Here is a 66,257-nt window from a genome sequence, read left to right as displayed (position 1 = left end):
AGGCATTGATAACTGCCTTAAAACTAGTATGGTTCAGGTTTGACAAATTCAGTTCGTCTATTAATTATTTGGTTTAAGCGAGTTGGATACCTTAATGATCATCAATTTGGCGGAAAATTTGCAGAGATAATCTATACATTAGTACTTAAAAACTGAACGGTCGAGATGTGGATATGAGACCAAAAAGTGATCCTAAACTCTAAATGCGCACTTTAATTTTAAAGCGAAGCACGCTCCGGATAGGATCTAATATATATATATATATATATATATATACACACACACACACACACACATAGAGCTTCTCCACTGCGGACGTCCGCAGTTTTTCTTAGGTACAGATTTCCAGTTTTTTACCCACTTTTTGATCATATTTTCACATCTTAACCGTTCAATTTTTATGTCATAATGTATATGTCATCTCTACAAATTTTCAGCCAAATTGATGATCGTTAAGGTATTCAAAACTGCAATTTACCATTATAAACACGAAAGGTTCAAGTTCGACAGATTCGGTTCGTTCGCGTAAATTGCAGTTTTGAATGCCTTAACGATCATCAATTTGGCTGAAAATTTGTAGAGATGACATATACATTAGGACTTAAAAACTGAACAGTTAAGATGTGAAAATATGATCGAAAAGTGGGTCAAATATGGAAATCCATACCTTTTTGATGAGGTGCGGATATCCGCACCTGATCAAGGTTGTGTGTGTGTGTGTATTGATAAATGAACGAGCAGAGCCAACAAGCTATATCAATGAAATAGAAGAACAAAAATAAAAGGCTTTCTAATTCACTGTTTAAGTCTTGATTCGTATGTTGGTTTAGTGTAATAGATCGAAACCATAGTCGAAACTATAGGGACTTTCAAAATCAAAACCTAATAGCACAGAGTATGGTAATTAGCTATATATATATATGTGTGTGAGTATGGTAATTAGCTATATATATATATATATGTGTGTGTGTATTTATATAGTTAGTTTTTATATTCTAATTTGTCTAGTTCAGTACCAAATTTGCTCCCACACACACTCCTTTGGATAAAAATCAAATAAAATAAACTGTTGCACTCTTCTATCATGACACTATAATTCAGATTTATTAAAAGAACACAACTCGGATGCAATAGGAAATCTATTGAATCTAAAGTTAGATTGTCTCTCACAGTTATTCACTAATTGCGAAAGAGAAGGAAAAAAATAAAGATAAATTGGAATATCTACGCACTAATATACATAAAGAAAAAAGTACGTTACGAAGAAAAGAAAAATAATGAACGGGGAGTGTTGTGTTGCTTTCAGATAGCTCGAACTTGTCGTTTATGCATGTGCAACCTCCATCCAATTAACAAAACCCTAACAGCAACAATGTGGAGTTAACTCGATCTCTAACAAATAGTTAGTTAGCTAGCTGACTAACTAATAATGGTGAAGAACAAATTCTCTCATCTGATCGACTACGCTGAGCTGTCACAGCTCCGGAGATCCCTTGTTTAGGGCATTATCAGGCGCTTTCGATGCTTCTGTAAAATGAAAATGGAGAACCAATAATTAAAACGAATACTATTGGTATTGGCCTTATTGGGGATGATCTGTAATTCTGTGTGTGTGTGTGTATATATATATATAATGCATGTAATAAAAACCAGGAAAACCTAACCTAAGGAAAGCAACTTTTCTCGCTTATATTGTTTCCTTTTTCTAAAGCCTACACGAGTCGATTACGCATATATATATATATATATATATATATATATATATATATATAGGACCCTTTTAGTGAGGGATCTATTTTTTTGGTCTTTTATAGGGATAGGCATTATACCAACTTTTCGATCATATTTTCACATCTTAACCGTTCAGTTTTTAGGTCCTAATGTATAGATCACTTCTGAAAATTTTCAGCCAATTTGATGATCGTTAAGGCATCCAAAACTGCAATTTACCATTATAAACACGAACGGTTCCGGTTCGACAGATTCGGTCCGTTCGTGTAAATTGCAGTTTTGGATGTCATAACGATCACCAATTTGGCTGAAAATTTGCAGAAGTGATCTATACATTAGGACCTAAAAACTGAACGGTTAAGATGTGAAAATATGATCTAAAAGTTGGTCTAATGCATATCCCTATAAAAGACCAAAAAAATGATCCCTTAGTGGAAGCCCTATATATATATATATATATATATATATATATAGACACATACACATACGACATACCTAGACCTAGCTATGGTCCATTTTCCACTAATTAAGAAGTCATTATCTTTAGAAAAGGAGTGAAGAAGAATCTGATGTAAAGAAGATGCAATATAATGGTGTCAGGATGGGAAAATGAGGGCATGCATGGCAGTGGGAGCTAGCTGCTATCTTTTCCAGCAACACAAAAGAGATTGTGCATTGCTTTACTGAGCAGCTTGCCTGTAAAGCCAAAGCTCTGTAGGTCCTTAACTTGTAGCCTATATTCATATATTGATTTGCTGCACTTTGTACTTTCGTTCTGCCTCTTTCCTGATTCTAAAAGATGGCCTGCATCAACTTAAATTTAAACTCAAAAGCAAGACAGCAACATAAGCGAATCACAAAGCGCGCAATAAGCAAATGGACAAAATAATGTCTTTCTTTTTCGATCACAGGCACTTTACAAACAAACTCCTTTATATTCGTTATATAAATTACATGTGTTTCCAGCTAACTAGTTTAATTTATATGCAACAAAAAGAGCAAATTTGCCAAAAAGATATATAGTGCAGTTGATCGGGTTGGCTATTCAATTGGCGGGTCAGATTTTATACACATTAGCAGGACTTCGATAGTTCGATGATCTATATGATCTCTTAACCTAATCTTCTGCAGTAATCTTTGGTATTCTAAAGGAACAAAGCAATATACAATAGAAAGAATGACATTGTTTTTTTTTTTTTTTGGGAACTTATTGGTGATTTGATGGATCGTCATCTACATGACCTTCAATCTTATTCTCTCATGCAGTATAGGTTTGCACATATTTTTCTATTGATATAATTTAAAATATGGTCGAGGGGTCAATTGGTCATCGTCATGGTCGTACTTGACAGAATTAGTTGGAATATGTGTATACGTACAAATTAGCTTATTATAGTTTAATTACATATAAAACTCAATCGACTTGTTCAAAAATCTAGGTTGCTACATCCCCGGCCGAGCTAAGATTGAAGGTTGTGATCTGAGCTTTGATCACGATTTTGATAGTCATGTACTTGTACTTGGAGGGAAGGCCATTAACAACAATGATAATAATCTCTTCATCAGGAATATGAATGCCAACAAAAGCTAATTGATCAGTAATGTCCTTGATACGCTAAAAATACTTGTCTATAGTGTTATTACCTTTTTGAATTGTGTACAGGTTTGTTTGGAGTTGCATGACGGCTGATCTAGAATGGACACCATATCTCACCCTCAAATTTTTCCAAACTTCACATGAATTATGGCTTCCAACCACAAATGATAATGCTTCACTAGATAAAGTGGCAGTGAAGAAGAAAAGCTTTAAGAAGAAGAGAAATGCAGAGGAAATAGAGAGGCTATACTATTGTATTGATTGAATTTAATGAAAAGTTACAACAGCAGCCTTATATAGTTTTGGACACTTGTACAATAACTGTATATTTGGTAAAAAGTTGTAAATTTTTATTACTATTTGTTAATCTAAGTAAGGAAAAAGATGCATGCACAACGCATTATCATTATTTAGGAGATGATAGTTTGGGGAAAACATATAGTGTTTATAAATGGCCGGGTATATTCCATGTACCTGAAACTTATCATATTCTAGCAGGGCAGCATAATAGAAAATCAAGGCAATAAGCTTGTGTCACTTTCACAATATATTAAACAGCAACCACTTTTCAAATTAAAACTATAGCATACATAAATAATTCTTATTTCTTTAAGGAAAGAACTACATAAATAATGATTAATGATTCCTAATGGCAAGAAAAAAAGCATAAGGGTGTGGTTATTGCCACTCTACTAACTATTTTGTTCACCCTACATTCTCTTCTCACCCTACAAGTACTAAAAAATTTCATGTTTATTTTGTTCACCCATTTGCAGTACCCAAAAATGCCCTTTTCCAATATAGGATTTAACTCGAAATCTTTTTCTATTTGGCTTTCTCAGTGTCTCTCGCAGTTGTTTTTGGCTTCCTCCTCGTCTTTCTCAGTCAATCTCATGAATTTTAGTCAATCAGTCTCACCGAGTTCAACCACGAATGAAAAGATTAAGAATGAAATTGAAGTACGTATTTTGTAGGGGTAATAAGAAAGATTAATTGTAATTTTTAATGGTCTTAGTCAATCAATCTCACCAGGTTTAACAATGAATGAAAAGATTAAAAATGAAGTTTAAGCACGTATTCTGTAGACGGTAATAAGAAAAATTAATTGTAATTTTAAGTACGTATTCTGTAGGGATAACAAGAAAAATGAATTGTAATTTTTAATCTAATATTATCCTTTATTGTAATTTCATATTAAGATATTTTAGTATTTTAATAAATCAGAAACTTGTAGGGTGAATAAAATAGTTATTAGAATGACAATAGCCGCACCCAAAACATAATTAACATAATATGACGTCGATTTTCGGCTTTCAAATGGAATTAATCTAGGAAGACATCAATCGATTGATTGGCTTCAGGATGAAGCAACTTTTGTTGCTAAAGAACTTCAATTTGTCCCAAATACAACCACAAATCTGTAACAACCCTAATAGATAATCCTAAGAGTTTTCTCGCTGTGTCCATCTGAAGCAGATTAAATAATAATTCATTGTGCAGCTGACTAATTAGTATTAGTCGCGGGTCCTAGTCCTTAGCCTTATGGAACGCATGCATGTTTATACAAATGGATTGTGGCCAAACCAATTGGGCATTGAATTGTTAGCTAGAGTACATCCAAGTTATTGGTAGTTATCTTGGTCCCTATACAAGACTCGTGTTGCAATCCCCAAGTCTTGAGGACATTAGGCAATGTAACACACCTATTCTTGTCACATCGACAAATTAAAAGAATTAGGTTCTGATTCATTGACTATTGTACGCACTTCAGGCTAAGCCACTCGATCATTGTCCTTGGCTAGCTTGGTTAACCAGACAGAGACAAGGCTTTATTGTCAAATCTAGCGTAATCTTAAGAAAAACCGATTGGTCTTGATTTCAAAGTGTTTTCCTCGTTTACATTGATCTGACATATGAACTTCCAGGTCTTTACAACTTCATCTGCTAGCTATAGCTCTTGTGTGATATCTAAGTTTCAACTGTGCGATCGATATGTTCGATTAATGTTCACACCAAGAATACAGATAAAAAATTAATGCAGGTGTGCCCAGTTCATGTGGGCATGTTTCTTCGAAGAATAGGATTTGCCTACCTACGTTCATGATTGATCACTTCCTACATAGTCAATATCAATCTGGTTTTTGTACGTAGTTAAAGCTATTTTTCAACACCGGCCAATTAAAGTTGTTGGTTGTCGCCCAATAACTACGCAAGTGCAAGCAATATCACACCAAGTACCCATCTTGAACTATAAAATTCATGCGTGTGTATGTGTATGTGTTTTTTTTTTTTTTTTTTGAAACAAATATATCATCCTGACTTTGAATTTTGACCGACTTAAATCGGGTGGTATTTAGAATACGAGTTGTGAGTTTTGTTTTATTTTCATCTCATAAAAGAAAGGGAAAGAAACAAATCTAACTTTGAAAAATGCGCAACCACATCTATAGTTAATTGAATACTACTTAGTTTAGATTTTAGACAAGCAATTATTAAGTGGTCCATGAATGCATAAAGCTCAAGACATGCGCTCATCGATTGGATGATCGTTTTCATTATTCTGGCTGATAGGCCCTAGGCAATGTGAAACAAACATTTGCCTTATGATGACCATATGCAGATGTCGATCTTCATTATATAATAATGTTTGCTACTTGACTTCTTTTCTTGGCAAATCTCACATATTCTAATTATGTAGTAACTATTCTTTCACTCGATTCATTTCCACGAAATTGAGTCGTGAAAGTTTTGGACCAATTTCTACGTCGGACATGGTGGGATTCATAAGTCATAGGAAGGTTGTGGAACAACTTTCTACGAACTAAGTGGAAAAATCCTTCAAATACGTAATTGAATAAAGAAGCTAATAGTTTTAGAATCTATCATTTTCTAAAGTTTGAGGGTTCTATTCTTATCACCAAGGGTTTCCTGATGGGTATGCCATCTCTATTGCATTTGTCATTAGTCAACTACTTAAATGGAAAATTTAGACTTGTATAGCTAAGATAATCCAAAAGTGGGCACCATTTTAGTTGAAACCCACTTGAGCTCATAGCAGCAAAATCGACATTTTCCCTATATTGTATCCATATCCCCTAGACTTCAGTTAGTTTAATTAACCAACTGACTAATTAATTTCCAAACATACGTACCCACTTGTTGTGTATGATTGTCTTGGTTTGTGAAGCTTTCATATTTTACCTTTGTTTTGGCAAATCATAATGCCGGCGCCTCATTGCAATCTAAGGCTTAGATTCTGTGATTTTCTAAGGACTTGATCATTCATATTTGATTAATTATTGAGAGTATTATTTAGTTATTAGATCCATTTATTAATATCAGTTTAAGTATAAGCATATGGGAGACTAACTACCTAATGTGGTAAGGTTGGTCAAGCTCTCTAATATGGAACTTCATGTTTAGCGCTCGAGTCCCAGCTTCTATTAGTTTGTAGTCAGCATGTTTGAGAGCCTTCTGGTTAGTGGGCATGTAGCGGGACATTAATCTGGTTTTGTTGGGATAACATTGTGGACCTCGGTTCGAATATTGACTGTATGAATATGTAATTAACTCACTAATGTAACCGAAGTAGTTTGATTCTTGAGAAATTCTTAGGTAGGGGCTTCCCCACCACGTGGATATAGAACAAGCCAATCAGACATCCGAGTTTTTTTTCCTTGTTCCGAAACTGCCCCTACTTTTTAAAAATACAATACCCAAAAGACCCCCCTACTGGGGGTTGATTGGTCAGCCCTATATTTACGTGGTGCGGGTGCCCCACGCAAGTCTCTCTCTTGATTCTTTATCAATATAAGGAATTGATCGTGATTTGAAAACAAGCCCTAAAGCCTTGACCCCCAAAGAAAGAAGAAAAAAAGCCCTAAAATCCTAAAGCAAAGAGCAAAAGAGAAAGAGAAAGAGAAAGAGAGAGAATCTTTATCGGTTGTTATTGTTGTTGCATAAGGCATAAGCATCAGCCGAACATCGTCGCCAGTGTCTGCACCCACGTGAACTGTACCTTGCTCGTGTCCCCACACAGATCCTCCGTATCTACCCGTAGGCCCCATCCCATGCATCCTCTTCCTCAAAGGGTGGGGTGTGGATATATCATCCCACCATGTCCCATATTCCATCTCCCGACACGCGTCCATCACCCCTCTCACGTGAACGGACACGTGTTCCCGGACCCACCCCGGAGCCCTCTGTCCTTTAAATTGAGTACCTGCATGTTATATCCTAAACACCAACGCAGAGAAATTGTCAGCACAGAAAAAAACACAGTCAGGCTCGACTCGATCGAATAATCGATCTGAATTCCCTCTCTCTCTCTCGTTAGCCCCAATAGTATTATTAGAATGTTATGCATCAGTAGTGTATGGTCCAAAAAAACCCACACTCGTCCATTGTACTAGTACAAAGATCGATTCTCTGTACGTGCATGTTCGTTGCGTCCAAAATAAAGCCAAATCACAGCTTACGTTCGCTCGATCACAGACTCCCAAAACCCAACATCGCTGCCTCAAGATTTTGCTTCATTCCTTTCTTTCTACAATTTTCTTGAAGATCGTACCGCCGGTGTTTTTATAAAGAAGAAGATCAAGAATATTGAAGAACAAGAAGAAAAGGAGCGCAAGATGGCTACAAAGCTTGTTTTGATTACATTCGCGATATGTAGGCTGCTTATTACGGTGGGGCTGACCATGGAACCGGCGGAGCTGCTCCGTCTCGTGGTGGACGGACAGCTCAGCCTGGATCCGTCCGACGTGGAGACGGCGTCCAAGGACTTTGGTCTCATGAGCCGAGCGGAGCCGTTGGCCGTTATGCACCCGGCTTCGGCGGAAGACGTAACGCGGCTCGTGCGGGCTGCGTACTCTTCCGCCAAGGGCTTCAGCGTCTCAGCTCGTGGGCATGGCCACTCCATCAACGGCCAGGCCCAGGCGAGAAATGGGGTGGTGGTTGAAATGAGCGGAGGGAACCGGGTTGGGTCGGGGAAGCCGGCCGCCGGCCGGAGTGAGACTGTGGGTCGGGTTGTTTCGGAGAAGGGTTTGTACATGGACGCGTGGGGAGGGGAGCTGTGGATAGAGGTGTTGAGGGCGACGTTGGAGTATGGACTCGCCCCCAAGTCGTGGACAGACTATTTGTACTTGTCAGTAGGCGGTACACTCTCCAACGCCGGAATCAGTGGCCAAGCTTTCAACCATGGACCTCAGATTAGTAATGTTCTTGAGGTTGACGTTGTTACAGGTCCGTTCCCTTAGTGACATTCTGTTAATTTCAATCATTTAGCATAATTCAGTACAATGATTTGCTTTTGCTTATTAATGGAAGTGTCCAAAGTAGCAGGGTAGTTGATGAAATCACTTCTCTGCTACAACACGATATACCTGCACATGGCCTCTTTTTGTTATGTACCAGATATATATTGATGACACAACAACAACATTCTCAAATTATTAAGTTGTTGCTGTCGTTAATCGACTGCGTAATTACCCAAAATGCTTAATTAGCATGTTCATAATATCTTTGACATGTGAATCAATGTTGCGATGCAGGCAAAGGCGAGCTCTTGACATGTTCAGAAGAGAGAAACTCAGAGCTGTTCCACGCTGTTCTTGGTGGGCTTGGCCAGTTTGGAATCATCACTAGGGCTAGAATTGCCCTTGAACCAGCCCCCAAAAGGGTATAATTTACTTTTCCAAAACTTATATGATTGTTTATTACAAATTAAATCTGGTTAATTGGTTCCACCTTCCACGGTGTTAGTGGGACACAGACATACATACACGGCTTTTGGAGAAAGGAAGTAATTCCTGGTTTTTGTTTATGTTTGACGAAAGCCACAAAACCTAAAAAGCAAGGTATCATGACCTAATGGTTCCCCTTCCCTTCCCCTTTGAAGTACTACTTTTAAGGGATATCGAATCAAATGTGTAGTCCATTTACTCGAAAGCTTTTTTAACCCATTCAAACGGCTCTTCCATAGCTGGCAATGTTGTTGACGTGTCCCATTTTTATGCTGCTAGTTATAATCTGGTTCAACTTCCTTCTTTTTGCTACTTAATTTAATTATTATTTTGTTCTTATTGTTCTTATTGTCAATAGGTGAGGTGGATCCGAGTACTGTATTCAAATTTTTCGGCCTTTACCAAAGACCAGGAATATCTGATCTCTCTGCATGGGCAACCCAGCAGCCAGAAATTCGATTACGTTGAGGGTTTCGTTATTGTCGACGAAGGCCTCATCAACAACTGGAGGTCATCTTTCTTCTCCCCAAGCAACCCTGTCAAGATCTCCTCCATTGATTCTAATGGGAATGGAGGTGTTTTATATTGCTTGGAGATAACCAAAAACTACGATGATTCAACCGCTGATACTATTGACCAGGTATATATACATGCATGTTTATTTGCATGATTAGTATTTTAATTAGCCACCTTAATTGTTCTTTTTCAAGACAAAGCAGCATTCAGTGGATCTAGTTGGTCAAGATAGAAATTTCAGGCATGCAAGTTATTGGGTAATTGTGTATAATGCCATCAGAACCCTAAAAACAAATAGGGTGATTCATCTGGAAAAATAAATAAAGCAGGGTCTGGTCACTATTGGCCTGCATGCTAAAGAAGCAAGAACACCCATTGGATGGTAGCTAGGTGCTCCAAGACTTTAATTAAAGACTAATTAACTAACATTACATTATTTTATTTTGTGCTTGGTTAGAGTAGCTTCCAAAACTGGCATTGCTGAACACATTTAATCCAATGAGAGCTTATATAGTTTAATTTGCTAGCTAGATTAGTGTCCTACTAAAGCTAGATTTTATGATTGAGATTAGAGTCTTTAAGTGTGTAATATACTCATCTGCAACTATAATAATGTAAACGACATACACAGGAAAACATGGAAGATCTGTGATCTATTATTGTATGCAAAAACCTAAGATTGAATACAAACTTACTTTAATTTGTTCTAATTATATTATTACTAAATCTAAGCCGCCCACCCACCGAATTATTCTTCTAGTTAACTAGCTAATTAGAATGGAACTTATCCCGACAAAAGCATCTGTTTGGTAGCAGCTTTAAGTCATTTTTGTGTACTTTGATTGCCCTTCTTTTCAAAACGACAACGAATTCGAAGTTCTGAATTCTGATGATATGAGTTCCGTTTTCTTTCTTTCATTTTTTTTTTTTTTTGTTTCACGCAGGAAATAGAGGCTTTGTTAGAAAAACTGGATTTTGTACCGACATCAGTGTTCACTACTGATCTTCCCTACGTGGATTTTCTGGACCGGGTTCACAAGGCCGAGTTGAAGCTCCGGTCCAAGGGCTTGTGGGATGTTCCCCATCCATGGCTCAACCTTTTTGTCCCCAAATCAAGGATTGCTGACTTCGACGAGGGAGTGTTCAAGGGCATTTTGGGAAACAAAACAAGCGGCCCGGTTCTCATCTACCCCATGAACAAAGACAAGTAAGTTTCCTGCTTAAAGACACAGTTGCATGAATGAAAAACACCAATAAAATCTACGATGGCAATATGGCATCCATGTCGTTTCACGTAGACAGTTCCAGAAACACAGCTCAATGCATACGTTGCATTGCATGGGCATATAACGACATGTCATCGAGTACTCTCCCAGAGATGATTCACTCGGAACTCGGAAGCATCAAATCCCAACCACCTTATACGATGCCGCTGCTTTTGGCGTTTGGTGATGGTTCTAAACTTTTGATTGTGTGTAGGTGGGACCAGCAGAGCTCGGTGGTGACGCCGGATGAGGATGTTTTTTACCTTGTGGCATTGCTGAGATCGGCTTTGGATTCCGGGGACGAAACTCATACGTTGGAGTACCTGACCGATCAGAACCGTCGGATATTCAAGTTCTGTGATGAAGCAGGGATCAAGATAAAGCAATACCTTCCCCACTACACAACACAGCAAGAGTGGATGGACCACTTCGGGGATAAGTGGCCTCAGTTTTACCAGCGAAAGATGGAGTTCGATCCCCGGCAGATTTTAGCCACCGGCCAATGTATATTTGCCGGCCCCTCGGTTTCTATAGCCGGTCACGATCAATTGTGATCGGAGAATTGATTCATCATGTACAAACCACTCAGTAGGAGCAGCAGCAGCAAACTTAGGGAGGGATGTATCTCACTGCCTGTTAAATTAACTAGTCCAATGTACAAATAATAATAGCAGGAATGAGGAAGGGTAATTTTGACAATTAAAACTAGAAAAGCTAGAAGGATTTTTTTTTTTTTTTCAGGGTGTCACCATGGTGCTCTGCAACTGGATATGTAATGTTGTTTGTATCATGCAGTGCCCGTGAACCCGACAGCCGACAGCCCAGTGTGTCTGGGCTTTGGACATCACGGTTTGGCAATTTACTGTCCTACCCTTTTCACCCTTTGGATTTGGTCCACTATGTAAAATATATGAACTACTAGAGCCTTGTAATAAATTAGAGACATCATTCAGTAAAACAGTGACTATTAGTCTCTAGTCTCTACTACATCTCTCTGCTTGTGCTCTAATTTTAGAAGCACCTGTAATCCGGGAGACATACAGATTGGAGTAAAAATGTGAAGCACACTAGACATACAAGTCACTAGTTCACTCAGCAAATTGAACTTTTACACCAGGAAGCATCTGAGGTCACTCTCGATGTGGCTTTGATGGATCTGAAGAATCACTCTCTGAAACAAGTTGTTGCTTCCCGAATTTTCTCAATGCAATTGAATATATAATTTTCCTTTTCACCGATGTTCCATCAGCTACTAATTTGACAGCCTATAAATACAGATGAGGATCATGATGAGATGGTCTGCTGGAATTAAAACAAGATGCAAATTTACTTCCGATCTGCTAATGATCACTCAAAATTTCTGTGATGCTTATATTGTGAAGAAGTAAAGTGAGAACTTCTAATGATTTTGTAAGAAATGGTGAGTGGATCTCGACCAACTAGTAGTTCTTATTTCTAAGATATCCTATATTGCTATGACCAGCAAATTGAACTACACCAGCAAGTAATTCCAATCAACTAGCAAAAGTGTAACAAATCAGCTTCAAATGAACTACTCATGATTTCAACTTCAAAGGACTTGTATTCAGGAAGATTAAACATGCAAGATAGATGTCATTACCGTAGAAAGACTATGCCCATTGGAGATCAAATCTCTCAACTCATTCTCAAGCTGAGACTCTGATGGAGTTTCAACCGGAATATCTTCCTTTCCTTCAATCAATACTGTAATTTCACCTCTTGGCTGGTGAGTTGTAAACCATTGTTCTGCTTCCCCCAATGTACCCCGCCAAAACTGATGAAACATCAAAATAGGGCACGTGTCATAAGCCAAATTGTAGTTGTAAAACATGAAATAAATAGCAGTGCAAATTGTAGTTGTAAAACATGCTTTTCTATAAACACCATACATATCACTGGACCTGAACATGAAAAAAAGAAAAGAAAAAGAAGCAGCACTGTTCTAACATGTTCTGTATCATAAGATGATCCAATTGAGTTACTCAGTTATTCCCGAATTATGCAAATCTCTGTTGAAGAGGTTTTAATCACATAACTAAGGCACTAATGAGGTCAGATCATGCTCGAATCTAAAGAGTGCAGGAACAGCCTGCCAAATAGAGATACAAAAGTACAAACCCTGAAGAGTAGTACAGAGACGAGAGATAACTCTTGAACCAAATAATATCTCATATTATTAGTAACTAGTCTTAAATTATGTTAGAAAATTTCAGAGGTTGTATGTAGAAGGATAGATTCTGCTTAAATCTAAGAAGTGCAATCTGCCAAAAAAAGAAACACTAGTACAGAGTCAGAAGAGTACTGCAGAGACAACTCTTGAATTAGGTAATATCTCATATTATCAGCCACTAGTCTTAAATTTACTGTTAGTCTCTCATATTATCAGCCACTAGTCTTAAATTATGTTGAGAACTTTAGAGTTAGTATCATTTAAAAGAAGAATCAAATTACTTGTGAAACCATAGTAGTGCAGTTGTTGATAAGAAAACACACTGATTTTACAACCCTACAAGGTCTGATGCCATGAGATTCATAACAGTTGTGCACATGTTCAATAATTCGGTCACAACTAAAATGTGATCATCATAGTTGAAGTTCTTAGAAACCTATCAAAGCAACATAACAGAGACATTATGAGAGGTAAACAAATATTACCTCTTCATGAATTTTTGTCAGTTCACGAGCTATTACGCATTGTCTGCATTGCAAATTAAATATAAAGTTAGCAAATGATCTACTTGAAAAGCCGATAAGTCACTTGAAGAATAATAGTCTTTATATTAATGAGTTAGTGAAGACAAAAAAAAAAAACATATACCTTGTAACACCGAAAAGTGCAGAAGTCTCTTCAAGAAACTGAAGAAGCTTGTGGGGAGGAACATAAAATATCTGTGTTGTTGCCTCACTTGCAGAAACTGTTAGTCTCTCTTTTCTAGTTCCAGAATGTTTAGAGAGGAATCCAACTGAAGAAGTATAATTAGTATATCACTAGTCACACCATATCCACCAAGAACTATGTCATGGAATATGACAATCTTACCAAAAGTAAACTCATCAGTAGACAGGCCTGAAGCAGAGAGAGCAGCCACAAAAGCAGACGGTCCGGGGATAGGAATAACAGGAATATTTTCATTCGCACAGAGTTTAGCCTACATCAAGACTTGAAATTTATACATGCACCAATTACATTCTTCATAACATATGAAAAGTAGTACCACCATCTACATCCCTATCCGTAATAACACTTGTCAACTACTTCTAAATCACACTGTCACCACTGACCATACGAATTCAAGCTTACCTAAAGATGTTTTAAGATACGGACTACTAACAAAACTAACAAACACATAAAGCAAAATGTAGAGGCAGACCCTCACCAGTTCCGTACCAGGATCACTAATGCCTGGCATCCCAGCATCGCTTATAAGCGCAACGATCTCACCTTCCTTCAACCTCATTAACACCGTCTGTTCCCTCTGGGATTCATTGAACTTGTGATAGCTCAGCTGCAATCTAAAAGCATAAATCACCATAACTAAAACTAACAGCCAAGCAATCATCAGTAAAAGCCCGAAAACAACTCCAGACTTACAAGAGGAGTTTTGATGTTGTAGTGATGGAGCAACTTCCCTGAGTGCCTAGTGTCCTCTGAGAGTATCACATGGGCTGATTTCAGGACACGGAGAGCCCTGCATTTGCGAAATCCCAAACACCATGAGATCGAAAACAGAGTAAAAAAATGAAGAGGTTTTGGGTGAGGAGTACCGGAAGGTGATATCTTCAAGATTTCCAATCGGAGTTCCGACCAAGTATAAACCGGGTTTAAGAGCACCCTGTGAGAAGAAAGTCAGAAACTGACCAAAATTTACATTTCACATGGCCGAAAACACAATCTTTCAAATTGAATATGGAATTGGAGTGTTACTTGTTTTGACGAGGCCTGGGGGATTGAGTCCGTGTGTTCTGCGGACATTTGCGCTGCGGTGGAACCGAAGGCAATCAGGGTAATTTTATTAGGGAAAACGGGGAGTGATTGCAGAGACGACGGAGTACGGCCCAAGTTCGGCAGTCCGGCCCACCGGCGTGAGAAAGCAGCCGCCGTAGACGGAAGTCGGCGTGCTAGCATTTGTTCCTATCTCCTACTGGACTGGAGGGAAAAAAACACACTCGAGTGGGCCGTTTTTCGATATTATTATACCCGAAGAATATGGAGACGATTTGAGCTCTAAACCGAAAACAAAGTCGTTTGCATTTTTGTTTTCGCTTATTATCAAGATGAGAAATTTTATTCACACATTGTTAAATGATAGATACATTATTTCTTACTTAATACATAATATATGTTAATTTTTTTATTTTAACATTTTACAACCCCAAACTTCCTAAATTATTCTCATTCACAATACACAATATTTTTTCATTAAATATATATATATATATATATATATATATTTGCTGAAATATCTGGTAAGAGACTACCTATTTTTTTTCTTATACAAGAGAGACTACTTATTGCATTGCTGCAGTTGAAAAAAAAAAAAAAAAAAAAAAAAAAAAGACCCAAAGAATGGCATTTTACACTAGAAGGCTCAGCATCAATTCCTCAATGGTTCAACGTGAGAGTTTCGGTAAATCACATGGTCATCACTAAAGTTAATACAATGGCACCCAAAGAATGTTTTAATTACTTTTCACTTGTTGGGTTGAACATACTCAAATGCCAATGGGGAATTGCTTGTCATTGAGGACTTGACCAAGACAATATTCAGATGCCAATTGTTGAGATTTGTGAACTACTAATGATGAAATTGGAGCGAAACAAAACAATACATCACAAGAGTTCTTGAGGAATTTTTCAACGGTTTTCACTTGCTCTTGTTTGTCCGTATCATTTGGACAGTTAATACATTTTTGAAACTAGATTGATAAGAAGGCTCGATCACATGCATGCTAAATTATTGAGAATCAAATTCATGATATCCATCTGCGGTAGACCTGGAAACGAAATAAAAAAAAACTGCATATATTTCTTAATTCCAACTATGTTTCTTTATTGTTAATATAAATATCTCTTTTGGTAATTTAATTTACCCATAAAATGTGATGTTGGGTGTGTGAATAAAATTTCACTATCAAAGATTAGAACACTCAAAATATTGATTTGGTAAGAGCCTCCAGGTGTGAAACCCCCACACCCGGGTTCGAATCCTGCTGACGCTTATTAGAGATAAATCTCAATATATTCTTGGTAGCCAGGGGGACTGGGAGGAAACGTTCTGACAAGATCCCCCGAGCACGGATTAGTCTCTGAGCCTAAAAAGCCTTTGAGGACACCGTGTGATTGACAAATCAAAAAAAAAAAATATTGATTTGGAGAGTGGGACTGTGAGGACGATTTATGATATTAACTTCTTTGATGGGAGATTATTTGGAATTAGATCCAAAACACATAATTTTCTTTGGTCAACCAAGTGATGTTCCTTGATGGCCAACTAGAAAAACGAAATTTCGATAACTGCACATATGGCTGCAGCATTGCTCTTCCGTATAGCAAATTTTTGCGACTGTCTGATGTTCTTTTTTTCCTTCAATTAGAGCAATATGTGTATGCAATCTGATTGACTAAACATCTCACCAAAGTTAAGTATTGTATGCAATGGTAGCTAAGATGTATAGAAGGGTGGGAGAGACATGGCCCCTGCCAGCTCCCCTTTTGAATGGCATTGATTAAATAGTATTCAGAATCAAAGCCCCATTTCTTCATACATAAGTTAATGATTATTTGTTATGTCATTACACCTTGTCATCATGGAACCACCACCTCGTCTCCTTGGGAGATCTGCCATTCCTACAGTTCTTCACATATCGATCATTATCCGCTGGGCGTTGCTGCACAATGATGAATTGCACAATCGATGGTCATGGCTTTACTTCATTACATTAAGGGGTAAAAATACATCAAAAACTTGAATTCAACGCAAACCTTTGCAGGGGAACTTGACAACATGGAGAGAATGCTGATACAGATAGAACTGACAGTCATGGCTGGAGACCATGAGTCATATAATATATCTGCAAACGATTATCAAAACGAGTAAGTGCCCACAAGTATAGTGAAGCAGCTCAACTGTCACAATCAGATAACAACCATCAGAGATTAAGTATTCCATTGCAGAAGCAAGAAAATGTAGGAGACAACACTAAATTAAAAAATAAAAGAAACTAGACTGAAGGTAATTGTCGCTTAAAGCAAACTCTGCTCCCCATAGCTGATATTGCGAAGGAAAAAATAGATGACAAATAGGGCAGGATATTCCTGTCACTTTTAGACTAAAAATGCAGTACTGCATGTGTGCCTGAAGACCAAAGTTTACAAACAAGTGTAGTTTGTGATTAAGCTCATAACATTTTATTCAATAACAGCCTCAAAACTTGGACTATGATCTTACTGGTACCTCATGCCTCTGGAGTCGCAAGTTTTGCCTCATAAGCAGCAAATGAATGATTTTGTACACAAAAGATTACGATTCACTCATAACTAATTGGTCTCTGATCAGAGGATGAACTGGTATAGACCTTGGGGGGTTTATGTAGATATTATATAGTAGATTTTAGAAACAAATATGCTGCTCCTCAGAAAGAACTGGGCCCAACAGTTTCAGTTCAATTTATCTATGGCACCTAAATAAATTAAACTTCGACGCCTGTATCTGCCTGACTTTCAGAGTTTACTACTAGACCTAATTGTGGGCAAGCACTGGAACTTCTGGTTCCTCTTTTAGTTAAGCTACAGACCTTGCCATAAGAATTTAACAGCCTCCAATCCAGTATAGGCCGGAACTCAGTTACATACTGTTTTTTTTTTTTTTTCACTAATCACTACTGCAATTCTAACCCTGATTTATTCTTTCAGGTATGAGAGACCTGCATTGGCTTGTAATTTCTCACCAACAGTTAAGAAGAATGAAATAAGTAATGAAAAATTCTAAATAGTGCTATGATCCAAACAGATGCAGGTGGCAGGCACATTAAGTTTCTTCAAGCTTAGTTGAACAGAGAACGGCTAACTTGCATGGTCTACCAATTCGATAAAATCCAAATCAACTTTATTATGAAGTTACCCAATTTGCAAGTAAACAGCAAAGACATGACAGTCGAACAACCTAACAACCAGTCATTGTCTTGCCATAATAACATTAGTCAAAACAATGGCTTACTTGTAGGCCTATAACTATCTTGCTTATTTGATTGTGTCTACCAAACGACCAATCTTCATCAAACCGCAAAACGATATAGGGTACGATTATTATAACTAATTTGAGAGAAGAGCATGAAAACAAAGTTCAAAGAGTAAAAAGATACCTAAACAGATATGGCCATTGCTATAAATGTGGGGATGCTGAGGAGCTGGAGGGAGAAAAATCACCTGAAAGAGCAAAACAACCATCATTTAATAAAACACTGTTAAGTTGCAGAGAATACAATACAATTCAATTGTTTAGTTTACTTCAACTCTCTGAAACCCTAACACAACCACACTCAGCCCAACTCGAAAACCTAATCCCTAAATCATCAATAACACAAGCTAACAGTCAATTCTTTGATTTTGTAACCACACTCTTAGCAGCCAAACAGCATTAAGAACATTAAAATTTGGAAATCTCTTATGAAAATTCGGAATCTTTAATGGACCTGTGGAGCTTCCATGGGATAATGCTCCGGAAAATCAACTTGGAGCTGATACATTTCATTGGCATACAGAGTCCCCGGCGCTCCGGTCACTTCAATCACCCATCTTTACCAAAAAAAAAAAAAAAAATCCAAACAAATCAGAAAAGAAATTAATCTCAAAAAATAAAATTAAAAATTAAAACTTTGATCAAAGAACCAACCTTTGAAGATTATCAGTGACTTTGTGCTTGAATCCGGCCGGAGGATTCAACTGCCACTCCACGAGCTCCTTCTGGAGCCGATTGCAGGCGATCTTGCTTAAAGCCTACGCACACATAAATTGTCATAAATTAAAAAAAAAAAAAATTAAAATTGGGGCTAACATAAATTAAAAATAAAATAACAGACCTTGCGTGAAGCGGCAGAGGAGCTGGTCATGGCTTCCGGAGGAAGCGAGAGTGCGAAACAGAGCGGCGGAACGGCGGCGTTTTGGAGGTTTCTAGTCGCGGTTCTTTGAGAAATCTTGAGAAACAATAATAGAAATGTGATGTGAAAAAAAAAGGGGATTTGAGAATAAGTCGTGGTTTTACGCGACAACTGATCTCTTTTCTTGTTTTTTCTAGAGTGTTGTATTGTATTGTGGGAAGAATAAAGAAGGCTTTTTTGGGTGGAGTCACGCGCGCATCTTTACAAGTGTGGAAATATCTGGGTGGGGCCCGAGGAGGAAGGGAAGGCAACGGGGGGGTTTTGGAGGTGGGCGATGTTGCCACGGTGGTGTCTGGTTGCGTAATCGTCGTCGGCGATACGGTTGCTCGTGTTTTTTTAGTGGATCAACTGGTCTGGTCTTTTTAATAATGTCTGTTAAACTAAAAATAGTATTGACTGGTTCCAATTCCCACGCTAGTTTTGTTTAATGACCGTACTTCTTACTTTGTAAGTGACAGATTCTACTTTTATTCAAGAACGAAACTCGTTTGTTGTGCAATATATTATATATTCGTGATTTATGAATAATAATTTGAATATCTTAAAGACTAATCTGCTCGACATTCTCAAATGCGACCAAATTATAAATTCTTAAACATTGATGTTGCAAACTCCGTGTACCTAAATGCTTAATGATTGATGTTACGTCACCTGTTATTTGGCGAGTCGCGACACTGCAGCACAACTTATGTTATGACTTTATGAGTGAAATTTTGAACGATTTGATTGGTGTTGCAATCTCCGGTGTACATAAATACTTTAATGATTGATGTTGCGTCGCTCGTTATCTAGCGAGTCGCGACACTGCAGCACAACTTGTATTATGACTTTATGAGTGATGAAAATTATTCTATGCACCGACGGTGCAAATGACCCAACACTTATAAGATAATCTCAATTCTTGATATTTATAATTAATATTTTTATTAATAACCTAACTGTGTATTTAATATAATCTAACCATCCATTTATGTCGGTGTAAGTGCATGTCGGTGCACTGAATCCTCATCCTATGAGTGAAATCTTTTACGTTTTGATTGATGTTGCAATCTCTGTGTACATAAGTACTTTAATGATTTATGTTGCGTCACTCGTTATATGGCGAGTCGCAACACTGCAACACGACTTGTGTTATGATGAAATATTTTCTTCCTTTTAACTCGTAAGCGTTTTACTTTTGTTGTTTTGAACTTCAAAACTTTCTTCAACAACGACAAAAACTCCAAATTTTCAATTATTTGCAAGATGCTACATTCAACATCCAAATCCACAATGATTCATTGCCACCAACCTCATGCCTACAACGAAATATGCCATGTTTAATGTGAGGTATTAAATATCTTACGCTATAATCAAATCTCTTATAATTTGATGAGTTGTGAGGTTTAGTTTGGTCTAACAGAACAGGAGAAGCTGGTAATGCAGCCCCTTTCAGACATGACAACAAAGCAACTAGCCTTTGAAGTCTTAAACTAAACACGTCTATATTACACTCCTCGAGTTCGTCATGTCCACGTTTTCACCTACTACCTACCACCCTCTACGTCCACAGCTAATAGGCCTAACACACACCAAGCCCAACAAAAGCCCACACCCACACCCACACCCACACCCACAAACCAAGACAATAAAATAAATAGAACCACTGAGTGGATAAGGTTAATCGAGTTATCCATCATGGAATCTCATGTCTAGCGTTCGAGTTTCTAACTTCTATCAGTATGTGGTAGGAATGGCAATGGGGCGGGTTGGGGATGAGGATCACAATACAATCTCCATCCCCGGGGTCATTCTTCACCCCCATCCCCAATAAAAATATATTGGGGATTCCCCGTCCCCATCCCACTGGGGACTAAGCCTCCAAACCCGCTCCAAATCCCCGATAAGAATTTAATAAATAAAATAACTTTTTTCTTATATTACCTTTTTAAAAATCAAAATCTACAACAAATAAAATTAAAACATGATTAAATTCATAAATCATAATTTAGTGAGTGCAAAAATCAAAACACCATTAAAGTAAAGTAGTAAATGTATATATTTGTGATTTATATTATAAAAAATAAATTAATATATTTATATAAATTAAATATATGTACACATTATTGGGGCGGGTTTGAGGATGGAGATCACACTACCATCCCCGCCCCATCCCCAATCTTAGATAGTGGGGATTGGGGATCATCATCCCCATTCCCCATTTATCCCCGAATTCTCCCCCCATTAGGGGCGAGTATCCAATGGAGCTCCGGCCCGCTGGGGATTTTTGCCATCCCTAGTATGTGGTTAGCAGGTTTGAAGAGTCTTAGGATATGTGTGCCTGCAAGAGAGGATAGTCTGACTTTGCTGGAATATCCTCATTAACCTCGGTAGTCTGACTTTGCTGAAATATCCTCATTAACCTCGGTCTGAATCAATACTAAATGAGTGTGTTACTAACTCACTAACGTAATTGAGATGACTTATTACCTCACATCTGATCTAAAAAATAAAATAAAATAAATAAATAGAAAAACCAAACAGTCCCTCCCACCACTTAACATACCAACTGGTGGTTACTGGTTAGCCGTTAGCGTAATAGCGTCTAAAAAACCCTGTTAAGCAAACAACCACCACCACCAATATCACCACCTCTCTTGGTCTTAGTCATCTTCTTCTTCTTATTCAGGAACTTTCTCTTGCTTGTTTTTTCCGTGTTAGCGTATAGGTTTGGCCAAACAATTAAAAAGATAGAAAGAGTATAGTATTGGATTATAATATTCAAGTTGGTGTTGATTATTCTCCCTTTCTTTTATTATTGAATTTCAAATTTTATATGAATAGTATTGTCTGAGTTGGTGCCGTTGCTCCAATCATAAGGAGGTTGGTCTTGTTTGGGAAGGAATTTATATCTCTTGGGATTGCTGTTTGTCTCTGATTCGTGATAGTCTTCGCTTTCACAGACTTTACTACTTCAATTTTAGCTGCACACAATTCATTTCCCAGAGCTTGCTTTCAGGTATTTGGATATTTCAACTTTCTCTATGTTGCTCTTTCACCTTTTTATGTATTTTTCAATTCTAGTTGTAGATAGTAATCAAGCATCCTTCTTTGTCATGGCCTTTTGAGAGCTGATTGTGTCTCTAATTAGTGAAAGATGCTTTCACTGAGAGCTTGATTGTGTCTCTAATTAGTTAAAGATGCTTTCTTGGAGTGCTTTTTTGTGTCTCTAATTAGTTAAAGATGCTTTCTTTTTAGCAGTACTGAACAAGGGTTTAAAGTGCATGGTTGATTTGGTTTTGGGTTTAGTTTGGCTTTCATCTAGTTTGGTTTCATGGGTTTTTTGGGTTTAGGGGATCTATTTTGGTGTTGTTGTTCAAGATAATTTGGGTACATAATTGAATTTGGTTGTTTGCTTGCTTTGTGGTTGCTAAGTTTGGCCATTTTTTGCAATAGCGTTTGATGAGTTTCTTGTTTTTCTGGTTATAGGAATCAGTAGATGATCTAGATGGGTATCACCAATTCAGACCGGTAATTCTGCCTTCAATTTCAGATTAGTTAAGGGTTTGGAGAAAGAGAGGGAAACAAAGTATGGCTACATATTTCCAAAATTTAAGTAATCAAAATTTGTTGACCCCCTATCCAGGGGATGAGAAGCTTGCTTCTTATCCTGACCAGCCTAGTAACATGATGATGTATATGAATCAAGCTTCATATCCCGGATCCTACACCGAGGTCTTGTCCGGTGGCTCTTTCTCCCCCAACAAATGTTCTGAGTCTGATGGTGGTAGGAATGAAATGATGTTTATTCCACCTACAAGTGGCCCGGTCAGGGATTGTGTGGGTGGGGATTCATTGATAGGGTCTCCTGATGGCAAACGTGGTATTCAGGATCATGGATTGTCTCTTAGCCTTGCCACACAAATTCCACCTGCAGTTTCTGTTCCTTCGTTTCAGTACCAGTATCTGAATTCGAGTCTCCCTTCGGTTTTGAGCACTTCTCAAATCCTAGGGAAGGGAGAATTTCAATGTAAAGGTGATGATTACAGCCAAAGTGACGAGTTTAGAAACTTTGAAAATTTGACATCTGGCTTATACGACTCTCTCAAAACACAGAATTTCTCCAATCCTATGTGCTCCATGGTCCCCAAAGAAATGCATTCCGAAGCATACTTGTATGACTCATTAGGTTTTTCAAACTCTTTATTAAACACCAAGTACCTCAAGGCAGCTCAGCAATTGCTTGATGAAGTGGTAAATGTACGAAAGGCTTTGAAGCAGTCTAGATCGAACAAACATCAAAGAACAGACGGTTCGAAAGAGACTGACGGGATAAGAATGTCATCCGACCCTAGTGAGCCAAGCGCCGTATCTTCTGTTGAGTTATCACCAGTAGAAAGGCAGGATTTACAGAACAAGAAGACCAAACTTTTGTCCATGTTGGATGAGGTAAACAAGACTGATTGCTAAGTATTTATTAATTACTTGGTCTATTGAGCTCTACTTTCCATCTAAAATATGGTTGAGATGAAAAAAAATAATTTTTTGTGGTCGAAGTTACCTGGTTTAATTCAAGTTATTAGCCTGATCATATAGTTTTGTTGTGAGCTGCACATATTTTGTAAGGTCAGTAATTGTTATGTCCTTGATGTAGGTAGATAGAAGATACAAGCAATATTACCATCAAATGCAAAACGTGGTGGCATTTTTTGACAAGGCAGCTGGGAATGGGGCTGCCGGACCATACACAGCACTAGCTCTACAAGCAATTTCCCGTCATTTTCGCAGTTTGCATGATGCAATCAAGGGCCAGATTCAAGCGGCACAGAGAAGCCTGGGAGAGAAAGATACTCCATCAGATGCTCAAGGAGAAGTAATACCTCGCCTCCGTTACGTGGACCAGCAGCTCAGACAGCAGAGGGCATTTCAGCAGCATGGTGTAATGCAACATTCTTGGAGACCTCAAAGGGGACTTCCTGAAAGCTCTGTTGCAATCCTTCGCGCTTGGCTATTTGAGCACTTCCTTCTCCCGTATGTAACTATAAACCTTTTCCCCTTGCTTGAATTCTTGAAACTTCTACGTACCAACTTTTTACGAACTTCATTTCACTGAATCTTTCATGGTTTTGGTGTCAGTTACCCAAAGGATTCTGAAAAGGTTATGCTAGCAAGGCAGACCGGCTTAACCAGAAATCAGGTAAAGTGACTTCTAGCTTTCGTATAGTTGGATCACCGGTATATATTCTGTAATGGTTCCTTAACATTCATTGGTATTGCAATTGGGATTCAATAATTTGTAGGTTGAAAATGTGAATATTGATCCTCAGACTCTCGGAGCTGTCCATTGTGACTTGTTGGACTAACATTATTCTTGTTCAGGTTGCCAACTGGTTTATTAATGCAAGGGTACGTCTTTGGAAGCCCATGATTGAGGAGATGTACAAAGAAGAATTTGGTGAAGAGATGGATTCGAAATCTTCACCAGAAAATGTGCTAAAAGAAGGCAGAGTTGAATTCTCAGCATCTGAGGATAGGAGAGATGAGTTGCGGGAAAGCATGATGTCTACAACTGCTGATAGTATTGAACCAGGGCAACTGCATGACTCGAAGTCTGGAATAACAAAGTTACAAGATCATGGTCAAAGGCCTAATGCAGACGACCGTAGTGTTTATCTTGATGCAAACGAGAATGCTGTTGCTACATATGATATGTCAGGGTTGGGGAATGCGGTTGGTAGTGAGGTCTCACTTGCATTGGAGTTGCGGCATTGTGAGGAACATGATGGATTTCCAGCACCTAATGGATCCGAAGTAAGAGGTAACGATCCAGAAGCTTCTTTGGATTGTTATTATGGAGATCCAGGGCAGCAGCAATACAGGTTTGGCAATTCACACCTGTTACATGATTTTGTAGTTTGAGGGAACTGAATTGTTGCCTCCAGCATATGAAAGAACATGAATGGGAATCCTTGTTTTGTTGCTTTAGCTGTGCCGAATTCGGTTGCCTATAGTTCAAGGAGACGGAAGCTGCTAGCAATGGAAATAGATGTAGATGCGTGTATTAATACCAACATGTAATATAACAGAGATTGGTGAATCCCTAGCCCTAGGCATATTTGTAAAGATAAATTGTAAAGATAAGATGAAGGAATATCTTGTGCATTCCATGGAATAAGAGGTACTTGAACTTTGCATAAGTACTCCGTGTGTACTCTCATTTGGAAATAATTGTGATACAAGAATTGGCTTATTTTCAGGTAGGATTGTTAATGTGAAGATCATCTAGCTACCATTTTTTCAGTAGTAGAGCCGAAATTGTGAGCATGAATCTAGGTTGTAAACTTACAGGTTATGGGATTGAACTATCGCGGATGCAAAAAACTTAAATTTAACTGATACATGTATGATTGTAATTTGTATTTAGAATTTACCTCAAGTCTTCAAAAATGTAATTTAAAATGTTCCTAGGTTTACTTCTTTTAACCATTGTTCCTTCTCCCCTTCCTTAAGAAGAACTCAGTGGTAAGCTTTAGGACTTGGGAGTGAGTACAGAGTAGAATAACAGTAACCCTACGCATCCAAGGATTTGATTTTTCTGATGGACCCTTTTGTGCATTTACAATCAAAGTGTCCCAAAAACAAAAGGGTACCCTTTTATTTTGGACAGAATTTGGAGGGTGATTATCCCAAAGCATAATCACGGGGGACAGTATTGGGTTCGGGCGCAAATTTTAGATTTGAAATTTACTGGGATGGTTGATGATGATGCAGGTTTTTGCAGAGAGAGAGAGAGAGACAAAGACAGAGTGACAGAGACAGACAGCTTTAATCATAGTAATAGGAGAAAGGACTGTGGGCCTGTAGGGCCCAAATGAATAGCAACGCTACAAAAGAAGAAGAATCGGAGAGTGACAACTGGTGAGGAGGCCAAAGGAACAAAGACGGCAATGATTACAAGCGCATCCCAAATAGACCAACCAAAAATGGAATCAATCCACCCAGAAAACCAAGGATTAGTCTCATCAGCACAAAATTACCAATCCCCAATTAATTAGCTGCACAGGTACCCACATTTATCTACAATTCAATACTCATAGATTGTGATTTCAATGTCCTTTCATTATCTAACTATAAAAAAGCTAGATATTCCCACATGCTTAGAGGTTCAGAAGCTGACAATCCTAGAACTGGGAGTGTGCAAAAGACAGCCCACTTTTTCTCTGCCTTTTACAGAATGCAGTGTGTACCGGACTAGTAATAGAACAATTTTCATTTTTGACATTGCCCCTGTGAATCTGTGAAATGATATGATTCATACATACACATACACTGTTGAAGAGAGAGAAGAGAGCTGAAAGAATCCACCTTTTGAGTTTCCCAAAGAAATATGAGCATTGCATTGCATGGCACTAAAGCTGGAAGCTTGATAGTGCTTTTGCTCTTGGGGACCAGCTTCTCCTGTCATTTTCTGAGATTTAACGTGGCCAATTAACTTGGCTTCTTTTGAAGAACTAGCACAAGTCTATGTTTCATAGCTTTCTGCTGCTTGGATTAGACCTGTACATGTTAGGACAAGACATGTAGAGAGAGAGAGAGGGGGAGAGAGAATCATTGCTTCAACAAAATTAAAGGCAATGTTTGAATTCACAGATTGGTGCTTGCCTTGCTTAACTTCTGCATTCATTTCCATGCTTGTTTAAAGCAAGGTTTGCTGGTAACTAGCTAGGTAGGTCTTTCTTCCTTCCTCTACCAATCAGGGTTTGGTATTAGTAGCTTAAAAGTCCAATCAATCAACTTTATACCTTTTCATCTTGTTTTCATTTCAGATTTCACTCCCATCTCTTTCCCTGCTGATCATGAAGTGAGTTTTCATGGGCCATCTCAGCCCAGCCTGTACATTCTCATAATCAGGTTTGGTTTGCTTGCTGTCCCTCGAACTGTTTTTCTTTAAGCCTCTAATTCAGTAATTACTAATTACTGCACCTATCATCTAAAAGGGTTTTGATTATAACTTCCTTGGTTTCAGATAAGATTTCTTCTTGAATGCTAGGTCTCACCCACCTTCCCACTTCACATTGATTTCTTCTTTTGTCCATTCATAGATTTCTTCATGTATTGCTTTACAACTTGACATGGACATGTTGCCATTGCTGTCTATGACAAGTTGACCGCCCTTTAAATTTGGTACATTTTAGCCTTCAAATTCTGGTCCACAATGGTTTCACAAGACTCACCCCCAAACCAAGCCTCAAGTATTCTCCACCATTTCATTGTGTCTGACTCCATGGCAGCTCAAAACCACATGGAAAACCAACACCAGCTTGATGCTGCTTACGCCTCTAATTTTCGAACCAGCACTAGCACATACCCTCAGTCTCTTGGTCAACTCCCCAGCATTCATTCTCTTGAGGAGAGAATGTCTAGATCACTAGACCTTCTTCATGCTCCTCCAACAGTTGCGGCAGAGGGATCGGATCATATGAGCCACACAAGGCTTCTAATGGACCAGCACCAAGCACTCTCACTGTCCCTTGGCTCACAGATGCTTCTTCCTCATAATTCTCATTCTGCTCATTATGTGACCGATGACTATTCGTTCATGGGGAATGCGCTTGCTTCGTCCTCAAGCTCGCTGAATCAGCAGTCTTTGGCAGCAGTCATTGGGAATTCAAGATATCTAAAGCCAGCTCAGTCACTGTTAGAAGAGATAGTTAGTGTTGGCGGAAAGGCAGTTGATATCAGCAGTGAAAAACATTTTGGGAAGATGTATGGTGGAGGTAGGAGAGGCTCAATGGGCCTTTCTTCTGAATTGAAAGCAGAGTTGTGTTGCAATGGCCTCATGTCAGCTGACAAACATGAATTTCAATCGAAAATCGCAAACCTCATCACCTTGCTGGAAGAGGTAGTGCATTGTCTTTAGTATTTATGCTCTTGATTCTTGATTTTTTGGAAGGGTTTTTTTGTATGGGACTAAATCGTATGACTACTTTTGTTTTGCTATTTTGAGCAGGTTGAGGACAGATGTGAGAAGTACTACCATCAAATGGAAGAAGTGATGTCATCATTTGAGATGGTAGTGGGTGCAGGAGCAGCAAAGTCTTACACAGCTTTGGCTCTCAAGGCCATGTCCAGGCACTTTGGCAGCTTAAGGGATGCTATAATGTCACATATATATGCAGAAAAGCGAAAGTTGATGCAAGATTTTCCGAAAGTGAGCAGCGGACTAGCGCAACTCAGCTTGTTTGATCGAGAGTGTAGACAGAAGAGAATGTCCCTTCAACAGCTTGGGATTACCCATGGCCAAAGGCAAGCAGCTTGGAGACCAATTAGAGGGCTGCCTGAGACCTCGGTGGCAATTCTCCGCACTTGGCTTTTCGAACACTTTCTTCATCCGTAAGTCTTCAATCCCAATCTGATTAGTAACTTGCCCTTTCTTTGACGTTGATTCAAAATAGCTAAACTGTATATGGTGTATTTACTTATGGTGCTCATACAGTTATCCTAATGACTCTGAGAAGCTAATGTTGGCATCACAAACAGGCCTGTCCAAGAACCAAGTAATACTTCCTAACAGTTTTGTCTATGTCCTGATTTCATCATATGTCATCACTTTTTTATAACCTGGTCTAACTAGTTATCATGTCAATATCATCATGAAATCAATGCCTCTTTCAGGTTTCAAATTGGTTCATAAATGCACGGGTTCGGCTATGGAAACCTATGATAGAGGAAATGTACAAAGAAGAATTTGCGGATTCTTCACAAGACTCGAATCCAGTAGCTAATAGTTCCATGACCGGTGAAAGCAACATAGATCACACAGATGATTAAAGGGGAGAAGAATTAGATTGGACTGTCATTTCGAGTCTGAGTTATCTATTTTGGCAGTGATTTCAAGTGTGAAGTTCAATGTTGAAAGTTACCAACCTAGATAGAAGGTTGTTTTGTGAAGTTGATCCGCAACTCTTGGAAAGTAGAGGGTTCGCTTACATGTACTTTGAACTACTAATTATATTTAATTTTGAGGCTCATATTAGTATTGAGATATTTGTGCAAAGACTCTAAATGCTGAAGATCAAAAAGTGATAACTGCTCCATGGACGTGAAAAGATATATAGAAACTCCAAAAGAACCTTATTGCAAAGTGAAAGAACTATGAATAATGCTAGTAAGGGTTTTCATATTCTACTCCGATCGTTCCCTCTATTAACAAAAATTCTACGTCTTTCTTTTTGCAAAGGCTAGTAGCTTGTCAATCTGAATGTCACTTGTGTAACGAGTTATTTGATCCTGGTGTACCTGGCTCTACATCCACATAAGCTTCAGTTTTGCAGTTGAATCATGCCTTGTGATGTTTAATTCTATGCCGGAGGTCACATTGTAGCAAGTACCAAGCCACATTCTCAGATTAATACGAGGGAAGCCAAAGAATCCTCTACTCATCAGGGTTTCATGATATCATATTTACGAACCCAGAACATAACCAGCAACAGACTATCATTTTAACTACTTCCCAGACTCTTCCTGGACTTGACCATCTGCAAAGAGAACAGGTACCATTAGCTCATTTGAACGTTTAAAGAATCTAGTAACTGCATAAATGCAAAGTCAAATTTGAAAAACTCACCGGCAAGAGTGATTGCCAAGTTTGCTTGAGCATCTGCCTCAGAATTTAGCTCCTTTACAGGAATACAAGAACTTGTCAGAATGTTCTAAGCAGCCCCAATGGCAGTAAACTTGTCAGATATGAAAGCAAATAATATATGCATGCAATTAACAAGATTATCCACAAAAAGTACCATAGAGGAGACAAACAGAATCAACTTCTCTCACCCTAAGAACATGACTGATCTTGAAGGAGACAAATCCATCCTTCAGTTTCTTCACCTCTTCATGCAAAGTAGACAAGTTCTGGTTTTTCACCTGCCATAAACCCTGAACCTGTGCCAGTAACCTTTATCAGTTGTATATATATACATTATATCAAAGAGATTGTTTTAACCTGAGATGCCATCTCAGTACACCAACCAATATTGTTAGCAGAGGTCCAGGGGTTCATGAAAACCATTTCAAAACAGAAAAAGTATAGAAAGACAATAATTGATGACCGTGAATCAGAGATGACACAAACTGCTTGAGAAGCAGAAAATATCGACATAACCAACCTGCATACAGACGAGTTTGGAATCACCTTGAACAAAAATCCTGGAAAAACCGTTTTTAAGCGCATATTTTAACCCTAAAATAACAGCTCGGTACTCAGCAGCGTTACTGGTTGCCACACCCAGACCTTCACGTAGTTTACAGATCTAAAAGAAGTACATGGTCAGGGCTTTAAAAGAATCAAAAGGAACTGAAATAAATCCCAAAGGTAAAATTCATACCAAGGTTCCATCATCTGCTTGCAGTACAGCTCCAGCACCAGCTACTCCAGGATTTCCTTTTGATGCACCATCAAATTGAAGAGTACAGCCCTACAATTGTAGCATGGACACATTAGTCTTTTGCTCCCTTTTCCTTCTTTGTTTTTGTTTTTTTTTTTTGTGGGTGGGGGTGGTTGTTCTACAACACATTTTCTTATTATGGTAATACTGAAAGTGACTGAGAACTCCTTCACCCCTGATTGATACAAATGTGAGACAAATACGGGGGAGGGAAGCACTCAAGTCAAATGCTGTCCTTTTTTTCAGCATATTTTGCTTCAGAATGAAATAGAAACGACCTTTACAGATACCAAGGGCAACGTAGATGAAACGAAAAAAAAAAATGGGGATGGCCTAGGGGATGATTTAAAAAAAAAAAAAAAACTAGTTTTTCTTTTTTCAACCATCACCTGGACTTGAACTTACACGGCCAGAAGGGGGAACTTCAACTTCAGCCTTTTTCTTGGCCTGCTTTCTGGAAGGAGTATCTGATACAGAAGTTGAACCAATTACTTCCTACAAAACATTAGAAATTGTGTAAACTAAACGCAGCCATATGAAAGTCCATCCGACACATATGAAGGAACATACTCGTATATAGTAATACTATAATCAACCAACAACAGCACAGCAATAAGTTGTAGCCACATTATATGCTCATCATATACATAAATGAACTTAAAGATTGAAAAGGGATAAACAAAGATACAACACAGAGACGCAACAGAACTAACAATGCCAAAGAACACAGTAAAAATATTTCACTACATAGTCATGAATGCATGGTTCTTTACTTTCTTCAACGACAGCATTCAAGTTCAGCAGCTGTTATGATTCCAAACTCACCACATTTTCTGATTCAGCCTCTTGGTGGGATCTGTTCTTGGCTGCAGTCTTGTCAGACGTTTCGCCTTTTGAAGATGCTGGATCCTAAAATGCCAAAGAAATTACATCACATTAAACCCGAAACCCTAAACAAGAATTCCTCTTTGCTCAAAACGAAACATTTCTCATCCGAAAAAGCTAGCAAGCAGTCGAATCTTACTCCAAGAGGACAGTCCACAAGCTTGCCAAAAAGCTCATCTTTCATATCTGCAGCTGAAATAGTGTAAAGCGCATTCTGAAGTCCACAGGAAGCAAGATATTGCTCATCCTTCTTAGGCATAGAGTACCCTTTGTACACACTAATAGGAGGATCACATATCTAACACACCCAATTCAAACAAACAAAAAAATATTACCAATTTACCCAATTCAATTCTATCACTCAAAACACAAATGAGAAAAGAGTAAATTTTTCAGGGTTTAGTAAGTTACCGAAGAGCCTTGCTCAGCTTGGCAATCAGCGAAGCTCTTATAGACACCGACGACATTTCCTTTGCGGACTACATAGAATGCGTCCTTTTCCGGGTCCCTAACTCGTTCGGGTGCTGACTTCTTCTTCCGCGGCCGAGACGACGTCGCTTTGCTCTCAGACGAGTAGAGCTGAGTCCGGAATCTGGAAACCGCCGATTCAAAGCTGATTAGCCTCACCCCAGCGTAGACGTCCAATTTTCGCTTCCAGGGTCCGTACAGATCACCGGTCCCGAATGAACGACCTGTCTTTCGGAAAATCGCCGCCGTGTAGGATGAGACCTGCGACAAGCAGTTCATTCTTTGAAGGTTTCGGGTTTTCCGGCGGGTTAAAGTTTTGACCCGCTGTAATCAGTTTTCTGGCCTACACACTAATACGACGTAGAGTCATAGGGCATGGCCAAAATTTGTGTCGTATCATATTTGTTTCGTATTAAGTTTGTGGTACACGATAAAAAATTGTTAAAGCTAACTTGTGAAACATATTTAATTTTAATTATCATTAAATTTTGTATTTATTGTTAAAATCTATTACGACTCGTTAAGAAAATAACTAAATATTAACTTATAGATTCTTATGAACTTAGAGTATTATAAGAAACACACATAAATTTTACATAGTTAGAGTTTTTTTATTTTGAAAGTTAAAAATTAAGAACCACTTGATGTGATGTGCTGGTCAAACGGCCTAGTCTGAAACCCGCAGGTCTAGCGTTCAAATCCCAGCTCTATTCTGTGGCCAACAGATTTGAGGGATCCTTTAGCTTCTTGCATCTGCGGTGCAGTGAATTAGTCTGGCTTTCTTTTCTATTAAAAAAATTGGTGTCGTTTCTTCCATATGTTAAAAATTAAGATATAATATTTTATGTTTATAATTCTTATCGGATGAATATGGGACCAAACAAATAAACCCCTAAAAAAAAAGGATACAAATTGTGTTGAACAACGACGTGTCGTATGCAGAAGGCGCGAGATAAACGACCATTAAATAGGCTGGGAAAGGAAAATTGAAAGTTGAAGAAGGTGAAAAAGGAAGGAGTAGCAGTCTGAGACGGAATTGATTGATAATGAGCGCCAGTTTGTGTTGCTCTCTGATTCGTTCCTCACCTCTGCTTCCCGAACCCTATCTTTCATGGCCTCTCGCCAAACCTAACCGCCACCGCCAGATTCAACCGCCTCTCACGCTCAGAAACCATGCCCATGCTTCTGCGACAGTCGTCGCAAGAGCTGTCGGCGTCGGCGTTGTGTCTCCGGACGACTTGTCGTTTCAGGAACCTCCGGTGATTGAGACCGACGGAGAAGGAAATGGAGAGGCTCAGGGAGTCGTCGATGGAGTGGCGGAGAGTGAATCAGAGGACAAGGGTGTGCGTCCGGCGACGAGGTACAAGAAGAAGAAGGAGGATGAGGACGGGTTAGAGAATAGGTTCAAGCTGAGGAACGGAAAGGAGGTAAATTTAATCTCTTTGTTACTTTTTTACTGTGAGATTGATTTTTACTTTTGAGAAATTCCTGTTCATGCTGGGTTTCGTAGAGAAATACATTTTGGGCTTTTGGCTATGGTTAAATGAAATGTTGGGGTCATATCATTTATTAGAAAAAGTTTTGAAATTTAAAGTAGACAGCAATGGCATTGTGCTGTTTACATGTTGATCGGTGTTTATAAGTCTGATAGTCTTTTTTGTGCTTCATTGTTGTTCATTTTCCCCAGATTTTTGAAGAAAAAGCCTACATTGTGGGTGTTGAGCACAAACGTAATTCGGCTGATCTATTTGGTGTAGAGGAGTCACTCAAGGAATTGACCCAGCTAGCTGATACTGCTGGACTAATGGTTGTTGGTTCCACATATCAGAAGTGAGTACTTCTCGATGCTTATGCAGTTCTTTGCTAGTATATAGCTTTCCAACCTAGCTTGTTGCCAGTTTTCTGAACAGAACTTTACAAATTCCATAGTGCATCTAAGATAGCCAGGGGGACCTTCAGAGCTATGGTAACCCATAAAGTCGCTTCAAGTTTTAGTTTTGATAAGATCCAACTTTGGTGCCATCTGTCGTGATCGTTGGTGGCAGGTGTGCTTACCCTATATTCATGTCATTGCTTTGTGAATGCTAGACAAAAATTTACAGTTGCTGTAATACTAATTGCTATAGACATCCCAGTTGGAATATTTATACTTGATCTGATTCTTCAACTCTTATCCGATCCATTCATTAGTCAGTTGATCCTATATATTTTCAAAAGATAGGTGAATATGTTCTGAAGATAAGTTATTCAATTCTTGAAATATGGTTTTGTTCTTGTATTCCGCTACATATTGAGTGGAACTTAACAAAACCATTCTGTTTTCCTATTGGCATATATAATTCTAATTACTGACTGTTGGCCACTTAGCTTATATTGCTTGTGCTCTATGTAATGCAGACTAGTGTCTCCAAATTCACGGACATACATTGGATCTGGCAAGGTTGCAGAAATCAAGAGTGCAATTCATGCATTGGGTGTTGAGACCGTGATATTTGATGATGAGCTCTCAGCAGGGTAAGAAACATAATGGCATTATAGTTGTTTCTTACATGTATGTGATTCTGTTGAAATTGATTTCTATGAGTTACAATGATTTTATTTTGCCAATACTGATTCTCCCCTGCCTCCCCTCCCCTGTATCTATTGGTTGTGATGTGTCTGTGGAATTGTACTTGTATGTATAAGAAGATTTTGAACCAGAATCGAATTGTCTTCTCTTGAGCATTGATTTGAGACCTGTTTAGATTTCACCGGCTTAACCCCAATCCTTCTGAAAACTGTACCAGCAGAAATATGTTTATTGTACGCACCCTTCCCCACTCATTATCAACGGTGTCATATACTTGAAAGCTACATGGATCTTTTTATGATCAGCTTCATTTAAGTTTGTAAGAAATATTACGCTCGGCGTATGATCAGCTTTGATTATGCACATTTTTGTTATCTTGAGAGTCTTTTTCTTTTTCTTTTTTATTCAAGTGTTACTATTCTAGGCAATTACGCAATTTGGAAAAGGCTTTTGGTGGGGATGTTAGAGTCTGTGACCGTACTGCTCTCATTCTTGATATTTTTAACCAGCGGGCGGCAACACATGAAGCAGCTCTACAGGTAATTTATTATTGTTGTTTGATTAGTAGTTTTAATTTTGAATTTCCCTTTGAAACTATGTCAACAACTAACTCGTGGTAGTTGAAAATTCTACCTCTTTTTGGGGTTTTAAGTTGTTCTTTACTAAGACCATTATATTCCAGAATTTTCAGAGTGATAATTGTGATGTTTCTAGGTTACATTGGCACAGATGGAATACCAGCTACCTCGACTAACAAAAATGTGGACTCATCTTGAGCGTCAATCAGGAGGTCAAGTGAAGGGTATGGGTGAGAAACAAATTGAAGTGGATAAGCGTATCTTACGTACTCAAGTAAACCCCCATAATCGAATCATCAGTATTCCAATATGTTCTATCTTAATATAGTTCTTTCTATAGCAATATTAGATTGTAGGTTCCGGTCAATGCCATGAAAAAGTTTCTGTTTTGTTCTTTTCCTTGTCTCAGATATTTTATTTATTTACTTTTCATTAAAATTAGAATTCTCTCTTGAAATTGATTGGCCTGCAAACATGTTTGTGATGCTAGATTGGTGTTCTCAAGAAGGAGCTAGAATCTGTTAGAAAGCATAGAAAGCAGTACCGGAATCAGCGGCTTTCAGTACCAGTTCCAGTAGTATCCTTGGTAAGTATATTCGTAGTATGCTGGATTCACAATTATATAGATGGTTTCTACCTGTTGTTGATGCTGTACATGTAATGCTTTCGGAAACTAGGTTGGGTACACCAATGCTGGAAAGAGTACTCTCTTAAATCAATTGACTGGAGCCAATGTGCTTGCCGAGGATCAATTATTTGCAACACTAGATCCAACCACAAGAAGGGTTCAGGTAGGTTGATCACAATCAAAGGAATTTCTCATTACAGCACAAGTATGAGTTCTCTACCGTCTAAATAACTGAACAGTAGTGATTTTATCTAGTTTCACAAGCTTGCATGTTGCTCAAAAGCTTGATTGGCATGTGGTACCTTCTCTATTTCTTCAAGTGACTATGAACTTATTTCAATGGCCTGTAGTCCAGATCTTGGGGTTTATGTAATCTCTCATTGATTTATCTGCTACAGCAGAAACATTGGGACTTCATTGATATGCTCTATATAGCATCATTTCAATTTTCCCATTAATATGGTAGTCTTGTGCTGAATTTTTAATATTTTATATCTTGAATAATTTGTGGTAAGCTATGTTCTTGTTTCAATTTCTTCCAGATGAAGAACGGGAAAGAATTTCTTCTCACAGATACTGTTGGTTTCATTCAGAAGTTACCGACTACAGTGGTGAGATACTTGCACAATTTATTCATGAATTTACCACCACTTGTGCAGTTTAATTCTCTCCCCTTGTTCATTTTGAACTTAACTGCAAAAGAAAAAGTTTTGATGAATGCCAATCCAATTTCAGAGTCAAACTGATAATTTCTTTCACTTATTTTCTCCAACTGAATCTTATAGGTTGCGGCCTTCAGAGCAACTCTTGAGGAGATATCAGAGTCAGCATTACTGGTGCATGTGGTTGATATCAGGTACAAAGTGGCATCCTATTAAATACACTCGTGGTGACAGACATTGAGATCTTATTATATTGCTATCAACTTCAGTCATCCACTGGCCGAGCAACAGATAGAAGCTGTGGACAGAGTTTTGTCAGAACTAGATGTGTCTTCAATACCAAGGTTGATGGTGTGGAACAAGGTACAGTAAATCTTTTTGGTGATTCAGTAACTAAACAATATATTGCAACTCTTTCATCTTATCTGCTGATCGTGCAATAGGGTTTTTTTTAAGTCAGATGATCATTAAATTAGATGGGAAGTGATTCAGTTGATTCCATTTAGCCTACTGGACAAATGCTTTGCATGTCAAGTGTTATCTTAATTATACTCACTATAGTAATGGTATATGCAATGTACTATCTTTTCATTCCTCTAATCTATACATAAGATTGATGATAGACAGCTATATATTTTGCAGGTTGATAAGGTGAGCAATCCTGACAGCATCAGAACAGAAGCAGAAAAGAGAGATGATGTTGTTTGCATATCTGCTCTGAGTGGCCAGGGCTTAAATGATTTCTGCAGTGCAATCCAGGAAAAATTGAAGGTACTAATTGTTTCTCTGCCACGTTTTCATACTCTGAGTAATGTCTGTGCTCCTATAAGTTAAAAGATAAGAATGTCTTTTGTTTAACAGGACTCTATGGTATGGGTGGAAGCCTTGATCCCATTTGAAAAAGGAGAGCTTCTTAGTACCATACATAAGGTTGGAATGGTGGAGAGAACAGTAAGTATCCAGTGGATGTTGGTTATTATCTTTGTTCCTACTATCTTCTCTACTTCTTCTTTTTTCTTTTGTGAAGTAAAAACAGAGTATTTCCAAATTCTAACATTCTCTATATTTATAGGAATATACCGAGCACGGTACACTAATCAAGGCACACGTACCTCTACGGTTTGCAAGGCTACTAACACCATTGAGGCAATTATGCATATCATGATCTTAATTTTCTTCAAGCATTATCAAATACTGTGTGGAGGTCTTACTTTGAATCGATGGCTGTAGATAGAAATTGTAAGTAATTTGTACATATGGTCTCGTATCTTGTTTCTAACGAGTGTAAGATACTTACAAACTAGTGATGGTCTAATAGATTATCAAGAGTAAGTTTGCAGCATTTCTTTTCAGATTGACTTTTAACCTAATGCATAGCATCTCAAACACAACTCGCTCCATCTTATTTCGGCAAGAGCAACTATTCTTGGTCACGTTAATGTTTGAAATCTTGGTCCATGGGGAGTCGGTAGATTGTCCTCGACGCAAGTAATTGTACTGCTCTGGGCCTTTGAAACAATTTTCTTGATTTCATACTAGTGTAATGGGTGGTGGTACTTGCGAATTTGCCAATTGGTTTTCGGACTTTTGAAAATCATAAAATAAATTGTGTTAAGATTTGAGTTTTGTTAGTTCTAGAATTGTTTAAAAATAGTTATTTATGGGTGACAAGAATTCGGTTTTGGATTTTTTTTTTTTTTTTTTTTGGGGAAAAGTTCATGAGTTGGTTCTCATAGGGTTGGAAAAGCAAACGACATCTTACGATGTGTTTAACCACACTTGAAGATATACCGTTAGCCACGAATTGCATGAATTTGGGCATAGGCACCATTAGCTTGCACCATTGAAACTTTCAAACGCCGATTCAAAATCAGCAATGTGACACCAATATCTGTCAGAATGTGTTCACCAAATACGCGGTTTTATACTTTCATATTGTTGTGTTGTCTTCTTTGCCATCTAGTGTAAAAATGAAGCTGCAATGCTTTGAATTTAAAAGTTAAAGCTATTCCAGTTTTGTAAGTTCAACACTGGCATTTCACTAAAGAAAGAAGTCACCTTCCCATATGTAAAGGTTGATAAATTCATAAAAGGAATGAATGGTTTTCAATTGTGGCACATTAGTGACGTGGAGAAGATTCTGGCCTAAGAATTCATAGAAATTAGTACATGGAGCAGGTAATACCAGAAAGGCAGAACACGAATACTTTGACACAGTCTTGGCTCTTGTTATCCACATTAGGTATATCAGAGAGGATTTGGTAGAAGAGTGGTTTGATTGGTTCCATTAAGCTCTATAAATTGCCATGGCTCAAAGTAGTATGCCAGACACTCAAACTTGGACTCAAAAATTCTTGAATATATTCAATGGCACGCTTCAAAGTAACTTGTTTAGCTCTTGTGGCAATGACATTGGTCTATTCGACCACACTCTGCGTAGCTCACCCGGTCGGTTTCAACTTTGGCTGGGGATGGGGTAGTCCTGGTGGAAATGGAGGTCACGGTGGAAACAGTGGCAATGGTGGAGGAGGGTACCCTGGTCTTTTTCCGGAATACTATCAGTTCTCATGCCCTCAAGCTAATGATATTGTCATGTCTGTGTTGCACAAGGCCATTGCAAACAATCCAAGAGTGGCTGCCTCTTTGCTTAGGCTTCACTTCCATGACTGCTTTGTTCAGGTCTATATTAGTCATGTTCACTATGATTTGCTGGTTCTACTAGCTAGTAGTACTGCTTGTTATACTTAACCGCATACTATATGGCTAAATTATGAATTTCTTTTGACAGGGTTGTGATGCATCTGTGCTACTGGACGACAGCGCGACAATTTCGAGTGAAAAGAATTCTGGTCCAAACAAGAACTCACTTAGAGGGTTTGAAGTGATAGATGAGATCAAGGCCAAGTTAGAAGAAGCTTGCCCTCAGACTGTTTCTTGTGCTGACATTCTTGCTCTTTCTGCTAGAGGCTCCACTGTACTAGTAAGCAGCATTTCATTGATTAAGCCTAAGTTAATTTTAATTTACTTGGTCATCCATTTTACTGACTAAGCAAGCTTGAGTGAACAGAGTGGTGGACCAAATTGGGTGTTACCACTAGGAAGAAGGGACTCGACGACTGCAAGTTTAACTGGCTCAAACAGAAACATTCCTGCACCAAATTCCAGTCTCCCAACCCTCTTAAACTTCTTCCAGCGTCAAGGCCTCGATGAAGTAGACCTTGTTACACTATCAGGTACTGAAATTTTTTTTTAAGTGATTCATTTTTTGAACCTCGCCGTGGACTTAATCTTGTTCCATTTTGCCATTAATATTTTGTTAATGCAGGAGGGCATACTATTGGGGTTGCAAGGTGCGTGACATTCAAGCAGAGGCTGTACAACCAAAATGGGAACAACCAACCCGACTCGACTCTTGAAAGATCCTACTACTTTGGTTTGAAATCGGTTTGCCCTAGTTCAGGTGGTGACAACAACATAAGCCCCTTGGACTTCTCTTCCCCTGCAAGATTTGACAATACCTACTTCAAGCTCATACTTTTGGGAAAAGGACTTCTTACTTCGGACCAAGTGCTTCTCACCGGAAATGTGGGGAAGACACTGGAGCTGGTCAAGAGCTTTTCGGATGATGAGGGCCTCTTCTTCCAGCACTTTGCTAAGTCCATGGTTAAGATGGGGAACATTAGGCCTCTCACTGGACTTAAGGGTCAAGTTAGGAAGAATTGTCGCCGAGTTAATTAAGTAGTTTAACTGAGAAGCACTAGCTTCTTAATTTTTATGTGCTGAATAATTCAGAACTGTTAACTTGGTGTGATCTATAGCCTTCAATTCCTGTAAACAAATGGCTTTGACAATGAATGTTTTCTACAAATTACTTTGGTTAATTACTATGGTAAGCCTTTAATTAACTTTAGCAAGCTGCAGAACAATTCCACAAGCTAGCACTTTTCCAGTTTTTCACTTTCGGCTTTCGGCTTTCTTTCCTCTCACGTAAAAAAGCTAAGCACATTATAGTCCAAAAGTTAAACACATCCTAATTCCTAAATGAAATAAAGTTAAACACGACTTTAATCATTGTTCCTTTTCTCTCTTGGTGGTTATGCAGTTTCTGGAATCAGGAACTTCATGCACACAAAGTATAATTCTTTTCTTTCCCCGTACCAGAAAAGAAAGTATAATTCGTTTCTTTTATCCCTTCAGAATATGACAACCTTTTCACGTGTATGAACTCTTGAGGAGCAAATACCAAAGTTCTTTTCTTCGTTACCTTTGGTTCCTCTTTTATCCCATTTTTTTCCTCCTCTTTTCCAATCAGTTTCAATAATCCTTCATCTTGCTGATTACACTGAGCACCCAAATGTCCTAAATTCATAATACCCCACAATAATTAGACCTTCAGCATGGATGGAATTAGACAATAAACAAATAATATTTAAAATCATGTACTCGAGATCATGAATTTCTAGTGTATCCGATACACAGTTAATGTAGTGTATCATTTCACTCTATATATTGTTTATTTATTTGTTTTTTATAAAATAAGCTCCAAAATAAGAGCAATAAAACCGAGACCAAATCGATCCGACCATAATAATCCGAGAAGCAATTGGCCTTCTTGATGTTGATGAAAGCTATGTCTAAACGTCTCCAAAATATTATAGTCGAAGGTAACTCTCAGCTTATCATCAATTGTGTTAATGGCTCCGGCTGTGTTCTTTGGATATTCAAGATTTCAAGACAGTCATTCACGCTATTCTCCAAATGTCCATCTCTTCTCCTCAATGGCTCAATCACCTTCCCAACATGTACTTGGAAAAGTCAACTTTGTGGCGGACGCTTTGGCAAATCTCAGACACTCGATAAGAGATGAGCAGTTTCGGGATAACTATCTTTCTATCTTAATGCTTTTAAGTGCTTTCGTATTTTCACTATTTGGGTCGAGTTGCCTTAGAGCAAGTCCACCCGTTGGGTCACCGGGTGCTTTTATGTTTATTTCCACCCTCTGGGTCACGGGCACAGTTTCCAAACTGACCTGGGTCACTTTCTGAGTCAATTTTGTGACCTGCAAACTGATCCCGTGACTCAGGTCAGTTTGAAAACTGTGCCCGTGATTCAGAGGGTAAAAAGTAATGAATAGGAACTGACTCGATGACTCAACGGGTGAACTGGCTCTTACAAACTTTTATTTGTAGTTCTTGATGTAGTCTTTTCTCCTTTAATTGTTTCCCCTCAAAAACAGCCCTACCTCAGCGTCAATGGAAAGCCCAACAAGCGTGGGTAACTTTTTAAGGAGTGTTGCAAAGGCCTGTGGGGTAGAGTAGTTGAGAGCCCCACACTAGGTAGTAGTTATCTAACATCAACAACCCTGAAGCTCTGTCAGTAATTAAATAGTCTCAAAGACTAAAGATCCCAGATTTGATCTAAATTGATAGGATTCAAAACTATGTGGATACAAAAATCCATGAAATCAAAACCAGAGTAACAAAGAAAGACTTGTCGATGGCGAAGCAGGCCAACAATGCGTGGATTATGCAGAAGAAGAAATGGTCTCTGGTGGTTCTGGCATTGTTTTCTCTCTCCACCGCTATGGTTTTCTTCATGAGAACCGCGTTTGATTCCTGCAACGCAAATAGTAGTCGTTTTGAAGATGATAATAGAGCCGCCGCCGAGGCGGTGAGAGTTGTCCGGAACGACGCCGGACCGAGCCCTCTGCGGTTCATGAAGTCGAAGCTGGTTCTGTTGGTCTCACACGAGCTCTCTCTTTCCGGTAACAAATTCGTTTTATCAAAAATTTTCTTGTTTTGAAAAAAGATGAAGAAATTTTTTTGATTTTTTGCTTTTATCAGGGGGTCCTTTGTTGTTGATGGAGCTGGCGTTCTTGTTGAGAGGGGTGGGATCGGAGGTTGTTTGGATAACAAGCCAAAAGCCACCGGAATCCGACGAGGTGATTTACAGTCTGGAGAATAAAATGCTGGACCGAGGAGTACAGGTATTCATTTTATGTTGCTTCATCTTCTTCGATTTTTGTAGGTGATCGTATGTTTCTAGAATTCAGTATCTCACTGCAAGTCTCTGCTTTTTGTGGTGTGACATTGTGTGTTTCATTGCTGAAACTGCCACAAATATTGGTTTACGTCGTAGATGTGAATGAGTAGAAGTTTGTGGAATGTTTGAGTTTTGAGTTTTTTTTCTCATGTATTAGACTGTTAGTATTTTTTTGTTATAGTGGATTTTGGAACTGTAGCTTGCGTTCTGCTCTAGTGCTCTGTCATTAAGATGTATGGTTATCAATTTATCATGAAACAAAGCTTGGAAATTAAACCTTCGGTTGTAATACTTTTGCTAATGGTAAGTGTGCCTGTGATGCACATTGGAGCCTGGCTTAGAATAAGTTATAAAGAGTTGATGCCTCCAGCTGTAGTTGAGAGGTTTTTCGATTCTGAGTTTCTAAATGATTACTTGCGGTCACAATCTAACTGCCCATTCCAATGCTCTTGATGGTGTTTTATATGAGGAAAGGCAAAGCTTTGTTTTTGTGTCCTTATGCTGTTGGCCTTCTACTTATGAATTTCCCAATACTTGGTAGGTCCTCTCTGCAAAGGGTCAAAAGGCTATAGATACAGCTCTTAAGGCAGATTTGGTCATTTTAAATACTGCTGTTGCTGGAAAATGGCTGGATGCTGTTCTCAGGGAAAACGTTCCTCGTGTTCTTCCTAACGTGTTGTGGTGGATTCATGAAATGCGAGGGCATTATTTCAAAGTGGAGTATGTTAAGCACCTCCCTTTTGTTGCAGGTGCCATGATTGATTCACACACAACAGCAGAATATTGGAAAAATAGGACTCGGGAACGTTTAGGGTAAGAAGAATCATGTGATATGTAAAAACTACATGCACCATAGTTTGTTCCACCATCAGTCTTATTCTAGCAACCATAAAATTGTAATGTGGAACTTGATAATATTTCTCTTTTTGTTTTACAGGATTAAAATGCCTAAAACCTATGTTGTGCACCTTGGAAATAGCAAGGAGCTAATGGAAGTTGCAGAAGATAGTGTATCCAGGAGGGTTCTCCGTGAACATGTCCGAGAGTCTCTTGGAGTGCGGAATGAAGATCTACTCTTTGCCATCATAAACAGTATGCTTCCTTTGTCTATTTATATGTACTTTAATTATAGTGGTAGATTATAGTTTGAATCCTTGCTACTAAAACCTCCCGATTCCTATTCAATTTCATCTGATATAGTAGCATCTTTAGAAAATAACATAACTTGACGCATATCCTAATAACTTAAATACTTTTGGGTTGAGGTAAACTAACAACCCTAATCACTTCTTCTCTTCCCAAACTTCTCGCTTTCATTCGGCGAAAGATTACTTTTGTTGTCTGAAGCTGTAGTCCTGTTCACTTCTCTGTTTTTCCATGCACTACTCTGTTTTGGATGCATTTGCATTTGACTTTTATATTCTGAATAATATGTGTGATTTAACTGTAGGTGTTTCACGTGGGAAAGGTCAGGATCTATTTCTTCGCGCTTTTCATGAAAGTCTGCAATTCATTAAGGAGAAGAAATTGCAAGTGCCATCTATGCATGCAGTAATAGTGGGAAGTGACATGGATAAGCAGACTAAATTTGAAACGGAACTGCGAAACTTTGTGATAGAAAAGAAGCTTCAGGATTGTGTTCACTTTGTGAACAAAACCCTGACTGTGGCTCCTTATCTGGCTTCTATCGATGTTCTTGTTCAAAATTCTCAGGTAGGTTGCACCCAAGTCAGCAACTTTTGTAGGAGATGTTATCTTGCTGGATAGTTTTTATTTGAAAATTTCAGGGAACAAATATTAAATATCTCAGTTGTGTTGTGTTGTATATCATGGATGGAGCTCAACTTTATAATCATGTGTAGGCTCGTGGAGAGTGCTTTGGAAGGATAACTATTGAAGCAATGGCCTTTCAGCTACCTGTACTGGTATGTCCTTTACTTCGTCTTCCAATGGATGATGTACCTGTCTATTACCGTGCAAAAATCATGCTTATGTTCTGTAGTTATCTTATGAATGTCCTTTGTTTGGTAGATTACATTAACAGGGTCCAACTAATTCTCTTTTTTTTTTTTCCTTTTGTTAATCACTCCAGGGCACAGCAGCTGGGGGAACCATGGAGATTGTAGTGAATGGCTCAACCGGACTGCTGCATCCTGTCGGTAAAGAAGGTGTTGCATCGCTGAAAAATAACATCGTAAAATTGACCACACATGTAGAGAGGAGATTGACAATGGGCAAGAAGGGATACGAGAGAGTGAAGGAAAGATTTCTGGAACCACACATGGTGCAAAGGATCGCTTTAGTTTTAAGGGAGGTGTTGCAGAAAGCAAAGAGCCACGCCAATTCTTAATTTGCAGTAGCCCAAAAATGTTTGCCCCACCTCCGATCCTTGACAGAAGGATGTGCCTCATACTTTTGTTAGTCATTTGTATCATATGTAGCAAGATATGGTAAATAGAGAAAGTGATATGGATACCAGCAAGTCAAGTCTGGTCATTGAGTTGCTAAATGTTTATTCATCAATGGTATACATACAGTTTTGCAAATGTAAAAATCTGTCTCACTCAATCGTATTCAATTTTCTCTTTTATGGTTGATGTCAGCCTCCTTCGTTGCACTAGTAGTCCTCTTGGTCAATTTGTACATCACCATTCTCGCTATCTTGTAGAACCAAAAAGTACTGACCAGCTGCAGTCCCACTGCCATTCCCTGGAGATCATAGACAATTCATTCAACGTCGCGAAATTATTGAGGCCTCGGCCTATGACTATTACTGCCGTGTTGATAGTTCCACTGTTTATAATACTAACCTTAATGATGAAAGGATTGTGAGCAGATAGTGTTACATAAGTGAGATAAGGTCCGCCTCCCATCCTTGCAACCGAGAATATAGCTGCAAATGAAATCTATACACACAAACACGGAAAACGATATTAGAGTAGATTCTGTTTCTGCCACAATACGAAAGATTATAACATTCTGGAATTCTCAAACAGCATACATCTGCTGCTAAGTTTAGGTCGGTGTCCTTGTAACCAAGCTCTTTGAGAATCTCCCTCAAGTGGAGGAAAGGGCTAGAGACCTCTGTTATCCACAATGCTGCTACCATCTCTGACCCACACTATTGAACCCAACAAAATCTACTATTAGTGGTGAAAAAATAAAAATAAAAACAAAAAGCTGAAGCAAAATTAACTGACTTATACGAAGTGTTCCCATAGTGATAACTAATTGTATATAGTGGTAGACATAGTTAAATATACATTAGCTCCACATGGAGTTGTCTTTTGCAAAAGGGGGTTAATTAGTAGTCTATCGCTATCAAAAATAAATGTAATTAATTTGCTAGAGTTCCTAGACTTAATGCCCATGTACTTGTTCCAAGCTAGGATTAAAAAAGGCAATCAATTTGGGGAACAAGGTAAAATACTAACCCTTTGGTATGCAAGGCCTGCTACAATTCCAATAATGCTAACCAAATGGTGGAAGAAATTGTCAAGACTGAATTGCTTGTCAAAAAGGCAACAGATGAGATCATAGATGAGATAAGAAAGGCTCACTGCTAGTGCTTTCATCTGCTCCACCATTCAAAAACCTCCGAAGTTAATTAAGCTAACCAAGTTCATAAGCACACCATTAAAAATACTAACTAATATTCACGAAACTAAACTGAAAAACCTGCTGAGGAGAAGATTGAGCAGCCAGAGGACAAACTGGGCATCTCCAGTCTTCGACAGAGAGTGAAGCAACGGTTATAGCAATGGTTGCATGGATTGTCGAAACAAGGCGGTTGCAGAATCCAAAGGATCTCTTTGGACACATTTTTCTGATGAATAGAAATGCTGTTGTCCATGAAATAACTCCCAATACTACAAGACTTGTAAGTCCATGCCCTTCCATCTTTCTTTCTTCTAGTTTCTTCTTTTTCTTCTTCACTGAAGCTTATAAACTGGTTTTCTGGGGTTGTTTCAAATCAATGAGCTAGCTATAGAGGGAGAAAACGAGAGGAGAGAGAGAGGACATGTTCAATTCGTTTATAGTTGAATTAACCTCATTTAATTTCGGAGCTGGATGTGGGTGGGGAAGTAGGTTAGTTGGACCATCAAGGTATGGACCAACTTTAAAGTACTAATACATCCCAACTAAGAACTAGCCGGAAACAAGAATGAATTGATTTATTTAATTGCAGTATTCCGTTTGAAATTTGGATCATGCATGTTTGCTGACATGAACAGATATCATCAACTTTGTTTATTGTTCATAAAATCGTCGAGTGTTTCAGAATACTTGCTGAATTAGTGCACTCCTATATAAACAATGTTGGTAAGATTCTTTTTTCTCTTTTCTTGGTCAATTCTCAACATAATACACTAGCAAAGAAGCACACGTATTTTCTTTTCATTAAAAAGGGGGGAATTTAACTTTGGACCTCCATCGATATTTTATAGGAGAAAAAAAGTTCATCTATTCTAATTACTAGAAATACATGTGGTTTCTTCTTCGTTGTTTGATATTTTGTTCTGAAATTAATTTTCATTTATTCTAAACAAATCAATAGTCGAAAGATAGGGTAGTCCAATATTGATTGTCATGTACCTTTGAGCTAGGAAATCTGAAAGTAGTGGGTAAAGGACTAATCTCTACTACTATTAATTAACTATTAATTGAGGCGCTCTTTTAGTGTTAGAGGATTTTACTAAAATATGAAGTGTCTAAAATGACTTTTTAATTTAAATTATCGAGAAATTTTAAATACACACCTCAAACTACTTAATACACATCCTTATTATTTTATATTTCAAATAAGATTTTATAGGTAGATTAAATGACTAAAATAGACATCTATATATTAGAAGAAGAAAAAAATAATAATAATCATATCTTCCTGATATGATTCTATCATTATAAACACAATATATTTCTATACATGCATCCTCATTTAAAACAAGAATAAAGTTAGAAACCATCTAATTTAAATTTTCCTTAAATAAATTGTAATTAAATGGGGTGAGAAACCATATCATTTAGAATTTCAAAATCTATGGCATTAAATGTTTTTAAAACAAATTGCTTTACTCCCACTTTTTGTTTTTTTTTTCTTTCTAAAAGTTATGACTAGTCAATTTATTATCTAATATTAAAAAAATCACAGGTATAAAACTTTGTAATTGTTAATTTGTTTGACCATACAATGAAAATTTAGTAGTTCTGCCATTGTGGAGAAGCTACTGATATAGTCTTGGTTGAATGTTCGACTCAAAATTTTATACTTGATCAATATGGTGTTTGGTGGATGAGAACTTAAATAATACAAAACCTATTTCTAAGCATCTATTTGAAGGGAACAATAATAATTCCTTATGGATTTCTCAATAACTAACACAAGTAATTAATATGGTCAATTATAAAATACTAATATGTTAATATATACTAATCAAATTAAATAGTAGCCTTAACGTAGTTAAATAATAGTGTATTTCATGGTTTTTTAGGTTAAGGATATTTTAGGTAATTTGGGTTGTGTATTTAGTAAAATATTAGAATGAGTAATTAAATGGTAAGTGTATTGAGTAAGGAGTGTGTATTAAGTAATTAGGGGTGTGTATTTAAAACTTCTCTAAATTATCCAAGAGTTATTATAGGAAAAAAAAATATATCACAAATGGTCACTCAACTTTTACCTATTCGACACTTTGGTCACTCACCTTTTAAATATATCACTTTGGTTACTCAACTATTACCCTGTCAATTATTTTATTCACTTCGTTAATTTTTTTCATTAAAAAAAAATTTATTTGCCACAATATTAATGATATTTTCATCAATCAATTATGAAAAATTGAGAAATCTATATTAGAATGCCTGGGAGAAGTGATTAAAGTGAGATAAAATGTCTCTTGGCAAAGTAATAGTTGAGTGACCAAAGTGATATATTTGAAAGTTGAGTGACTAAAGTGTCGAATAAGTCATAGTTGAGTGATCATTTGTGAAATTCTCCCAAAAAGAAAAAACATAAATTTGAGGGCACCTTTCACATTCTCCAACCACTTTGTGTGGTAAGGTTAGTCGGGCGGCCTAAAATTGAATCTTCATGTCTAGCGTTCAAGTCTCAACACCCACCAGTTTGTGAACTTCATATTTGAAAGGGTTTCGAGTTCATATCTCGTGGAGCTCGATCTGAATACTGACTAGATCGGTTTGCTACTAGCTCACTAACATAACCGAGGTGGCTTCCACGTTATTCATTTTCTTTTCCAATGACAAGACGTGCATAAATTGCATGCATAGTGCTGAGGCAATTCGGTAAAATGGTAAATACTACATTTGGGAGTGTAAATTGTAAAAAAGTTAAAAAAAAAGGTGCTGGCTTGTTAAACTTGAAAGTGTGAAACTGTTGCTATCTCAGGCTCTCAGCCCTGTCTCTCCGATGGAGTTGTGTCAAATTTCGGGTCAATTGGCATTCAAATCGGGTCATCTGCCCCCAAGCTCCGTCATTCGAATGACCTGTGCACCGGACGTAAAATCTCGGAACAGGATGTTCATCGCCGGAATTGGTTTCGTCGGACAGGCGTTGACGCTTGACCTCAAGAAGCAGGGATGGTATGTTTCCTCCTAAAATGTTTATTTTCTCTGAACTTAATTTAGGGTTCAGGGTTTAGCTAAAGCTTAAGTCTTTCAATTGTTAGGGATGTCTCTGGGACTTGTACAAGCATTACCAAGAAGAAGAAACTCGAGGAAGAAATGGGCTTTGATATGTACCTATTTGATGCAAATGAACCAGAGTTAGTGACATTTTCGTTTCTTGTTTCTTTGAAATAATGCTAAGCTTATAGAAAGCTTGTTTCTTTTTGCTTATTTTGGGTACCCAATATTGTTTATTGTCAAGTGTGACCACCATGGATGTTATGAAGCTCCATACTCACATGGTTGTGTCAATCCCTCCAATTCCTGGTATTGGTGATCCGGTACGGTATTTGATAAGTAGTACTTGTTTAATGTGTTTAAAAGCTATTCCAAATGTTTCTAGTGACAAGTTCATTAGCTGCAACTGATTTTGACTGTTGTATCCTAGATGCTGCAACATGAACAACTTCTGAGGAAAGCACTTTTGGGGGGAAATCTTCAATGGCTTTGCTATTTGTCCTCAACTAGTATGTATCCATTCCGTTTATCAGTTGTTTTATTAGTAGCTTATTTGAAAGAGTTTTCTGGACAATATAGCATTGCGATTTTCATCAAAGTAATGCAATCTGATATATTGATTGCCAAATGCTTCTGGATTTTAGTTTTGACTATGGTGGAATTGCTTCTGTTAGGTGTATATGGAAATTGTGGTGGTGAATGGGTAGATGAGGAGTAAGTGAGTGCATGTGGAATTGCTTGATGTGCAAATCATATCGTACTTAATATCAATTGAACAGTCACTAAATCTTTAAGTATCATGTGGCAGTTATCCCCCTAACCCCACAAGGGAAGTGGGAAAATTAAGGTTAGCTGCTGAGAAAGGATGGTTACACTTGGGGCAGAGTTTGGGTATCTCAACAAAAGTATTTCGGCTCGGAGGTATCTATGGTCCTGGTAGAAGGTTGTGATTAATATTACAGCAGGATGAAACTATGCTGTCTTTCATTTTCATTCTTTCTGTAATCAATAATAATAATAGGAAACTTTCCCCCATTTTCTCATTGAAATTATGCCAAGTACATATATGGTTGGTTTTTTCACTCTTTCAGTATTATGAAAATTTGGAAAGAAGTTTTTTTAAAATTGTATGACAGTAAGGCAAGGAAGATTCAGAATTTCTGAATTAGTATGGTATTTCTTGTTAGCAAATCAGCCATTCTGAAAATCATGTAGGACACTGCTTATATATATATAGAGAAAATTTTGTTTCTTTCTCATGCTAAAAGATTTATAACTTGTTTCCCACTACAGTGCTGTTGACACCATAATCAAGCAGGAAGCCTTATCAAAAAGTCAGAGAATGAGAGGATATAGGCAGTTCACATCAAGGATTCATGTTGAGGACATTTGTCAAGCCATTGAGGCCAGTATTTGCACAGCTTCCTCCAGGTAGGTCTTTGTACCTATCTAATATGTACTTCAGCATGCATTTGCATACAGAGCATATTGTTTATATGGATTCCAATACACACTTGGATGTGTATAAGGGATTTTAGGCAGCACCAAAGAGTATACAGTAGTATTCTTGTTGTCGAACCTATTTAGAGAGTTATATTCACTGGCTTGTTAAATATACTTTCAGGGAAATTTATAATATTGTTGATGATGACCCTGCCCCAAGGGAAGCAGTGTTTGAGTATGCAAGAGACTTGGTTGACAAAAAATGGCCAGGCTGGATCAAACAGGCTTCTGAACAAAGAGAATCTGCAGTCACTGTTATGAAAGATGGTTCGATGGGTGAGAAGAGAGTTTGCAATGCTCGTATGAAGAAGGAACTAGGACTTGGGCTTCTTCATCCTAGTTATAGATCAGGATTACAAAGTATTATTGACCAAATGGATAAACCATTTTCAACATGGTGAATTTGTTCATGATGGAGGATTCGAAACATACCTTTGTTTTCAGTCCAGCTGTAGCTTTGATTCCCATAAGTATTCCAATCTCATGTTGGATTCAAATATTCTTTCTAGGAAAATATAAAAGTGCAGTTGATGCATGTTGGTACTGAATCTACTGATAAGCCTTTCCAAATCCCCCTCCTGTCAATTGTCATTTAATTTTTTTCTTTTGTTTACATAATGCAACTCGAGCATGAGAACAAACTAATAAAGCATACGTACCAGATAAATCATGAAATTACAGTGTAGTATAATTACATAAAAGGTTGAATACTTATGATGTCAGAACCATCCATCATTGTGCCCGTTATCATCACCATCATCATTTGCATAATAAGACTCGTCCTCTTCATTGTACTGGTTTTGATGCTCAGACTCATAATTATCATCATAATAGCCTTGTCCGTCTTGAGCCTCTTCACTGTGCTCTGCACCGATGACTTTCTCATTAGACTCCAAACCTTCTTCCAACCTGCAATCCTCTTCATTTATGGCATTATAGTTGATTTTCGAACTCCGTCCTTTTTTGACTTCCGGTGCAAGATTACCATGCCTTTCATCCGATTGCTTGGTAGAAGTTTTGGCTGCCTTTCTCCGAGGACCAGCTTCCTTGGCTTTTCTGGCTCTTTTTCTAGTACTTCTTTTCTCGACATAATCCTTGTGCATTGCTTCCCAGATGATGGTTTTATACAGTGCCTCCTTCTTGGTTAGTAGGTATGGAGAAATCTCGGCATCGTCAATATCAGAAAGTCTTTCCGAGACATTATCACTACTATCCAAGTCTGATGTACTTGAGCCCTCATCAAAACCATTACCCTCATCAGCTTTCTGCTCTTGCCTCGACTTGGATCGCTTTCGGAATGCCATCAATTGATTCCCTTCTTCTTCTTTGATTAGGGTTTTCGCTTTTGAGAAAAATGGTGGCTTTTTAATTACAATCACTCGCCTCATTATACAAACCAAATAGGAAATACAAACCGACTGACTAGGAAACATAATCCAACCAGGACTAGGAAAAATTCAGAATTTTTTTTTTTAAAATAATAATAATAATACTAAACCTGTTAGTTGATCCATTGGGCCCACAATCTTAAATTGGGCTTGAAGCCCATATAGAACGGCCTGCTTTGTCTTTTTCTCTGTTTAGTCTAGCTCTCTATTCAGATTTCAGATACGGTGTCTCTCAGTCTCGGTCTCATCTCCCCAACACGAAATTGGTACAGAAAACCCTAAATTGATCGAGCTGGAGCTCTCCTAGTAGCTACTGCGGCTCTGTATCAGCAAAAGGTAGCTCCTTTCTTCGTTTCTGATATGAAATTAGGGATTGGGTTACCGTTAATTTCATTTTTCTTAGAAATTGTTTGAATCCAAAGCTTCGTGATGATTAGGTTGCTGTGTGTTTATCCTTTTTGGCCTGGAATCAAAGTAAAGATTCTTACTTTAGGGTTCATTGCTTTCTATTTTGTCAGTGGGTTGGAGTAGTTGTAAATGTTCATTCAATTGAAACTTTTTTGGTTGGTTCTTGGATAATTACAGGTTAATAACTAAGACTTTTGTATTTGTTCATTTAGTTTTTTTTTTTTTTTTAATTTGTTCGAAATTTTGCTTTTGTGTTAGGTACTTGGCTATGATTCCAAATGCATGTACCAGACCCAGTGGGTTTATATCTGTAAATTCGAGAGTATGTAAGCCATCGATATGCAGTAGCCCTGTGTTGTCATGCATTCCTCGTTTTCAAAGTAAGAGTGCTTTTCAATGTATCAGTTCATGGAGTTCCCCTCAGAAGGGTAAGCCTTATCCTGGTTGTATATAAGACTAGAGTTGTAGTCCTTTTCTATTGTACTCCATTACTTGTGTTTTACGTGTTTTAATTCTTATACACCCTTCTCCATTTGAGGCAGCATCCTCTGAATTTGTTCCACACACATTACACTTACGATTTTCTCAGACAGACAATCACTCATTTTCTCAGATAAACTTATCAGAAAGCTAGGACATATAGATTCCACAATCTCTGGCATCTCATGCCAACACATATGGTGAGTGCTTGTTTTAATTCTTTATAGTATGTTGGTTGTAGCTATGCCGCTTCTGCACCCCCGTGCTGCGTCAAGCCCATTTTTCAGTGGGGATCAAGGCAGCCTTTTACGCACAATCCCCACACTGCAAAGGCGAGGCAGATCCAGTATGGCCCCTCAAGCATCTAAGGATGTCCCGTACAGTTTTCGGTTCCCTCCCATGATGAAGAAGCCAAAGTGGTGGTGGAGGACATTGGCATGTCTCCCCTACTTAATGCCCCTACACGAGACATGGATGTATGCTGAGACAGCCTATCACCTGCACCCTTTCCTGGAAGACTTTGAGTTCTTCACATACCCATTTCTTGGCGCCATTGGGAGTTTGCCCAGCTGGTTCTTGATGGCATACTTTTTCGTGGCATATCTTGGAATTGTGAGGAGAAAGGAGTGGCCTCACTTCTTCAGATTTCATGTGGTGATGGGCATGCTACTGGAGATTGCCTTGCAGGTGATAGGGACTGTGAGCCGTTGGATGCCACTTGCTATTTACTGGGGTAAATTCGGGATGCACTTCTGGACAGCCGTTGCATTTGCTTACCTATTTACAGTGTTGGAGTGCATACGCTGTGCTCTTGCTGGTATGTACGCTGATATCCCCTTTGTTTGTGATGCTGCATATATTCAAATTCCCTATGACTAATAGGTCAACGGAAAGCATAGGAGTAAAATCAGCTGTCTTTCCAACTGTGTGCACTTTGTTGTAAGAGAGGAACTTGTTAGCAGAAGTGGTTTTTGTTCTGAAACAGCCTATGTGTAGAGGTTTTAATTGGGTCGGTTACATTTGTGTTGTAGCAGAATTCTCACCGAGGTGTCGTTTGCTTATTTCATTGTTTTTTTATCAGAAATACTCTTTCGTAGTTTCAAATGCTAATGTTATGCTGTGGTGTGGTTAAGAAATTAGAGGAAATGGTACCAAAGGTTTACCCTATACAAATCAGTTTGATATGCATTTGAATAGTTAAGCAAACTTCTTGATAGCTTAGATTCTTGACCTGTTCATACCATGCCATCCCCTATTACTCATTGCACTCTGGAAAACCTACCGGTACGTTATCTTGGGTTTGGGCCGATATCATGCATGGGCCTTAGAGTAGAGATGTGTCGAGGCCCGACTTGAGGTTTGTTTCTGGATAGCCTAATAGAACTGTGGATGGATGACTTGAAATCTTGAATGATGTAAACTTAACCTATTAATTTTATTTTAATTAAATTAACAACGGCTGCAGAGTAAAAAAATTGTGAGGAAAAGGTATTAGCTTAGCCTTCTCATCTAGTCTTTAATTATTAGCTTGTTTTATCTAATTAGGTGGGGGAAGTCATTGTGGTGGCTTTTCATGCAGCAATCCATTTAAAAAGCATAACCTCGAATCTAATCAAATAATGTTTGGTCCATCTTACGTTGAGTGAGGTGAGCTGCTCCAATGTCATTTTCGTCAACACAATATAAGTGTACTATCACTTCTGAAAACTATGATCATAATAGATATCGGCTGATGTAACAAACAAAAAAATTAGGTATTGGCAGCCTCAAATCCAAAAATTCATATATTTGGAGATGAAAAAGTTTTTTTCCGTGTTCTCCGCACTCCATCTACACATTTTACTTGTGCTTAAATCTACTTTTCAACAAATAGACTCTGTCCACACTCTTTTTTTCTTCAATTAAATCTCTTTCAATTTTACTACAATATTTTAATTTGCCTGCTTGTTATTAGACGATAAAAATTAGGGATATCTTCACAAATGGTGTATGAACTTTAGACATTTGTACACTTTGGTGTACCAACTTTCATAACTATTAGAATGGTGTATCAAGATTGAAGCAAACTTGATACACCATTCTAATAGTTATGAAAGTTGGTACACCAAAGTGTACAAATGCCTAAAGTTCATACACCATTTGTGAAGATATCCCATAAAAATTATTAAGAGCAGTATTGAACTTTGAACGATTTACATTTAATTTTTTTTTTTTAAATTGAGAACGACGACCCAAAACACACTCGAGGAATATATACCATCACAGCCTTTCCCCAAGACGTAAGGCCATTAGCTATAAATAATAATTACTAGCTAAGCTTCCCACTACACCAAAAGTCCGAGATCCATGGAGATCGAAAACGACATCATGATTTTTCTGAACTCTCACTGCGTTTTGTTTAATACCTGGTAAGGTAAGTTACCTTCATCATCAACAACTTCCTTAGTACATTGTTTAAGCTCAACTTTCAAACCTTTACTATTGATTTCATCATCCTCTGCTTCCTCTTTTGAATTAATAAAAGATACTCTACCTAATTAACCCACTTCTCCCACCTTTCTTTGTGTTTTGATGACTGGTTACTACCATGTTAATTTGGAAATAGCATATATTTTCTAGGTCGAAACACCCTTAATATTGACTGAATTGCAGATATATCATGTAAAAACTGGCAGCAGTACGTTAATGTATAAATACATTAATTTGAAATCTTTTGTACTATGATATGAAGTTGTCTCTCGTCTTATGTAGGTGTGTCACAGTTAAATGAAACCCTTTTATCTTATATTATAAAAAATTAGATAAAAACAATTCATCTACGATATATTGATGTATAGTAATGTCAAGTAGATTGAGTTTATGGAGTGATATACTGGCTCCGTTTATTAGGTTGTAATTGTATACTAGTTTGGTTTGTGAACCAAATCTGAAGAGGATTTGGAATATACTTGTTTATATGGCATATACTGCATGGGGAATATGGGGGCATCCATCAGATAATCAAGAAGTTTTCATGGTCACTCTACAATGTACTTTACCTACCACCAACATGATGTTTCTATTTTTATATGATGCTCTGCCCCTCTGCTTCAACCAAAGATTGATAAGGTAAATCGCCTGGTGCATCACTATATATCACTAATCCTACTATGTAAATCATTTGTATATTTAATGCTAGAGTGCATTAAAAGGGTACACTTTGATTAGGTTGTGTTGGGTGGTTTGATTGCAACTTGCAATATTAACATGATGAATTCAAAAATGGTAGAAAGCTGAATCAAACGACAGAGAATACATTGAATTGACACCAGATGCCGAAAAATGATTGGGGCAATTGGAGCCAGCAATTGGCGCAATAAACGAAATATGGGAAAGAGGTAGAGATCCATCAAAGGCAAATTGATAATGTTTCTTATAGTTTAACTTATCATCCATATTCGAAAACAGAGTAGTAAATATTAAGCTCTAACTGGTATATTCTTTTGCCGATTTCCTTCTTGGAAGTGCCACTACCTGTTTTTATGCTAAGATTTACTTTTAAACCGAGATCGTATAAACAGAGAAACCATTCTACAGAAAAAAAAAAAAAAACCATATTTGTATACACAAAATCTCAATCTGCAAAATATTTGATTGTCTTAGAAAGTTAATTGATATACACACCAAAGGGGGTAAAAGAAAGGAAAAATTTAAAAATACTTGAGTCGACAACTTTATTACTTACTCATTTCAAAGGAAGTAATGGAGCAAAGTTATCTACTTATTATGATGATATTCCGTATTTCTTACTTACTGGTTTGACGAACAACAGTTCTAAGCGCGTGTTAAGGAGAACTGTATTTTGTTACTCATGACAACGCAATTGTTAGGTGAAAGTGAGGAGAAGATCCAAATCCACTATTTTCTAAGATTCTTAACCACATTCAACTTGGATCAACTTTTTTCCTTGGATTAGATTCTAATCGAGAATTTATCCTACAATTTGTCTTATCTTAGCGATAATTGGAGACTTGCATATTGAGCTTTATTTTAATATTTTGTATTTATTTTTTGTTGTGTTAGTAATGTACTTTATATAATGGTAATAGTGTCCGGTGAATATTTGAGAATGTCATATGTATAAGCACGTACACCTTTTTTTTTTTCCTTTAAAAAAAAAAATGTGTAAGTGCTTTTAACCGTTAGATTTACAAGCTTTCACAAACTTTATTGCCCTCCCGAATAATCATTCTGCATTCCTATGTAATTATTTTGTGAGTTGAAAATGACAAGTTTTCTAGAGTGTAAAATGACTTTTTCAAGTGCGAGTAACAATCATAGATCATCTGCTAAAAAACAGAAAATGCATCCAACCAAACTCTCATGCCATCACAAACAATAAAAGATGGGTTGGACAAACCGATATGGTGTAAACAAGTTGTCAATTATTTGTCATCAATCGCATATAAAAAAAACCAACTCTTTGAAAGCAACCAAAAGCTCCTTTGGTGTGAACAACCACCCTTTAATAAAGAGTATGGTCATCATCATATAAAACAGAAATATCAAGTCAAAAGTATTACCTTAAAGATTAAGAGCTAAAAAAAAAAAAAAAAGAGCTACAAACACTACTCAAATGAAGACGAAGAAAATTAAATATATAAAATATTACATAAAATCCCTTCACACAAATACTAATACTAATAATTGATTAATGACCCAAATTCCATTTTACAAATCAAGAACTCCCTTTTCTGGGTCCCTCTCCATTGCTACCTTTCCAATTCAGCATCAGGCCAAGGTCTCATCATCAGAGTCATTTTTTGCTTCACCCAATCACTTGCCGCCTGATACATAAATCTAGCTTTACATTATATAATCTCTCTCTATATTACACATAATCTTATATATGGCAGATTGGCAGCAACCAAAATAAAAGAACACCCTGTTCTCTCCTCTCCCACTCATTGAGACCCTAATGCAAGACAAACAAGGAATAGACCAATCACAGACCTCTGGGGGGGATGGTGGTGATGATCATGATCATGAACAGTTTTCAGTACTGAAGCATGTCTGCAGCGGCCATGATGGGCTGGTTTGAATAGAGAGAATTATTCCAAGGGTTCATGAAGCTATTATGATCAGCAGCGGTGGAGCCGGTCTGAAGCAGCTGGCCCGGTTCGGTTTCAAACACCCCATTATTATTGTTGCCGTTGATATAGTTGAGGATCTCGGTCAGAGACTCCAGTCTCTGGCTGAGCTCCGCCATCTGGGCCCTCAGAACCGAATTCTCGGCCTCCACGTTCGTGTAGTGCTGGGTGGTGATGTTTATGCTGGTCAGGATTTGACCGTTTTCCTTCCTCAGTTGGGTCACCTGAGCCGTCAGCTCATCCAAGTGCTGCTGTTTTCGCATCCGCGACCGCCGCGCCGATTCCCGGTTGGACTGCATTCTCTTCCTCTTTCGCTGATCCATCACATGCTGAAGGTCCCCTTCGGACCCGGAATTCTGAAGAAGCTGAGAGCCGGACGAGTTTCCACTCGAAGATGCCATATATATATGACGATGAAATAATATTATTCACCCGGAAAAAAGATCGATGATATCAAACAGAATTACAAGACTTGAGATTTTAAAAGACGCAGGACCCGATTATTCCAATATTACTAGTATTTATTAGGTAATATAATAGTACTACGAAGCTGTGTTGGAAGCTGATTTATGAAAACACATAGAACCAGTAAAGGAAGACGACGGAGAAGGATTGAACTAAATGGGTCCTGCGCCTGAGGGCGGAATCTACCATAAACCCCGAACGGAGGATTTCACTGAGCACCGGAGACATGAATCTCAAACATCAAGGATAAAATAGTCAGCATCAAGATTAATTTTCCAGGCTTTTTTTTTTTTTTGTTTTTTCCGAAACCTCAGAAACACAAAACTAAATTGATTGAACCTATGTGGGTTCTAGGTACAGAACACAAAACACAAGATTCAAGAACAAAAACCCAGAAATTGTAAGAACAAACCCACAGAACTCAGAGCACAGAACCCTAAACCAGCAGAGCTTCAGCCCTCAGAAGAAAGGAGGAGGAGGAAGGCTAAGATCTGAAAGCTAGAGAGGGGGGAGGAGAAGAGGAAGAGGTTGATGATGGTGAGGAGGGGCCAATTTATAGAAGGAAAAGGTAATTAAAGACCCAATATTAAAATGAAAATTGAAATAAAAGGTTAAAAAGTAAAGGTGCATTGGAATCTCATCCAATTTTCTAATGAGGGAGTTTGTTGAGGACTTGAGCGAGAGTTGATTGGGCATGTGACCAGAAATTTCCACAACCATCCAATTCTAGCTGGTGAGCTAAAAAAAATCAATACAATGTGTTTGGATGAGAAGATCATCAAATTCGTAAGAATTTATAAATGATGGAATCTTTTAATTCTATCAATCAAAAATTTCATTAATTACAATTTCTATTATTTGGTTGTATTTATTTAAAATTTAGAATGTGTAATAAATTAAGAAAGTTTCAAATAAATAAAAAATAAAGTAAAAAAAACCTTGTTTTAGAAATGAAAATTGAATACTGCAAGGAATTCGTAAGAGACATTTTTTTTATTTTTTTATAATTCATTTCTAACCAAACTCAGGCCAGAATAACACAATACAAGTAGGGCTGTCAATTCCGACACGACTCGAAACCCACACGAAATAAAGCGGGTCAACCAGTCATGACCCATTTAATAAACGGGCCCGCCAACACGAAGTAAACCTGCATAACCCAATTATGCTATACTTCTTCTTGAAATTTTGGACGTTTGGAGTATTTAATCCTAGGATTGGACAATTTAAAATATTTTGCTTCATCATTGTTGGATTTAATTATTTATGAATTATATATAATTATTTATATTCTTCATCTTATGGAGTTTTTAGTGAATTTAATCAATTTATGCATTTTTTTAGTTAAATGGGTCGCAGTGTTAATCCTGAAATGGTTCATTTTGTCCAACATGACACGTCATATTTATTAAATGGGTTAAGCGGGTTGGAAACGGGTTAATGGGTAACCCGTTTAATAAATATGTTGGGTTTAAGTTTAAATTTTCGACACGATTAATAAATGGGTTGGGTTTGGGTTTGTCTCCTGTGACACGATATATACCTTGACCCGACAAGACCTATTGACAGCCCTAAATACAAGTCCCCAATGGGGTAGATAGGTACCACTACATTTGAAACATTTCCGTTCCTTTATTCAGAAGCCTAGCAGAACAAGTTCCATTCTAAACAAAGAATAATAGCAAATGAAAGTTTCTAATGCCAATGCGCTCAATTGCGGTGCATCAAGAACGTTCCCCTCCTGGATGTAGAATAAAATCGTTGTATAGGCCAAACAGGACTTAGATTTTCTCCTTACCCATAGCATTAGGGCAAGGAGAACAACTATGATAAGTTGGCTACCTCCGGAATCCCAAATACAAAAATTGAGGGAGCCTGAGCCCAAATGCTCGTTCTGCTTACACCCCCAGGGCCAAAAAAACATCCTCAGGAGCATTGGGCCCCTAAAATGTTCCAAACCCTAAAACATTGTGCAACACTTTGATCTGGGCACCCAATCAAGTTTGGGAATCCGAACTGGAGCTGCTTCACCTGTGTTTGCAACCACCCTGCCGCAATACCTTTCAAACCTGCAGATCGATGAGTTGTCAGCTGCTGCCTTGGACGAACCTTCGATTTCACCGCTACCAGCCATCATGATCTCCCTTCTGGCTTCTCCACTCTCAGCCTCCATCCCGAGCCGAAACAAAACCACTCTTCCTTCTCTACCGCCTTCAACACCAAGCCCAAACCACAACCACTTCGTCGCCTAACAGCTACAGAGGCTATGATCCGATTATCCGCCTCTGACACCACATCGAGAATCATACGCCGAACTCCACCATTCTTTAGTCGCCCTCTGGGAGGTTGGATTTGACCCGGATTCACATTCGGTTCCCAACTTGAGAGGCAACCAATGCCATTGTGGCGAGGCACGGTGGAACTCGAGGATATAGTCTCCATGAGGGAGACAACTGGTTGGAGAATCGTCGAAGCAAATTGACGTTTGAGGGCCGTAAGACGGCATGAGGCAGAGATGCTACTGCTGATTGATGGTGTCAAAAAACATTGATGGAGTCCGCAACCATGACGGCTAGGGTTAGCAAGGAGGCTGAGAGACATATATTAATTTTAAATGACACATTTTTTTGTGGAAATTGAAGTGGAAAATTTAAATAATTAAATCCTTCATTTTTTTTCCACAATGAAATTTAAAATTTCTAATCTGATAATGTCAAACGGGAGATTGATTTTTAGGAATTATGAAATCCTCACTTTCAATTAAATTCCATCATTTTTTCCCTCATCCAAACACATTTTAATTTTTGCAGTGATTTTTAGTATAAAATTACACCCAATCATCCTTGAATATAAATTTAACGATGAAAAACAAAGCAACTCAATTTAAAAATAATTTTTCTATCCTTGAATTTTATCTAATGGTGATTGTACATATGTTTTTTAGTTAGATAGAATATTATTGAATTTTAAATTTATTTTACAATTTTCTTATTGGCCGATATTTTTACATCTCTTTCATCGGCAGTACCAGATTTATTGATTTAACCATTTTGAGCTTCTAGCATGGACACGTTTTGTTAATTTTGACCGGTTTGTCATTTTTTATGATGAGCAAAGAAACAAGTGGCACCTGAGAATGTAGCAGAGGGAATCTCAGGGATGGAGGTGGTATAAAGGAAGTTCTGTAAGGACAATCACGTAATTTAAGATTATTTTCTGTTAGGTGTCACATTTTCAATAAGGTGGTTCTAGTTGGATCTCTAAATTTGCTATTTGGACCTCCCATACTTGAGTACACATCTAATTTACTTTTTATAATACTTGAAAAGCTAAGTAGACCTTCTTATTTTTACCAAAACACCTTTGAACATGAGATACAACAATCAGTTACTCTACTTTTTATCTCTATCTTCAACCACGAGAAAAAGAATGAATCAAAATCACACGATATTGCTCTTATGAGTAGGTCTCTCATACACCAAAATTAATCGTAGGGTTGGTTCTTGATCTTGATAAGTTGTTGTAATTCCTTTGAATTTGCTAAAAGAATGATTTCAAGGATTTTGGGTTGGAAGATCGAGTAATAACTATATCATAATTGTACATACCAGCAGTTACTTGACTGCCACAAAGTTTGGTACCATCGCCATATCCCGCATGACTTCCCAGATGCCATATCAGGGGTCAGTAACCACCATGTCGGTGCTCACAATGGGCGACATCTTGGGTGACAAAGGCCTCGAGCCTGCCTAGTGGAGCTCATTGAAGAATACTCCAGAAACTGCTATAACCACAAAGAGATGAGCTACATCCAACATTGAAGAAATGGGAAACACCTTTCTCATGCTCAAGTATATAAGTCAAACTCAACCGCCTTCGATGGGGTAATAACTTCTTTCCCTTACTATTACTCTGTCAAAATATATATAAACCTTCACTCAAGCATCGGAGAGGTATAAACCATCAAGTACGGTTTATACCTTTGACTGTGTGCGTTCTGATTGACAGGGTCGTGGAGTTATCTTGGTACCCGCTGAAGGTATAGCATTCTGTGTGACGTACCCGGAGAAATCCACCAGAAACATAAGCGTTGTGTGTGGGAAACAATAACACTATCCGCTCGGTGTAAATGGCTAGACTAGAGGAGGCAGCAGACGTGGGCAGAAGCATCGCCCGAGCACTAGTATTCAGTCTCGGCGCCTCCGTGATTAAGGCACCTAGCCCTAGAATTGAAACTCACGGGCTAGGAGACTTGGGCCAAGTGGCAAGTAGCGGCTCATCACTGATCCGGGACCCTCTAACCCCGGTGTCGGAGATGAAATCCATGCGAGCGAAAATTGCAGCTTTCTATGAGCAAGGTAGAATCGATCGGGAACAACAAAGAATCTACTGCGAGACCAATCTCCTATTGTAGCAAAGGCTACAAGAGCTAGAGGACGAGAATATAGCGCTCGCTCGAGCGTTGGACAGGTGACACCAACAAAATGAGGTTCTTACCTAAGCTTTCACGAAAGCCTCGTAAATTACAGTGCCAGAGATAACCGCAACCCCGACGATCACCCCAGTAGGCGCCTCAGGAGTAAGACCTTCTGTTGTAAACACCACAGGTCAAAGGACCATACACATGCCCATCAACCTGTACCCGGAAAACCTTAGACACCTGCCACCTCCACTGTTATCCAGGATAGAGCAGGCTGAACCAACAAAATGAGGCTCACGAAAGCCTAGCAAATTACAGTGCCAGAGATAACTGCAACCCCAACGGTCACCCCAGTAGGTGCCTCAGGAGTAGGACCTTTTGTTGTAAACACCACAGGTCAAAGGACCATACACATGCCCATCAACCTGTACCCGAAAAGCCTTAAACACCTTCCACCTCCACTATTACCCAGGATAGAGCAAGCCGAATCACAGGTAATAGACCCAAACACTGCATTGCTCCAATAGATGAGCAATTCACTCACGACCCTCTAAGTAAATATGGAGGTAGCCGAGAGCCGGGACACATGGCGTATCCAAACCACTTTCGAAGACCGTCCGAGACCATTCACACTGGCAGTCCAAGGAGCAGTCCGCTCAAATGCATCAAAACCCTGAAAATTGACTACATCGGGGTAGGAGACCCGTACCAACATTTGCAGGCCTTTCGTTCGCAGACTAGTGCCAAGGGGTACACGAATGAACTCTGCTACAACATGTTCTAGGAAATACTTTATGGGGAGGCTTTGAGTTGGTTCTACAAGCTGTCGGCCGGCTCTGTAGGATCTTTCAAGGAGTTGGCAGACAAATTTGTGGCTCGCTTCATTCTGCACACTGATGGGATTAACACTCCAACGGGGTTACTGAAAGTACATGAGGGGAAGAACAAAACATTGAAGTCCTTTGTCAATAGATGGCAGACGACTACTGCCAAGTACTGGGATCTGAACAAGAAGCTGGCAGAGATGGCTTTCAAACGGGGTTTGAGACTTGGAGACTTCCTCTACGAGATCAATCATCATCCCCCTGCCAGCTATGACAAGCTAATGGCCACCGCTATCAAGCACGCGCAGGCAGAGTTCGAAACATATGGGGACAACGTGAAGCAAGAGAGAAAAAGAATCACTCCTGCCCCGGTGGCTAGGGACAAGCCAAAGAAGAGGGAGTGGACCCAGGACGGTCACCCTATCCTACAAGCAAGGGGGGCAAGAAGTCCTCATCTAGGTCTAATGAATATTCAAATAAGCCATATCACTGGGAAGAGAGATTGCAACACCAATACCCCAAGATAACACCCCTACCCAGGTATGAGGTATTTACTGTTCTTAATGCCTCGTACGAGACCATCTGAAATAAGCATAGAGATGAGATACCCGGACTGCCACCCCCGTAAGTTCCCAAAGAGCAAACTTACCCAGCAGGATACCGGTAGGTTCTGTACTTATCACGAGGATGACGGACACAATACCAACCTCTGCATGGCTTTAAAGAATACTATCGAGTCACTCATCCAAAAAGGGAAGCTCCAACAGTACCTACTCGCTAAGGAGATAAGAGCTATTGATGTATATGGTCGGATTCTCACAATCCACGGTGGGGGGCCAAAGGACTTGCCACCCCAGGGAAGGAAGCGGAGTACGAGTTTCGGTCACGCAGATTAGTTCGATTTCCACAAAACCCGTAAGGAGGGAAATGGGACTGAATAGAAGTCAGTCACCTTCCTAGATGATGAGGAAGGAAACTTTAAAATACCCCATGATGACCTTTTCCTCATCACGCTTCAAAAGGACCACTATTTCACTTCTCGGGTATTGTGGATACTGGTGCGTCGGTCAGCTTGCTGTTTTGTGACGCATACAAAGCACTGATCGAGGCCTGTCCAAGCTTTCACAAGATAATGAACCTTTAATTCTGGCACTCTAGAGTCTCAAGACATTTGTGGCTGGCCACATACTTATGATGATGGTTCCAACCCCGGTAGGGATAACAATAATCTGGGGAGATCAAGGCTGCAACAAGATATTGCTATGCTTTAACGGTATCCCGAGAAAGGGGAAGAACGGAAATGTTGTTAGTAACAGCAGAGCCCTCACCCTCCAACATGTATGAGGACCCCAGGGGTGACACCGATTCTGATGAAGAACGGCTTGGTGCCATAGAGTACATTGAGGAGATGGTGTTATAAGAAGAGTTCCCGAATAGAACTGTCCGAATAGGCACCAAATTGACTCCTTCAGTCAGGGATAGCTTAATACAATTCCTACGGGCCAACTCGTTTGCTTTTGCTTGGTCATACGAAGACATACCCGGTATCCCAACAAATGTAGCCATGCACAACCTTAGTATCATTCCCTTCTCGAATCCAGTAAGGCAAAAGCATAGAGCTTTCAACCAAGACAAGTATTAGGCCATCCAGGAATAAGTGAAGAATATCAGGGCCGTCAAATTCATCAGGAAAGTAATATACCCGCGCTGGTTGGCTAACATAGTCATGATACCCAAGAAAGCGGCGGGATCTTGGAGTATGTGTGTCGATTACACGAACCTCAACCGAGCGTGCCTTAAAGATAGTTTCCCACTTCCAAGAATTAATCAGCTTATAGATTCCACGGTTGGGTACCGGTTACTCAGCTTCATGAATGCTTTCAGCAGGTACAATCAAATAAGGATGAACCCTGCAGACAAGGAGCACACTGCTTTCACCACAGACAAGAGCCTTTACTGTTACCAGGTTATGACTTTTGGACTAAAAAATGTCAGAGCCACTTATCAGAGACTTGTCAATTCCATGTTTGCAGACGTCATTGGTACCATTATGGAGGTATGCATGGACGATATATTAGTCAAAAGCCTAATGGTTGATGAACATGTCATGAACCTGGCAATTTTTTTCACCATCATCCTACGCAACGGTACGCGGCTGAACTTGCAGAAGTGCATCTTCAGGGTCGAGGTGGGAAAGTTCCTAGGCTCTATCATCAGCCACCAGGTATAGAGGCAAACCCAGAAAAAGTGCAAGCTATCCTGGACATGACAGCACCCACCTTCCGCAATGAGGTCTAATCCCTTACTGGCAGAATAGCCATTATCTCAAGATTTGTTTCAAGACTCACAGACAAGTGCACACCTTTCTTCAAATTGCTTAAGACCCAACATATAGAGAAAATCACCTGGACCGCTGAGTACTAGGCTGCAGTTCTTGGCAAAAAAAACGTACTTAGCAGCGGTTCTCCTGTTGTCAAAACCCGTCCCCTGTGAAATGAAGGCTTGAGCCTCTAGTACCCCTTGGGGCCGGGTATCTCAACTTTGTTCCTATTCTAGATTGTCTTTTGTTCAGTAACCACCATGTCGGTGCTCACAATGGGCGACACCTTGGGTGATAAAGGCCTCGGGCCTGCCTAGTGGAGCTCATTGAAGAATACTCCAGAAACTGTTATAATTACAAAGGGATGAACTACATCCCACATCGAAGAAATG

General features: G+C 38.5%; 14 protein-coding genes across 17 annotated transcripts; 8 read left to right on the top strand and 6 right to left on the bottom strand.

Moving 5' to 3' along the window:
- The first annotated feature begins 7,585 nt into the window (after nt 1–7,585).
- Nucleotides 7,586–11,661, top strand: LOC112173709 (cytokinin dehydrogenase 5). The gene is made up of 5 exons (XM_024311388.2): nt 7,586–8,572; nt 8,881–9,008; nt 9,431–9,712; nt 10,533–10,795; nt 11,068–11,661. The coding sequence occupies exons 1-5, from the start codon at nt 7,963–7,965 to the stop codon at nt 11,405–11,407; spliced, it is 1,623 nt and encodes a 540-aa protein (XP_024167156.1). The 5' UTR covers nt 7,586–7,962; the 3' UTR covers nt 11,408–11,661.
- A 99-nt stretch (nt 11,662–11,760) lies between these two features.
- On the bottom strand, nt 11,761–15,117 carry LOC112173711 (ribosomal RNA small subunit methyltransferase I). The gene is made up of 9 exons (XM_024311389.2): nt 14,800–15,117; nt 14,640–14,707; nt 14,467–14,563; nt 14,252–14,380; nt 13,915–14,023; nt 13,693–13,837; nt 13,530–13,572; nt 12,475–12,648; nt 11,761–12,118 (listed from the first exon to the last, which is right to left on the bottom strand). Exons 1-9 carry the CDS (start codon nt 14,998–15,000, stop codon nt 11,984–11,986), a joined length of 1,101 nt encoding a protein of 366 aa, XP_024167157.1. The 5' UTR covers nt 15,001–15,117; the 3' UTR covers nt 11,761–11,983.
- Nucleotides 15,118–16,478: 1,361 nt separating this feature from the next.
- On the bottom strand, nt 16,479–19,172 carry LOC112174697 (ubiquitin-conjugating enzyme 15). Its single transcript, XM_024312493.2, has 6 exons — nt 18,954–19,172; nt 18,767–18,870; nt 18,567–18,669; nt 18,237–18,300; nt 16,858–16,946; nt 16,479–16,763 (listed from the first exon to the last, which is right to left on the bottom strand). Exons 1-6 carry the CDS (start codon nt 18,981–18,983, stop codon nt 16,668–16,670), a joined length of 486 nt encoding a protein of 161 aa, XP_024168261.1. The 5' UTR covers nt 18,984–19,172; the 3' UTR covers nt 16,479–16,667.
- A 2,450-nt stretch (nt 19,173–21,622) lies between these two features.
- LOC112168821 (BEL1-like homeodomain protein 3) lies at nt 21,623–25,266 on the top strand. Its single transcript, XM_024305743.2, is given in 6 exon segments — nt 21,623–22,029; nt 22,500–23,459; nt 23,665–24,041; nt 24,147–24,207; nt 24,390–24,882; nt 24,885–25,266. Coding segments are annotated over 5 exon segments (1,821 nt in total). The 5' UTR covers nt 21,623–22,029; nt 22,500–22,601; the 3' UTR covers nt 24,917–25,266.
- A 1,245-nt stretch (nt 25,267–26,511) lies between these two features.
- LOC112168822 (BEL1-like homeodomain protein 11) lies at nt 26,512–29,053 on the top strand. 2 transcript variants are annotated; one of them, XM_024305745.2, is made up of 6 exons: nt 26,512–26,736; nt 26,837–26,921; nt 27,037–27,912; nt 28,021–28,403; nt 28,507–28,567; nt 28,686–29,053. In XM_024305745.2, the coding sequence occupies exons 3-6, from the start codon at nt 27,226–27,228 to the stop codon at nt 28,839–28,841; spliced, it is 1,287 nt and encodes a 428-aa protein (XP_024161513.1). In that variant the 5' UTR covers nt 26,512–26,736; nt 26,837–26,921; nt 27,037–27,225; the 3' UTR covers nt 28,842–29,053. The 2 variants fall into 2 exon arrangements, with proteins under 2 accessions (XP_024161513.1, XP_040365470.1); XM_040509536.1 differs by having other exon boundaries at nt 26,514–26,736; nt 27,302–27,912.
- Nucleotides 29,054–29,151: 98 nt separating this feature from the next.
- LOC112168824 lies at nt 29,152–32,194 on the bottom strand. 3 transcript variants are annotated; one of them, XR_005802286.1, is made up of 9 exons: nt 31,751–32,194; nt 31,479–31,637; nt 31,280–31,363; nt 30,860–30,949; nt 30,395–30,484; nt 30,202–30,319; nt 29,844–29,951; nt 29,638–29,689; nt 29,152–29,548 (listed from the first exon to the last, which is right to left on the bottom strand). XR_005802286.1 is itself a non-coding variant. In XM_024305747.2 (9 exons), exons 1-9 carry the CDS (start codon nt 32,084–32,086, stop codon nt 29,517–29,519), a joined length of 1,095 nt encoding a protein of 364 aa, XP_024161515.1. In that variant the 5' UTR covers nt 32,087–32,193; the 3' UTR covers nt 29,152–29,516. The 3 variants fall into 3 exon arrangements, 2 of the variants coding, with proteins under 2 accessions (XP_024161515.1, XP_024161516.1); XM_024305747.2 differs by having other exon boundaries at nt 30,176–30,319; nt 31,751–32,193; XM_024305748.2 differs by lacking the exon at nt 30,202–30,319 and having other exon boundaries at nt 31,751–32,193.
- Nucleotides 32,195–32,795: 601 nt separating this feature from the next.
- LOC112174175 (GTPase HflX) lies at nt 32,796–37,596 on the top strand. The gene is made up of 13 exons (XM_024311906.2): nt 32,796–33,234; nt 33,495–33,637; nt 34,205–34,321; nt 34,801–34,915; nt 35,091–35,228; nt 35,445–35,540; nt 35,632–35,745; nt 36,125–36,193; nt 36,368–36,438; nt 36,514–36,607; nt 36,887–37,015; nt 37,106–37,195; nt 37,317–37,596. The coding sequence occupies exons 1-13, from the start codon at nt 32,854–32,856 to the stop codon at nt 37,407–37,409; spliced, it is 1,650 nt and encodes a 549-aa protein (XP_024167674.1). The 5' UTR covers nt 32,796–32,853; the 3' UTR covers nt 37,410–37,596.
- Nucleotides 37,597–38,335: 739 nt separating this feature from the next.
- Nucleotides 38,336–40,125, top strand: LOC112173341 (peroxidase 9). The gene is made up of 4 exons (XM_024310952.2): nt 38,336–38,923; nt 39,033–39,224; nt 39,312–39,477; nt 39,570–40,125. Exons 1-4 carry the CDS (start codon nt 38,612–38,614, stop codon nt 39,980–39,982), a joined length of 1,083 nt encoding a protein of 360 aa, XP_024166720.1. The 5' UTR covers nt 38,336–38,611; the 3' UTR covers nt 39,983–40,125.
- A 1,443-nt stretch (nt 40,126–41,568) lies between these two features.
- On the top strand, nt 41,569–44,888 carry LOC112174306. The gene is made up of 7 exons (XM_024312050.2): nt 41,569–42,008; nt 42,088–42,230; nt 42,828–43,099; nt 43,224–43,378; nt 43,737–43,999; nt 44,149–44,211; nt 44,379–44,888. The coding sequence occupies exons 1-7, from the start codon at nt 41,741–41,743 to the stop codon at nt 44,634–44,636; spliced, it is 1,422 nt and encodes a 473-aa protein (XP_024167818.1). The 5' UTR covers nt 41,569–41,740; the 3' UTR covers nt 44,637–44,888.
- Nucleotides 44,777–46,334, bottom strand: LOC112174308 (TLC domain-containing protein 5). Its single transcript, XM_024312051.2, has 5 exons — nt 45,965–46,334; nt 45,721–45,861; nt 45,288–45,407; nt 45,097–45,192; nt 44,777–44,995 (listed from the first exon to the last, which is right to left on the bottom strand). Exons 1-5 carry the CDS (start codon nt 46,184–46,186, stop codon nt 44,861–44,863), a joined length of 714 nt encoding a protein of 237 aa, XP_024167819.1. The 5' UTR covers nt 46,187–46,334; the 3' UTR covers nt 44,777–44,860.
- Nucleotides 46,335–48,692: 2,358 nt separating this feature from the next.
- On the top strand, nt 48,693–50,983 carry LOC112173157 (protein YeeZ). Its single transcript, XM_024310732.2, has 8 exons — nt 48,693–48,886; nt 48,973–49,068; nt 49,173–49,251; nt 49,359–49,437; nt 49,603–49,642; nt 49,737–49,871; nt 50,222–50,359; nt 50,553–50,983. Exons 1-8 carry the CDS (start codon nt 48,714–48,716, stop codon nt 50,830–50,832), a joined length of 1,020 nt encoding a protein of 339 aa, XP_024166500.1. The 5' UTR covers nt 48,693–48,713; the 3' UTR covers nt 50,833–50,983.
- Nucleotides 50,984–51,150: 167 nt separating this feature from the next.
- LOC112171736 lies at nt 51,151–51,735 on the bottom strand. The gene has a single exon (XM_024308873.1). The coding sequence runs from the start codon at nt 51,733–51,735 to the stop codon at nt 51,151–51,153; it is 585 nt and encodes a 194-aa protein (XP_024164641.1).
- A 280-nt stretch (nt 51,736–52,015) lies between these two features.
- LOC112174494 (protein TIC 20-I, chloroplastic) lies at nt 52,016–53,811 on the top strand. The gene is made up of 3 exons (XM_024312268.2): nt 52,016–52,155; nt 52,486–52,655; nt 52,949–53,811. The coding sequence occupies exons 2-3, from the start codon at nt 52,496–52,498 to the stop codon at nt 53,584–53,586; spliced, it is 798 nt and encodes a 265-aa protein (XP_024168036.1). The 5' UTR covers nt 52,016–52,155; nt 52,486–52,495; the 3' UTR covers nt 53,587–53,811.
- Nucleotides 53,812–57,323: 3,512 nt separating this feature from the next.
- LOC112173498 (bZIP transcription factor 11) lies at nt 57,324–58,887 on the bottom strand. The gene has a single exon (XM_024311134.2). The coding sequence runs from the start codon at nt 58,235–58,237 to the stop codon at nt 57,743–57,745; it is 495 nt and encodes a 164-aa protein (XP_024166902.1). The 5' UTR covers nt 58,238–58,887; the 3' UTR covers nt 57,324–57,742.
- Nucleotides 58,888–66,257: the final 7,370 nt, after the last annotated feature.

This window comes from Rosa chinensis, chromosome 6 (assembly GCF_002994745.2).
Source record: "Rosa chinensis cultivar Old Blush chromosome 6, RchiOBHm-V2, whole genome shotgun sequence".
NCBI classification, from domain to species: Eukaryota; Viridiplantae; Streptophyta; class Magnoliopsida; order Rosales; family Rosaceae; genus Rosa; species Rosa chinensis.
This window is presented reverse-complemented; position numbering and strand designations above follow the sequence as displayed.

Bases quoted from the DNA above. Each gene is read 5' to 3' on its own strand.
- LOC112168824 (XM_024305747.2), bottom strand. From the start codon at position 32,086: ATGAACTGCTTGTCGCAGGTCTCATCCTACACGGCGGCGATTTTCCGA. The intron at 31,364-31,478 runs GTAAGATTCGAC...TTGGCATTTTAG, and splicing joins TTGTGGACTGTCCTCTTGGA to GATCCAGCATCTTCAAAAGG. The intron at 30,950-31,279 runs GTGAGTTTGGAA...AATGTTTTGTAG, and splicing joins AGGCTGAATCAGAAAATGTG to GAAGTAATTGGTTCAACTTC.
- LOC112173711 (XM_024311389.2), bottom strand. From the start codon at position 15,000: ATGCTAGCACGCCGACTTCCGTCTACGGCGGCTGCTTTCTCACGCCGG. The intron at 13,838-13,914 runs GTAAGATTGTCA...ATACTTCTTCAG, and splicing joins TACTGATGAGTTTACTTTTG to TTGGATTCCTCTCTAAACAT. The intron at 13,573-13,692 runs GTATATGTTTTT...TTTGCAATGCAG, and splicing joins GCACTTTTCGGTGTTACAAG to ACAATGCGTAATAGCTCGTG.
- LOC112171736 (XM_024308873.1), bottom strand. From the start codon at position 51,735: ATGGCATTCCGAAAGCGATCCAAGTCGAGGCAAGAGCAGAAAGCTGAT.
- LOC112174494 (XM_024312268.2), top strand. From the start codon at position 52,496: ATGATTCCAAATGCATGTACCAGACCCAGTGGGTTTATATCTGTAAAT. The intron at 52,656-52,948 runs GTAAGCCTTATC...TGTTGGTTGTAG, and splicing joins ATGGAGTTCCCCTCAGAAGG to CTATGCCGCTTCTGCACCCC.
- LOC112174306 (XM_024312050.2), top strand. From the start codon at position 41,741: ATGGCGAAGCAGGCCAACAATGCGTGGATTATGCAGAAGAAGAAATGG. The intron at 42,009-42,087 runs GTAACAAATTCG...TGCTTTTATCAG, and splicing joins ACACGAGCTCTCTCTTTCCG to GGGGTCCTTTGTTGTTGATG. The intron at 42,231-42,827 runs GTATTCATTTTA...AATACTTGGTAG, and splicing joins TGCTGGACCGAGGAGTACAG to GTCCTCTCTGCAAAGGGTCA.
- LOC112173709 (XM_024311388.2), top strand. From the start codon at position 7,963: ATGGCTACAAAGCTTGTTTTGATTACATTCGCGATATGTAGGCTGCTT. The intron at 8,573-8,880 runs GTCCGTTCCCTT...GTTGCGATGCAG, and splicing joins TGAGGTTGACGTTGTTACAG to GCAAAGGCGAGCTCTTGACA. The intron at 9,713-10,532 runs GTATATATACAT...TGTTTCACGCAG, and splicing joins CCGCTGATACTATTGACCAG to GAAATAGAGGCTTTGTTAGA.
- LOC112173157 (XM_024310732.2), top strand. From the start codon at position 48,714: ATGGAGTTGTGTCAAATTTCGGGTCAATTGGCATTCAAATCGGGTCAT. The intron at 49,252-49,358 runs GTACGGTATTTG...GTTGTATCCTAG, and splicing joins TTCCTGGTATTGGTGATCCG to ATGCTGCAACATGAACAACT. The intron at 49,643-49,736 runs GTAAGTGAGTGC...ATCATGTGGCAG, and splicing joins GGTGAATGGGTAGATGAGGA to TTATCCCCCTAACCCCACAA.
- LOC112174175 (XM_024311906.2), top strand. From the start codon at position 32,854: ATGAGCGCCAGTTTGTGTTGCTCTCTGATTCGTTCCTCACCTCTGCTT. The intron at 33,638-34,204 runs GTGAGTACTTCT...TATGTAATGCAG, and splicing joins GTTGGTTCCACATATCAGAA to ACTAGTGTCTCCAAATTCAC. The intron at 36,194-36,367 runs GTGAGATACTTG...TGAATCTTATAG, and splicing joins AGAAGTTACCGACTACAGTG to GTTGCGGCCTTCAGAGCAAC.
- LOC112173498 (XM_024311134.2), bottom strand. From the start codon at position 58,237: ATGGCATCTTCGAGTGGAAACTCGTCCGGCTCTCAGCTTCTTCAGAAT.
- LOC112173341 (XM_024310952.2), top strand. From the start codon at position 38,612: ATGGCACGCTTCAAAGTAACTTGTTTAGCTCTTGTGGCAATGACATTG. The intron at 38,924-39,032 runs GTCTATATTAGT...TTCTTTTGACAG, and splicing joins TCCATGACTGCTTTGTTCAG to GGTTGTGATGCATCTGTGCT. The intron at 39,478-39,569 runs GTACTGAAATTT...TTGTTAATGCAG, and splicing joins AGACCTTGTTACACTATCAG to GAGGGCATACTATTGGGGTT.
- LOC112168822 (XM_024305745.2), top strand. From the start codon at position 27,226: ATGGTTTCACAAGACTCACCCCCAAACCAAGCCTCAAGTATTCTCCAC. The intron at 27,913-28,020 runs GTAGTGCATTGT...TATTTTGAGCAG, and splicing joins TCATCACCTTGCTGGAAGAG to GTTGAGGACAGATGTGAGAA. The intron at 28,404-28,506 runs GTAAGTCTTCAA...GTGCTCATACAG, and splicing joins TTCGAACACTTTCTTCATCC to TTATCCTAATGACTCTGAGA.
- LOC112174697 (XM_024312493.2), bottom strand. From the start codon at position 18,983: ATGACCAGCTCCTCTGCCGCTTCACGCAAG. The intron at 18,871-18,953 runs GTCTGTTATTTT...ATGTGTGCGTAG, and splicing joins CCTCTGCCGCTTCACGCAAG to GCTTTAAGCAAGATCGCCTG. The intron at 18,301-18,566 runs GTCCATTAAAGA...TTGCTCTTTCAG, and splicing joins ATCCCATGGAAGCTCCACAG to GTGATTTTTCTCCCTCCAGC.
- LOC112174308 (XM_024312051.2), bottom strand. From the start codon at position 46,186: ATGGAAGGGCATGGACTTACAAGTCTTGTAGTATTGGGAGTTATTTCA. The intron at 45,408-45,720 runs GTTAGTATTTTA...TGGGTTCAATAG, and splicing joins CAGGCCTTGCATACCAAAGG to TGTGGGTCAGAGATGGTAGC. The intron at 44,996-45,096 runs GTTAGTATTATA...TATGATCTCCAG, and splicing joins ACAATCCTTTCATCATTAAG to GGAATGGCAGTGGGACTGCA.